General features: G+C 44.2%; 1 protein-coding gene across 4 annotated transcripts; it reads left to right on the forward strand.

The window, feature by feature from the left end:
- Window positions 1-759: 759 nt before the first annotated feature.
- On the forward strand, window positions 760-37,039 carry LOC135248129 (ubiquitin carboxyl-terminal hydrolase 31-like). 4 transcript variants are annotated; one of them, XM_064322401.1, is made up of 17 exons: window positions 760-2,413; window positions 15,183-15,320; window positions 16,171-16,262; window positions 16,346-16,438; window positions 21,353-21,488; window positions 22,158-22,305; window positions 22,457-22,634; window positions 24,783-24,909; window positions 25,201-25,295; window positions 26,794-26,871; window positions 27,616-27,745; window positions 28,605-28,724; window positions 29,300-29,525; window positions 29,646-29,804; window positions 30,618-30,770; window positions 31,132-31,149; window positions 31,242-37,039. In XM_064322401.1, exons 1-17 carry the CDS (start codon window positions 1,898-1,900, stop codon window positions 32,744-32,746), a joined length of 3,912 nt encoding a protein of 1,303 aa, XP_064178471.1. In that variant the 5' UTR covers window positions 760-1,897; the 3' UTR covers window positions 32,747-37,039. The 4 variants fall into 4 exon arrangements, with proteins under 4 accessions (XP_064178471.1, XP_064178473.1, XP_064178474.1 ...); XM_064322403.1 differs by having other exon boundaries at window positions 761-2,413; window positions 24,783-24,894; XM_064322404.1 differs by lacking the exon at window positions 31,132-31,149 and having other exon boundaries at window positions 761-2,413.
- Window positions 37,040-72,089: the final 35,050 nt, after the last annotated feature.

Raw genomic sequence — 72,089 nt, forward strand, 5'->3', positions numbered from 1 at the left:
CTGTGATCTTTAACCCTGTCTTTATTTTGCAGTCCCTGTTGCTGATGACTTAATGGCAGTATATTCTCTTTTGCACTATTAATAAAACATGATTTTGGACACGTTCCTATGTCAAAGGCCATTTTGACAACAGCACTAACTACAGTTTCTACTGTATCTACCAGGCAACAACTTAATTGGGTGAATAAAAGCAGTAGCCACTGGTTTACTTAACTGTAGTATCGACAATCCTTGGAGACTGAAGAGGCATTCTCATACTGGAAACTTTAAGTGAATCTAGTACCCAAACCAGGTCTAGCACTTTTGACTGATTCTTGGTTGTATTGACTTGTCATGTTCTGCAAATCACCGATGAGAAGATGATAATACTGTTAAGATATGGTGTGAGGAAAACAATAGTCAAGTATTATGATTCACAAGTACTATCTTCCATTTTAGTATAACCAACTAATAGACTAATCCAATTATTAAAACATTTTTGTTCCTCAGTTTCTTAAACAGTTACTAGGCTACACTGGATTTCGGTCGCGTCAGGTTTGTAGTTCATCTCTTACATTTGAAATCTGAATTGTACACATACTTAGTGAACACTGTTCGCCGCTGTGTATTCGTTACGGTGTATTCGTGAAAATTGGAATATCCTATAGAACATTAGACGTTTATTAGAGAAGCCCACTGAGAAGACCCAGAACGTGTACTTCGTTGTATAGCACAACCATCAGCTGTACCTGCACTCCCTGGCTACGTTTGGGTGTGACGTCAGTCGTCACCACCGCCCTGCCTGCAGTGTCAGTGATTTCAGCTGATGGAGAGGGTAGCGGCCTTCGTTGCAATGGATGAGGATTTGGGAGCTGTTTCTGTTTTACGGAAAGGAAACCCCGTAAAAGAAAGCAAACGAAGTTTCGTAAAATAAATATTTTCAACCCGTCAAATGCGATAAGAGTTTATTCTGGGGAAGGAGCTGCTCTCTGTCCGCTGTGGGCTTTTCAGGGGGCTTTCCTGTAGGCAGCAGCTACATTAAAGAGCCTGAACGCTGGGAGCAATTTGGAAGAATTACTCTATCCCACAATGGCAAAACATGAGTGAGTAGCTCGGAATTGCTGGTGCAAAATAGTGTTGTTTGCAACTTAATACATAACGACAAGGAATGTCGTTTGTGGGGTGGAGTAGCGGTATATTTAATAATACATGAGCCGCGTGAAAATTAGCAAAGAAAACTGCCGTATGCTCGCGACGTGTTGACTTTTATTATTGCCTTTGCAATAGTTGACAATGTTTGGAAAATACTCAACGGCACTGTCCTGTAACCTTTAGCTGACTTTAATGTTAACTAACTAAATAGCTTGCTTAATTTCAAGCAACAGCGTTTCATATTTTTCTAAAATATCGAAATGGAATTTGTTACCATTTGCTTGCTTGTCAGGACTAACGTTCAGGGAGATCATTGCTAGCTAGCTAGCTAACTTGTTAGCTAACTAAATGCTACATTTAGCTTGTTGGCAACGTATACTAGCAACACGAGTTTGCTCAAATAGTCTGTTATTCAATCTGGCTATTGAGTATTGGAGATAAAAAGTCAAGGTACAAGCCATGCGAGGACGAACACACTTAGGTGCCCTGATTGGGCAATGCATGGGAAATATTGTAACATATTTGATCTGAAATATTTTTTGTAAAAAATGATTGCTAATCAAAATAGAAACAGACGCAAACGGAAAATTAGTTTTAACAGGGAATGGATCTTGGATAGCTAGCCAGACCATGCCATTGGCGCAGTGAAGTTTTCGGGACCTGGTCAAGCAAAGTGTAGGGGACTTTGACCGGATTAAGTTTGCGTGCCAATGTTTCTGTTTTGTTCTTCAATAAGCCTCCGGAATGGCCTTTAATTTTTGGAACTATGTCTAAAGCAGCGACAAAAGAGAAGAAATCTTTCAGCAAGAAGCTGTTCCGCAGGGGCTCAGTTCGCTCCGTGGGGAGTTTTATGAACAGAGTCCTTAGGACTCTCTCAACATTATCTCATTTTGGCACCGAGGAGCATACTACAGAAGATGAAAAGGACGACGGAGGTTTCACCTCTTTTAAGTTGGGAGGATCTGTTCCTTCGGACGATAGCGACTGTGGAAGTTTTCTATTTGGAGAAAAGGTTCCCGGTGTGTCCGGTCTCAAGAACCATGGAAACACTTGTTTTATGAACGCAATTCTGCAGTGTTTGAGCAACACAGAGCTGTTTGCAGAGTATCTGGCATTGGAGCAGTACCGCGAAGACGATGGCAACGAAAAGCCCAAGTCAAACGGCGTGCTTTTGCAAAGGAAGGGTCAGCAGAGCAGAGGAGAGGTCACGGAGCAACTATCTGGTCTGGTTCGAGCCTTGTGGACTTTTGAATACACGCCACAGCACAGCCGAGAATTTAAGGTATGTGCATTAGACAATCGGATGTAGTCGTGTAAGAAAACAGTATTCAGTAACATTTGTTTGCAGAGATTTATGGAAAACTGGCCATACGGTTATGGGCAGTTTTCCCTAAACTCCTTGCTTAAATCACCCTGTGGTTAGATTTAAGCAATCTTAACTTCTGACGTAGTTTTTGTCATTGTACAGGTTAGTAGACTACTTTGATAGGGTGCAGTTGAAATTTTATGAAACTTTTTGAAACAGTACGTGTTACTTGCTGTAACCCACATAGAACGAATTCTACATGCTTGTCAGGTGACAGAACGTCAAATAATTGTGACTTGACGATTCTTACTGAACCAAATAGTGTGAAAATGGCGATTTAAAAAATAATCTTTTAAATCCATTTTTTACTTTTCTGCTGTTTTTTTTGTTGTTGTTGTTGCCATGAACAACTCACCACCACCACCACACAATCACAAAAATGTGTTTGTTGGATCTCAGACACCATATTAAATGGAAGCAGAGTCTATCCTAATTATTATTTCCCTTTTCACCACCTTTACAGCCAACAATATGAATCTGTAGTGGACGTCTGAAATATCCATTGTGTGCTGTATTTATTATTTCTTTCCCTTGTGTGCTCTATTGTATTGTCAATTATCTGTCTCATGATGTAAATATGTGGCTCGGATATAAGATGAGGGCAAAGGTAGCCCCAAAGGGATTTAGGCTACTAAATTAGGGAAAAAAAATTGAAGCTTGAGGCCTAACATAAATCCTTTTTGTCAGGATTCCTCTGTGGTTATCAGTCTGTTTTAGGTGTGCATCACTTGCCTTCTGGAATGCTGGTTTGTTGTATGAAGATTGGACGGATTCTTTTGAACCCTGAAGAGGCCTGCCCGCTAGTTGTTAATCTATATGAATATTGATGCTGATTTAGGTCTGGCGTCTGGAGGCATGAAATTCCTGCTTATGGACACACACTATTATGCAGTGTTAGAAAAAGATATGGTTTTGGAAACACCAGTTGCCTGAAAAAGTGTATGGGTGTATTTTTTGTTCTTGATTACATCCATTTTTTTTAGAATAAGAAAATAAGTAGGCTAATCTTTAATCTGAACAGTGGTTATCTGCCTAGGTTTCATCATGCGGGTCTAAACTATAATTACTTGAGCCACTGGCTAACTGCTCAGTAGTTTATGTGTTGTTGTATTTGTTCTCTTATTTAGCAATTATTGAGTTTGTGTAGCATTGCCTAGAGCTTGATATTCACTGGCAAGCACTTTAACGCTGAGAGATTATAGTTAGCAGTTTCGCGCTGTGGTGACGAGCAGTGCTTCCAAAGGTACTCAGTACCAGACTCGCATGTACTCCTAAATTTCAGTGCGTCTGAAGTCTTCAATGTGCAGCTTCTGTACCCGTGTACAGCAGTACACAACTTGGTAGGTGGACACTGGCCTCCTCATAATCTATATGAGGTTGTGCCTGTGTTGCATTGTCTCTCATCATGCACCTTGACATTGCTCTCTTGTAAACACAGCAGAACCACAAACTGATTGGCAGTGGGGCCACCCCTCTTATGTCATTCTCTTTTCACACTGAGGGCCACTCTTTCCCAACTTGCACTGAAAAAAGAATGTGCGCTGCAATTTTGCGCCAACATATAGTGCTATACGCACCTAAACGATCCTTCTGGTCTTCAGAGCTCTTTCTCCTCGTTTCATGTTGGTATCCAGAGTCAGAATCCCTTGTGGGGTAATTCTTGGCTGAAAGAACGCTAAATCAATATTTTGCTTCTGCAGCTCCTGTAGCTCCAACAGCTGATTGCTTATAGTAAGTCACACTGGTGCAAAATTGTGGTGAATTTATGCACAATATGTTCTCACTAATTTTGAAAGTACAGTGGCTAACCTCAAGTTTCTAACCTCTGCTTCTCATCTGAGATTGGAAATATGCTAATTGTTATACCCAATTATAGCTTCACAGGAAGTGGAAGTGTTCAATTATTAACGGTGCATCTGGGGATGGTTTTCTACTCATTTTGTGATTAGGTATGTAGGATTTTTACTTGTATTTCTTGGATTGAAATAAGTTTTATGTTGGACTGTGCTTCTGCTAACTGAAGGAGAGGACTGATTTGAAGTTCATTTCCTGTACAGTTTTAGCCTACATGTAGGCCTAAATAGTTCTATTTATTGAACTCAAAAATTTGCTATTGAATTTATTACTGAGGGGCAGTGAACTTAATTATAATAACAATAACAACAATAATAAAATGTATTTATTTTTTATTTTTTTGATCTATTTATAACTTGCTACCATAGACTGTAGAAACAAATTTGGACAAAGTGACTGTCACATGACCCATTTGACTTTCCATGGGCTTATAAAACCGGGAAGTGCAGTTTTCATCCAAGTTGGAGCCAGTGACCGCACAGTAGGGAAAAGGGGGGAGACCCTTATATGGGATACCCTTATATGGTCATGAAGTCCGAGTCTTGCTCGTTCACTAAGCATCAGCTATCATAGTTTGTTAAAAGCATCCTACGTAAAAGCAGCTAAATTGTCATAATAACGTTAACTGGCTAGCTGTGGTAACCAGCCCTATTCCTGGAGATTCCAACCCTGACAAAGCACAGCTCATTCAACAACTAGATATTGTTGAGCTGCTAATTAGTAGAGTCAGGTGTGCCAAATTAGAGTTGAAATGAAAACCTACAGGACGGTAGATCTCCAAGAATTTGGTTGGTTACCACTGCTTTAGGATCTGATGTGATATAACTGCATAGCTAAACATTACATATGTCAAATCACATCTTAAAAAAACAAATAAACAAACTTACAAAGTATGGTTTCTGACACAGCCTCTTAGCTACAAAGTAATTAAAGTTACAAGTACTTACTGGGGATAAAATGGCCAATTTACTACAAATATAGATGTGACTTGATTCAGGATCCCAGAGCTTTCCCCTCACATCTCCTAGTTGGCTCAGTCTTTTTGCACAGGAGGACATAAAACTTAAAATCAGGTTCATAAAACAAAATTCAGGCATTGTTATTTGTGCAGCCCACCATACAACAACATTTCGGCATTTTTATCATCTTGATAATCCACTGCTAACTAGGTTATATAGAGTGCAATGGATTGTTATCCCCCTTTGTGGGGGTGTGGCCTATTGCAGGCGTGTTGATGTATATGTATTACGTAACCAGTGGCATGGATGTAAGCACAGCAGGTCCTGTTTGGTGATTACAATTCTTTGCCTTTCACTCATTGAGAATGCCATTGTAAATATGTTTTCAGGATTCGATAAGCGGATTAGAAATGCACATTTCTTAACAAATTCCGGTTTCTTGGAGATTTGGAGCCGGTTCTGAATTGGAACTGGCTCTCGATACCCAACCCTCTGCAGACTCTCATGTTTCAGGAACATGCAGTATATCTGTTCAAACCCTGTCCTGCAGTTGCCAACATGTCCATAGTTGCCCTTAGTTAGCTTTGAGTAGTTTATGGCTGAGACCACATTAAGCCTCAGCATCCTTCTCCTCCTTGATCAGGTTTAATTCTGTTGGCTTTGCTCTAAATTATTCCTGACGGTCCCCTAAAATATTTTCAACCTGTATCTGGTCTGAGAGGCCTGTCTGCTCAAGTATAAGGTGTTCTCGTCTAAGGAGATGTGATTAAAGCGATGTGACACTTGCTCTTAAATGCCTCAGTGTTAGAGTGCCCTGCCAGTAAATTGCTTCATGATATGTGGTTTCAGGATTTGGGCAGAATAGTTGCTCGGAAGAAGCGGGAGCAGAAAATCCATACCCAGCACATTGGTGTGCAGCAAATCAAAACTTGCAGCAACCTTTTGGTATAGGCGTATATGTAACACAAATGTGCACGGCACGGTTTTGAACTCTTCCACTTGGCCTTTTGTTTTCCACATAGCCATACAAGGTAATGGTTGCGTAAATAAATAAATGTGTTTTTAAGTGCCGCTGCTGAGCCGAGGCCGACCGCAGAAAATCCAATAACTCTGTATAAATAGCGCAGTTTCAGCGTTCTGGAGGATTTACCGGTCAGTCCTGTCTTCCACTGCTTATTTAACTCCTCGTATTGGCCAGCTGCCTGTGCTTGCCTTTGGACCCTCCAGTTTAGATGGTGAAATGGATAGACTGTGTGCGTGTGTGTCGTCTGGGTCTGCGTGTTCTGGTTCATGTACTAACTACAAAAATGAATAGACTTTACGCCTATTCGTAAATGTATATTTTACTTTCTTTGCCAGTTGCTGTCATTAAGGAAATAAACCTTTGCGAACAGGTTTGGGACTTGCTGCTATTTTTATGTTTTGGTAACAATATGGAAAATATAACAATTGGAAAATATAAAGATAAAATAAAATAAAGTTTCACTTTTTAATTGTAAATTTTGCCCATTTTTATTTGTTTTTCAGTATTTCCTGGGCCAGTGCACCAACTAGCCTGAACTCACTTTTTATCATCAACTTTCTTCTTTCCTTTTCAGATTCTTTCTTTTCCTTTTTCTCGTGTTTTTCTTTCTTTTGTGCTATTACTGGACGAATCAGCCATTTCCCTTTAGTACTTTGGTTGGAGTAGGTTGGTAATACATTATTGGTGTGACAGGTTATGAAAATGGGGCCCCTGTGAAACTCCTATAGCAATGGGTGATATGGATACAGTCTTTGTCCTTGCCCACCCGCACCTGACACCCAGGACAGTCACAGTCTCTCTATGTCATAATGGCACTGTTCACTGGTACAAAGTGATGCATTGCCATATTTTAAAATTTTCTGAATTGTCTTTCATAGGAAGCCAGTGCCACTGAGTCTACAGATATGAAATACAGCATACTGAGGCAATTTTGTCAATGAGCATATTGTTTAGCATTTTTAGCCATCTGCTAGATTTCCAACATTTGGCCTATTGGTGTTAAATTGTCATCAACAAACTTGCCTAGTTTTGTGAGATTTTAGCCGCGTTTCCACCGCAGGAACTATACCCCGGAACTAGGAACCTTTTGAGGAACTCAGTGCGTTTCCACCGCAGGAACTAGGGTCTAAATTTAGTTCTGGGGGCTTTGTTTTACCCCCCAAAACGTTCCTGCTCGGGGGGTAGTACTTTCCGAAAGTACAGGAACCTTTTGGGTGGAGATTGCAGCGCTGAACATTTCTGATTGGTCGAGTACTCGTAGCATTTGTGTTGTATTTATTTTCCGCCATTACCCGCCATGTTTGAAAATATGCAGCGGCAAACCAATTTATTTTCATAATAACTTCAAATCAAACTTGTATGTTATGCGGCGCAGTAGCCTACTTTTGGTTATAGCCTGTCAACGTCTTGGGATTATAACGTGTGCTCTTCTGTTCTTTTCTTGCTTTAGTATTCGTTTTATAAAATGCTAAGCATTCGTGCTGGGACAGCATATTACGTAGGCTACCAAAACATTCAAACGGATTAATTCGGTTGCTGAATATTTTCTTCCGGATTTTCTTTGTTAGCCCGTTGTAATTGACTCAAAACGTTTGATACAGTTATGTGAGGTATGTGATAGTTCTGCATAATTAACATTGGTGATGCAGTACAAGCAAACTGGAAATCACCTTCCGCACTTTTTATCCGGGTAAAATAACAGGTTAATTCTAGTAATCTTCCCTTTAGCTTTTTCAGACTGCCGTAATTTTACTCAATTTTACTGCCATTTTTCAATTCCACGAAAAGACCAGGAAGACTATGGACTCATTTATGGTGCATGGTTCGCATCTGGAGGGCACACTTCGCTGCTCGGCTAGCAGTAACTTCGAAGGAAAGCAAACGGTGGCTGTACCACTACTAATTTACATTTTCACGCAAATCCGAGTTTTCGTTCTATTCTTGACATTTTGCGATTAGCCTATATGGAATTGACGACGAGAAAGTAATAAAACAGCAAATTGTTTACAACGTGTGCATGTTTTCTGCTGTTAATGAATGTGTTTGAGAGGATATATGAAAATCAATAAATACAAAAGTAACCATATATAGTCATTGTTGGTAACCCGTTGTATATAAGTGGAATAAACCCCTCCGGGCTGTCCCGGTTATTAGAAAAAAATGTAGGCTACTTCGGTGGTGGTATGGGGTAACAGAAGAAATCATATGACAGATGGACCGACGACAACGTCAGTGGGCTAATTTGCCTAATCTTCGCGGTACTTTAGACCCCGGTGGAAACGCAGACAACCATTGGCTGAAGGAACCTTTTAGTTCCTGGTAAAGTAGTTCCTGGGACTGAAAGTTCCGGGTAATTTTGGTGGAAACGCGGCTTTTGAGTATCCCAGGGGAGTTTGTAGCCATTTTTAATTACCAGCAGGAGGTCCTTTTGCATCTTCTTGCACTTCTTTTTGCTCTGAAAGGGTGTAAAAATATCTATTGTCACAGATTGTCTATTGTTAATAATAAAAATAATAGAATAACAAAAAATGTGTTGATAAGATTTGTTAATAAGCTTACAGAGTCTTGTTAAAGTGCAACACCTGACAGGATTAATTACACTCCCTGGGACGCAGTCAATGGGCCACATGCATTGGCAGGCATTTTTGAATAATTTTGCCTGAGTTGGCATTATTATCTCCTGCTTCCTAACATGGCAAAGGAGAGATACAGCATAGATGAGCTATTAGGTGCTGGCACAGACATTAGGCACCATAACTCGATCCTTTAAAATTACATTTGGCCCTAAGATTTACCTCTTGTAATTGCTTTGGCTCCAAAGAGGATTAATTTCTTCTTTTCTTCTCTTTTTCGGGAGCAAGGCATTGGCCTGGTCTCCTTACTGTATCGAATGAGAGGCCGAACCGTTGTGTTGTGGTGCTGATAATTGATGACCAGATTGATTGACATAGCCTACTTGCGGTAGGCAGTTTCATTGCTGTTGCTGTTGGCTAGGGACAGGCCCACTGTGCTGTATGCTACCGTTTGTTCTCTTATTAAACCCAGCAGGAAAGAATCCTCCTTCAGAAATCCCTGTAAAAGCCTGGTTGAATTGCACATTACTTGGCAGTATATCCTCCCGGGAAGCTTCCTGCTCTGCTCTGCTAAATGAGAAGAAGCTAATCTTCTGCTTCCTGTTTGTTTACACATGGACGTTCTCATTTGTTGTTGCTGCGTGTCCTGTAGTGCTCTTTCCAAGGAAAAACGTATTGAACCCACCCATCTTAAACCCGGCTTATTCCTGTCATTGTTTCTATTTCTGCGCGGTGCTCTCCGCTGGTTGCCAGCCAGAGTTGGAGCTGTCTTCTTTATTATAGATTATCTGCCCTCCAGTGTGCTGTCCAGCCCCATATTGATGCACATGGCCTTACAAAGCAGTGCAGTGGACCTGCTGCCAGCTCTACATGCTTTTTAACACTTAAATTTTTAATAAAAAAAATAATATATATTTTACCTGCAGTTGAGCATCTTGGGGTCATATAAGGTCTCCATTGGTCCTAGACCACATTTGTCTCATAATTTTAACCCCTCTGAAGTCCTTGGTGTAACTGGAAGATTTTCAATGACTGAGCACCTTGGAACTGTAATATTCTTCATGCCACAGGGAGTTCCATAACTCTGCTCCAGTATTAAATTCAGTGTTATATTTTTGCAGCTTGATCTCATTTTGCTGTTCAAAGACAAGTTCTCTTTGTGAGGGTAAGGCAGGTGTGTGCTACGGTTCGAGTGGTGATAAAAGAGAGACGTATTGGTGGCCTGAACTATCATTTTGAATAAAGCTACCTGTATCCCTTTTTATCCTCCGGAATGTGGATTTTGAGTCTTATGGTCGAGACATAACTTCGGTCAAATTAGTAAAAATGTTGTAGATGCAGAACTGATACTACCCTTACAGACTGGTATTAATGCAGTGCCTTACAGGGAACTGCAGAAAGAGCAGAGAGTCTGGGATTGTTCAGCAGTAGGCTTGACACCACTCTAAGTGCACTCTAGTCAATAGACAAAATTACAGCCCTGAATTGGTTGAATGGCCTGTGCTGTTCATGAAACTTCAACTGTGCTCACTTTCATGCCTTTATTAGGATTCTGTTTAGAAACTCTTAAAACAGCAAGATTGCTGGACCATTTTAATACGTAGGCTTTGTACCAGATTACCCTAACATGTCTAAATAAATCTACCCACGGAGTTTTTCCTGAATAAATAGTGAATATTCTTTTTGTTTGGTTTAATGGTCAAAAATGTGGTTGTGAGCCACTGCATCTGTGGTTTTTGGCATGTAAGGAACTGCTTACTTGAACATATCCATTTATGTGATATTAAACTCGGTCATACATTTTGACCAAAGCTCCCCTCATAAAGTGCCTGTTGTTATAACCTAATACAGCCAGACGCAAAAAAGATGGCTTGATTACTTTTAGACTCCCATGGCCTGTGGCTATGAAAACATTGTCCAGTTGTTGTGTTTTGTACGTATTTGCCCGGACTGGAAAAAGTGGTGAAAGGAAGGCCTGTATGGAGAACATGGCTTCTGCTCAGTAAAAAAAAAACAAAACACAAATTGTGACAATATTGATCATTGAACCTTGTACTAGGTGATTTATAGAATCAGCACAAGCTCAGAAATGCTACAGTGGCTTCAATGTCCCCTTTTATTAGTATTTTATTATACAGTGTAGTTTAGCACAGATTCTCTTCCCTTGATCTTAATCCTAAATCAGTAGTGACATGGCTGCAGGAAGCCGTTCCCATAGACATCACTGAAGGCTTAATGCTTATCTGAGCTCCTGCAGCCCCTGTTGTTGTATGCTCCCGGATTAGCGCGTATTTCTAAGAGCCTCTGCATCTCCAGGCCAAAATTGAATGTGCGTTTAAATAATTTTATATTGGCCGTTTTGCATTGTACATCCCCACGTTTTTTATGCTTGTGGAAAATTCTGTAGTAAACTCCGGCGGTTGGACCGATCATAGCAGTTTCAGTTTAAACTGGCACCATGGATTGTAGGTAGTGTAATTTAAATTAGCCAGGCCTGTGCCACCTTATTTAATGTAGTGCATTAACCATTATTCTTCATCAAGCAATGGCATGGAGGCTGAAAAGGCTTTACAAAAAAAAAAAACCCTACTTCTGTGGGGTTCCATGTGACTTGTTTTCTTTCTTTTTTTTGAACTAATGTTTTTAGCACCTAGCAGACAAGGAACTATAGCTGTAAGCTGAGCTGTGGCATTAGCTGACTGACTGAGAGTCTACAATTTCTTCTTAACTAGGGGTTAAGTTGGGCTGCCATTGTGGCCCATTGTTCAGCCCAGTGATGCTGTAGTAGTATGTGGCCTGTTGGGTGTAAAGTACTCATGGACTCACAGGTGATTGCACCATAGACACACACTTCAGCTGCATGCGCAATGTGGTGAGGCAAAAAATACTTGAGTAACTAAGGACAGGCATTTTAAGGACACTTTCCCACCTTATGGACTGATTTTAAGAGACACCAGTGTCTGTGAACTGCAGTGGATTCTGAGTACAAGATCACATCTTATTCCCGTCTCCCCAAGGCAACTCTCAGTGTTGTCAAGCAGAATTCTCAAACTTGTCATTTGTGTTTTGCAATCACAAATGAGGTGTATTTGAGATAGAATAAAAGCACAATTTAAGTTAAAGTAAGGAAACTGAAGTATAAATAAAAAAGATGATAGCTGTTGTCGACATTATTTTGCAGAGAGAAGTGGAAGAATAGAGAAAATCGATTCAGCTTTCTCATCGGTGGAGACCATAAGTATTTTTTATCGAGATGAGGAAATTTTGTTGGGATGATTCCAGAAAAGGAATGAAAAAGTTTAATGAACATTTCGATAATAACTGATGGCTGATAAATTAAGCTTCACATTCTGGTTTCACAGCATGTTCTTTACATTTCCGAATGTGCCCTCATAATGTCAGTCATACCTACCTATAATGAATTGCTAATTTGCTATGTGTAGTGAATTTGCTTTGGTACTATTTATAGGAAGATTGTCTTGTAGATTTTGCTGATTTTATGCCATAATATTTCGGCCAGTGATGCGAGTAAGGTTATTTGTTTTTTTTTAATGCTTGGTACACTATATTGATGATGAACGGTGTTACTGCAATTATACATATTCTTTAGTTTTATCAGTTTCAATAGTTGCTTAAGACTCTATTTAATTTTTGCGCTTCAAACAATTCCTACCTTTCCACTTGGCCTCTGGACTGTTTACTATCCCTCTCTGGATGACTTTTATCCATCTGTCCAAACTCTGTGCCAGTCTATTTAAAATACTCAATGTTGTTTTGTCTTCTAAGCATTACCTCAGTGTTGACAGACCAACATGCTGGTAACTAATTGCATTAGTTCATAAGCATGACAAGCCTCCCCCAAGTCTGCACAGTCTTTTTTCATGGCGCTGTGAATAAACCCCCAGAATCAAGAACTTATAAACACAAAATAAACACTTTATTCCCGAGCGCTTTTTTATGATCTCTGCTTGAGAGTAAGGTTCATTAAGTGGTGTGTTGGAACTAGGTTTTTCCCCAAGGTGTTCCCTAACTACCTCAAAGAAAACTAACTGCCAGTATATCAATATCATATCAATACCCCCACTGCGTAAGGACTTGCAACCCTCTGATTTTAAGTCCCAACCACGTGACTTTCTCTTGACTTCAGGAAAGTAGTCATCGCTCTCTGGGAGATAGGAAAACAGAACACAAAATGTATGTCAACAAGAGATAAACATTACCCTCACCGTTTGGGCTACTACTAATAAAAGCTAAAAACAATTAAAATGGGGTTATCCAGCCAAGAATAAAGGAATATTTTATTGACTACTGTTACAACAGGCTTAGTTATTCCTGTATTTTATTTTTACCTGCCAAGATGTCTGGTCTGAATTAATATAAGCTTATAATGGGGGAAAAGTGTCCTTTTTTGGAAGTAGTTTGTTGTCTGATGTCATCTGAAATGCTAACATGAATTTGAGGGAACGGAATAAATATAGTGCATTGACCCAAATTACAGGCTGCCTTTTCAAATATGCGAATCAAGTCCGGTCGGCAAGTTTGGGCATCTTTCTACATTTTCTGGAAGAAATAAAATCTGGCCCAGCGGAAAATACAACCACGGTATTTCATCCTATTATATTTTCTTCTAAAATGTAGTATACATGCAGTAGCCTAACTGTTATAAGCAGAAACTCAGCATTTTCTTGTGGTGGCCATTAATTGGTGTATGATTCGGTATTCCAATGATACAGCCTGCTCTCTGCTTTGTCAGATGTATTTGAGCTCAGGAATGATTGAGGATGTGTATGAAACGCATGTATGAATATTACTTTTCCTCCACAAAGATTTAAACAAATTGAAAAGATTGCATTGCTCAACATACAGACAATCAAGATAAGTAGATGCATTTACGGATATTCTGCCTGACACTATATTATTTCACGAAAAGGAACGACACACTCTTCTGCAATGCTCTGCAGCAAAGCCATGTACTTAAATGTATAAGATGAATAATTGTGGTTATAATTAGCATGGCTGGGCCTTGAGTGAGTGTAAAATCATTGAATGGGCTTTCGGTAAAGCACATGGTCCCACCCCTCTGCCTAATGACTCCGCCTCTCCATCACAGCCTGCACAGTGGAGCTTGCTTGCCCTGAGGAAATGATGCCACAGCTCGAGCTCTACTGATTACTGCAGCAAATAGCAATAGCTACATGTGTGCATTTTCAACATACATGGTGCAGATCTCTGAAATGTGCTTACATCTTCCTCACATCATACCACTCAGTTTGCTGTGCCTGGGCTTTAGAAGAAAGCAGAACTCCTGCATGTCTGGCCGCCTTTTTCTGTGTGGTGGCAAACCGGTGTCAGTTTCACTATGTGCAACAGCGGTTGAAAAAGTGCCTTGAGCAACCATGCTAGGCCTGGTAGATTGCTGTGTGCCCTCATCTGGCCACCTCTGTATCTAGCCTACTGTTTACAGATCCTGTTTTTACTGAAATGTGGTTTTAAATGATATTGGTAGCCATTAACTCAAGATCTGTCTCTTTGAAACTAATAGGGGCTTGGCCAGAGCCATTCAGATGTGTTTTAAGTTTTACTTTCTAATGTTACCTTTGTATCACGTATATTGATATACATTTTACATTGTTGAACAGGTCATAATTAATTTAGTTTACTCTGTGTGGTACTTGGTTCCAGAAAATACATTTTTACTTTTAAAAAATGTTTTGGTGCTCAGTACTGTAATGCTCCCACTCTATCGTGCTATTAAATGCACTATTGTATTACAGAGTTTGTATGTTTATCTACAATTAATATTACAATGTATGTTGATGTTAACTGTCTTCCAGAGGTTCTCCTAGAAGGCTGATATACCCACCCTCCTGTTAAAACATTTTCCATCATGCATTATCCTTCTTTGCTGTCCATGACAATTACTCTGTGATGTTGCTTTTCTAATTAATACACCTATTACCTTTGTGACGTTGTTAATTGTTCATTGTTAAACCATCCAGTAGGCTACGCCTCTAACTCTGTTAATTGTTTGACAACGCCTATAACCTCATGTGATGAGCTAATTGCCTGATAGCCTACAGGTGTCGTACCACCTTCTTAAAATGTGCTTCTTTTTTGTGCTCTCGATACGCCCTGATGAAGGTCTCGTACCCAAAGCTTGTCATTGTCATTAAAAAACACATTCTTTGCAATACCCTCAGCGTGCCCTCAGTCTTTTATTGCACTGCAACGCTCCCGCTGACAGTCCCGTGTCGGGTGTCCTTGTTGTCCTGCAGAACGTCGTGTCGAAGAGCGCCCTCCAGTTCAGGGGCAACGCGCAGCACGACGCCCAGGAGTTCCTCCTCTGGCTTCTGGACAGGGTGCACGAGGACCTGAACAACATCATCCACCCCAACAGCAGGTCGTCCATAAAGGTAGCCTGGGAGGACCGGTCCCTGTGCGCCGAACCTTTGACGCCTTCCTGTTTGTTAACACCTTTGTGCGTTTAGATGAACCCTGTGACTGCAGTAGCTGTTGAATGGAATGCCAGGGAGGCCCACGCATCCAGCGGGCCGCGTAAAGGGCTTTGCTACAACCTGCGCTGATTTATTGGCCCGGGCTGAAAGCCAGGAGCCCGGCGCGGGGCGTGAATCTGCCTGGAGGGAGGGAACGTGGGCAGGGACGCTGTGGCTGGGCTGCGTGTCGTATATCGCGGGCCGTTGGCTGATTTACGCCCCGCCGTTAAGGAGAGGCAGCCATTGTTGGTTTTTATCACCCACGCTCGGTCGCCTGGCTGTGGCACGTTTCTCCTCGGTGCGCTCCGAAAGGACACGCCCCTGAGAAAGAGTGGATGAGGGATATGGGGGGGGGGGGCAGGGGGCGCTCCCGGATTAAGACCATGGTATTGTGCTGTCTGTGGATTACTGGAGGATGCCGTGATAAGCTAGGCTGTCCTGTCCTCCAGCTCTGGGCCCCCCCCCCCCAGAGGAGCTCTGCTGGCAGAACGGCGCTCGTGTCTCAGAAGCTCACGGGCCGGGAGCAGTTGGTGGGCGGGGCTCTACGACACTGCTCCGAGTCTTTGAGTTACGATCCAGCCTTTACCCTGTCCTGTAAATCAGAAGACGCGCTGGAGTGCGTGTTCCTTTTGTTCTGTGTTTGCTCCGGTGTTTCTTTTGAGGCAAATTAATTGGTTCTCGTCTGAACTGTGGCGAAGGCCGGTCCCTGCAGCTTTCGCTCTTCCCTCTGACCGCGCCCGCCTGACGCTCTCCCTCCTTCTCCCATCAGCCCCCGCTGGAGGAAGATGACCCCGCCTCAGAAGGGCCCTCTCTTCCTGTGGCTGGCTCCTTCGTGCAGGAGCTCTTCCAGGCCCAGTACAGGTGAGGCCTGCTGCTTCAGCCCCCACTCCCACCCCCCCCGTCACTCTGCCGCTTGTGCTTTACCCTCTCGTCTCTCCTGCCAGGTCCTCGCTCACCTGTCCCCATTGCCAGAAGCAGAGCAACACCTTTGACCCCTTCCTCTGCATCTCTCTGCCCATCCCCTTGCCTCACACAAGGTAAGCGCTCTATAGGTGAGCTGGCTGTACCAGGCCAGCATGTGTGGAAAACCTTGAGGTGTGCGTGTAGCCCTCTATCTGTTGGGGGATTTTTGCTTGACCTGTGTCTCAAATGGTCCGCTAGTTCCCAATATAGTAGACTACCTAGGTGTCAGCCATTTTCCAGAAATTGGCCAACACCCAAGTTAGTTCATTATATGGGGAGCTAGTGGACTATTTGAGATACAGCCATTGCTATTTTAAAGCATGCAAGTATCCTAAGTGCCCCAATTTCCTTATGTGGGGGGGGGGCAGTTTGGGTTTTTGCGGTTCTCCTCTACCACAAGCTTTAACTCCTCAGTCCACCACAGAGCTGACCACTGTGGAGGGGAACACCTATGGTCACTGTTTCAGGAATGAAGCCCTCTGGGGTTGACTGTAGTGACTATGCTATTCAAACTGCTTTCATTTTTTTCTACAGCTTAACGTGCCGTACAGGCGTACGCCGAGCGGCACAAATTCCTCAAAGGCCGTCCAAGACCGCTGTCACGAAGTTTATAAGAGTTTATAAGAGCTGTTGTAAAAATAAAATAAAAAAACCTTTTAAGCGCAGAAATTATGGCTGCCGTTGGCGTGCTTGCTCTCACGGCGGCTGCTGGAGCTGTCACACCGCGTGCTTTTATCGCCGCGGCGGCGTCTCTTTCCGTCCCTTCCGTTGTTTATCTTCGTCTCCGGAGAGCGCCGTCATAAACGGCGGCCTCTCTCTCTCTCCGCGTCTCAAATTAGCACTTTTATCTTTCCGCAGAGCTGATTTCTCGCCGCTCGGCTTAAGTTTCCTGATTGCGCGCGGATGCTATTTTAGGTGGTAAAAGTGGGGGGGCAGGGGACAGAGTGTTGACGTCGAGCGCCCGTTGTTTTCTGAACTCATCAACTTTCATGAATAATTGAACTGAAGGTGAAATTAAGGATGGTGTGGATACGTAGCGTATTATGCCTCCGGTACATTAAATTACAGGTGGCAAAACGGTATTTTCAACTGAGAAATAACTTAGTACTCTGTTTCTTTTTGGCCAGGATACGGACCATGCTATTTCAGTCTTGGCATTATTTGTCAGAATGGAGCGTGTTCCTCTCAAGAAAAGCAAATGTACTAACACCGCCCTGTTCCAGTGGCCAACGTGTGGACAACTCCCTGGTTTAAGAGCTAAAACAAACAGACACATATATGCATCTTGCAAGGCCGCATAAGCTTGTGAGGGAAAAAAAAATGTTTTCAGTAGTGGTGCAGCCATGGCAGTTGTGTTGTTGACTTTTTTCTGAGCTGAGAGGAGTGGTGGATTTGAGTTTTGCTGGTGGACTGACTGTAGTGCGTGTTCAGCTGGACCTCAGTGTTACAGGTTAGTGAGGCATACTGATGCAGGATATTTTGGTTTACCTTTGTCCTGTTAAGAAACACGCATTGTTTCTGTCAGTTTTTGGATATGGATCAAATGAAAAGAAAAGGCTGCAAGCACTCATTCAGTATTCTTTAAAGTCATGCTTTTGTCACGGGTACATACTTTACTGCTTAAGTCTTAAGCCAGGTGTGGCTAATTGGATTATCAGTTGCAAAATGTTAATATCAGTCCCGCCATCGACGTAGGAGGGGCATAAATAAATTTTGCATTTGGAACAACAAATCATTTTTTTTTTAGAGTTGCATGCTTTGCAATAACGATGTAGATGACTGGCGATGTCATTCAGTCATAAAACAGGTGCACATTAAGTTAGAATTGCTCAAGTGTGGCGCGCTCTCGAAGCAGCTGAATGAGCAGTGACATGAGAGAGAACTCCCTCTGCTGCTGACAGCAGGCTCACTGACTCGGTTACTTGAGAACCGCCATAAATAAACAAACAACCAAAACAAACCATTCTAACCTAGCTTACCAAGTTACTGGCTGGCTGGCTAGCTAGTTGGCAAACAAACTTAAAACATTAGTCAAATCTCTCCCCCCCCTTAGACAGCCAGGCACAGCCAGACACACACATATAGACAGATACACAGACACAAACACACACATACAGACAGACACACACGCCCATACACACACACAACACTCACACACATACACATACATGGACAGACAGGCAGAAACACAACCACAGACACACACACTCACACACACACACACACACACACACACACACAATGCCAGTGTTCACAGTTGTCATGGAAATTGGATGGCTCCCAAATGGCTCAGCCGTGAGAGATATCGGGTTGTAACACACCCGTTTGGGTTCTATAGCTGCAGGTTATAGCCTTGGCGGTGTCATAAGCCATCTGTGACAGTATTGTCCTCATCCCATCACGATGTGGGTCTACCCAGTGTCCTCGGGATACAGATGGACTAGTTTCTCCCAACCCAGTTTCCAGGTGACCAAAGACTTTCTGCTTTCTTCACCGAGACATACTCCTTGCCTCAGGTTGGCTTTAGTGCTCCTGTAGAACTGTATCCTCTGTGGTGTGTGACTGATACGTATGATTCACTGCCAGCTGAATGAGAGTAATGCATGCACATGAGCTGCAGTGCTCCTGGTATGACTGCAGTGATGACCTAACAGGCATATTTATTCCAATCTTGGAGACCAAATAGTTAAAAAATCACAAAATGAATTGTCAGAAGTATTTTAGTTTTGGGTAGCTAATTTGAGGGAGCATTTGGTTTTATTTTACTGCTCTAGTTGTTGGTCACCTGTAACAGAGCCAACACTTACTTCACTGCATTAAAAGTCCGGTCCTTAGTTTCTCCATTTGTTTGAATTTAAAGTACTGAAGCACTTATGACATTCGTAATTACGTTGAACCGAGGTTCCGCAAAGAGAAGTCAGGTGCTGGAGGAGAAAATGAATGGAGGAGGAATGAATGGAGCGAATGATTTGACGGGTATACAAATTAGGCAAACTCTCTTTGCGGTTCTCACGAATCCTTCTTCAGTGCGCTGTGACAGAGTGACAGCTTATCAGAGCGATGTGACTGTGTAAGCAGGAGGAGAGAGAACCCTGGTTAGGAGGCTCACTGCATCCGACTGACTTTCAGCGGCGCTGCGCGGCGGCGCGCGAGGACGTGCTAACAGTGCTTTTGTACTTCCTGCGTTTACTCTCGACGTCCCCGGAAACCGTTTGAATGGGACGGGCGTGGCGGAGGCAGGGAACAGCTGTACGGTGGCAGCAGCGGAGAGCGGGACGGTTACGGTATCACCGGCGAATGCTGATGGGCGGGGAGGGCGGACGGGACAAAACGCGTGTCGGGTGGGTAGCCTGAGCGCTCGGCGCGCTCGGCTGCGTTAGCTCTGCGCTCGTTCATGCGCCGCGTGCTCGGAGAGCTGGCAGCGAGGCGGGCCCGGGCCTCCTCTGGGTCCCGCGCCGCTCTTCCTCCAGCAGACGCTCTCCTCCCCGTCTGGCGCAGATTTAGACGTACTGAGAGAGATTTGGGGGGGGGGGGGGGGGGGTGTTGCAATGTCTCATTTGCATGAGCGGAATTTGTAGACCGTCTGCACGCATTTCCGGCATCTTTTAACAGCGCAAGGCCAAGCCTTTTCTTATCTGATCAGATTTAAAGACATTAAAAACATGAAAGTGCATCTGCACATTATTTTCTCAAGGATATTGAAAAGTCCTCTGATATTCATTCATTTTAAAATTAAACCGCATAATGAGTGATGATTTCATGAGTTTGGAATAGGAATCAGGTAAATAACAGAAGCGGTTACAGGTTAGTCAGTGTTGTGCTCATTACGGTTCCAGCCGTATGTGATGATATGTTTGATGTGTGCTGTGCGATTCGTATGTCGGCTGGAGAAATGAAAGCTGTGATGAGAGTAATTGATCTGGTGACTTTGTGGGACACACACAGCGTCTTACTGGCAATTAGACAGCGGAACATACATCACTTACTGGCTGTGTGGGCTTCAGACGGCCCTGCGAGCGGGGGTTTCAGAACTGCTGAACAAGCACAAAACTGTGTGTGTGTGTTTGTGTGTGTGTGCGCGAGGGATCTCTGTGTGTCTGCCTGTGTGTGTGTGTGCGCGAGGGATCTCTGTGTGTCTGCCTGTGTGTGTGTGTGCGCGTGTGTGTTTGTGTGCGAGGGATCTCTGTGTGTCTGCGTGTCTGCCTGTGTGTGTGTGTGTTTGTGTGTGCGTGAGGGGTCTGTGTGTGTCTGTCTGTGTTCCTGCCTCTGGGCGTGTGTGTGTGTGTGTCTGCCTGTGTGTGTGTGTGTGTGTCTGTGTGTGTCTGCCTGTGTGTGTGTGTTTGGCAGCAGCGCATCTTGGCTGGGCCTGCTGTGCGTCTTGGCTGGGCTGACTAATAGCCTAGCGCAGCGGCTGCCTCCCCTGAGAGACTCTCTGCTGTCCACGCTCGCTCCACAGTGAGCCGCACTCAAGAGCGCCGCGGCGCCGCACACGCGCTAATTCACACCCGCTCCCAGGCTGCCAGCTCTGAAGGGCTGCGGCACCGTCTAAAGTGCCCTGCCTGCCTCTTGATGCAAACTGACAATTCTCATTAGGGCCAGGCCTCTGAAATGGAAGGCCCGCTTCCTGCCTTCGAGATCCTAGCCCGCCGTTTTAAGATTTAAGCGAGCTCAGAGGAAAGTTTGTCCCCGTTGCTCTTCTGCTGTGGCCCAGAAGGCGCTTTCCTGGCAGCGTAGGATGGAGACTAGCGGTGGTTTGCGCGCGTGTCCCCCGCGCTGCCCGCCTGTCTCGGCTGTGTCTCGACGCGCTTATCGTCCTTTACGGGAAGGCCCGTCACCCCACGGCCTCCCTCACATTCAGCCAAAGTCCAGGGATACACTAAGCGAGGTCATGAACGTGGCGGAGAGCTGTAGGCTTGTTGTAGGCTTGTTGAGGCTGGTGTGGCCCTGTGATTATAACGTGCGCGTGTTCTCTGTCTCCGTTTCTCCAGGCCCCTGTACGTCACTGTGGTTTACCAGGGGAAGTGCTCTCACTGCATGAGGATCGGCGTGGCCGTGCCCCTGACCAGCACTGTGTCCAGGCTGAGAGAAGCCGTGTCCCTGGAGACCAAGATTCCCACCGACCAGGTTCTGCGCTCTGCTCCGACTCCTCTCGCGACATGAATCCCGCTAACTCCCGCTTCAAAATGGCGCTGAGGAGAAAATGAGACTGGGAGGGTGTGGCGCCACCATGCTCATGTCACAGTGCTGCGGAGATCACCCTCTGGGTGGTCCTTTTCTAATTAGCGTTGTTCAGGCTAGCCCCGCCTCCTTTGTGGTCAGCAGGCACTAGACGTGTGTTATCTGCTTTTGGGGTGTGCGGGGGCTCAGCTTTGCGGCCTCTGGGGATGGTGGTGAGGGGGTGGTGGGGGGTAGGTGGACCAGAGGCTCTCTCGTGTCACCCAAGTGAAGGGAGCCCTTTGTTCCACCGGGGCCCATTGTTACCCAAAACCAACAATCCGGCGCCTGTGTTTGATGTTGCCGGCCATTGGGAGAGTGAGCCTCTCGTGGTGTCATGGGACGACAATGGGCAGCACAGCAGTGAAAGGCCGTCTCACCCCCCCAGGCTCGTTTGTGTGCGAGAGTGTTTTTGAGATGGGATTGTTAAAATAATGCCAGTCAGGCTATTTTACAAGGTTGAATGCATGGCTGAATGCTTTCAAGCATGTTTGTTTGGCCCTGTTTGTGTGATTTGGATTTGTTTGGGCATGTGAATGGAACCTGACTGATTTTGGCTGTTTGCTCGTTTCTGTACAGATTGTTCTGACTGAAATGTATTACGATGGCTTTCATCGCTCCTTCTGTGATGATGACGACGATCTCGAAATTATTCAAGAAAGTGACTCGATCTTCGCCTTTGAGACGCCTGAGATATTCAGGCCAGAAAACATTCGCTCACAGAGAGGTAACATTTAGTTTCTGTGTAGGTTGTAAATGCCCACTTATTAAAAAAACTATTGTGATTGTTTAAAAAAGAAAAAAAATGCAACCTCTGGTTGAAATATTTGTACAAACAAGTTTGCTTTAATGCGATTAATGCTGGCTTCTGTTTGTAGGAAGCCTTCATGCAAATTTAAACCAGAACAACCTGAAATATGGGGCGGAGCACAACCGAACGTCTTCCTACCTGCAAGGAGCTGTGAAGCCCACGCTGCCGACCAATAAGAACGCAGGAGCGGACAAGATCATTCTGCTCGTGTGCAACAGGGCCTGCTCTGGCCACCAAAGCAGAAGGTACTAAACAGATTTAACCTACGAAGAGCAGAGTCTCTGTGTTGTGTTTTTACCTTTTGACCATTGCAGGCTGCACAACCTCTGTCATGGTGTACCGTTGTGTTTACACGAATGTCGTGCCTGAAGACGTTTTTCTGACAATTGCTTGTTTGTGATGTGTTAAGTCTGAGAAAACATGCTGAAGGCAAAATTACTCCGTAGATGGTTTATAATATGGATTGTTTCAAGACACTTGATGTGGCTGTAGAGACAGTCTAAACCCAGTTTAATTCCTTTTTCAAACGGGGTCATTATGACTCGGTCCAGGGCATAAATGATGTGGAATTCCTGGCCTTTTCTGTGGTTAACTGCGAATTCTATGGTATGTTTATGTTCTTTGTTGTTAATGCCTTTTTTTGCTTTTGGGAAAGTGATGATGAATGCATGCTTAAAAGCCTGCTCAAGTTACACTGAAGACGTATGTGAAGGCTCTGGAGTCAGCTGGTGACAGAGATTTTTGAGGGTTGTAATTACACATTGCCCACACCCTGTATGATTTTAATGGAAGCCATATGAGGCTGTGCGTGTACATGTGAGCGCTTCTGCTATCCATGCTGTGGAGATTTCTGCATTAGCACTGTTGCTGTGTATTTCGTAGTTTAAACCACTCTACTTTCTTCTCTTAATCCACTCTCCTCTGTTACATCTGTTTGAAGTTCCTGACAAAGGCAATGGTGCTCGAAGTGCACTGTCCTTGGTGAAAAATATTTATTTAGCAGTGGGTGTTCCTTGATTTAAAGAAAAGTTTTGGAAGCCAAAAATGTATTGCAGCAACCAAGAATAACATCACTTTTATTACAAACACTCAGAACAGAACTCTTTCGGCTTATGAACTGTCTTAGGGCCATGGGAGTTTTACTAATGTTGTGGAAAGACAGTTTTTCTATTTTAATTATTTAAACTTTGTTCTGAATTTCTTCATCGGTACAACATTTTAGTCCGTTTGATGTATTTATATCTGAAAATGCAAAGTCATTTGGGACGATTCTTAAGTATTTTACTGAAGACGGTTTTGGCTAAAGCATTGGCTCGTCTCTCAGCGAATAGTTCCCTAATTGGGCAGAATATACCAAGAGGAAATGAGAATATACGTGGTACTCTAGGAAAATGTTTCAAACTGAGAGAATGAACCAAAGTGTATGTGGAAGTGCAGATGTGTACACAGAAGGCCTTCTGTCCTTCGTACCACTGTTCCAGGCTCCTTTAGGCTGACCTGTCCTGTGTGGAAGTGAAGGGAAGTGTGGGCAGGTGGGGGATTGGGGGGAGGGAGTGGGATGCAGAGAATTTACACAGGGAACATGGGACATTGCCATGTTAATTTTTACAAAGCACTAGCTTCTCCTGTTAACACAGCCAACTACTGCCCAATATGTTAATAGATGATGCCATTCACACACGTTGGTGGCAGTAAAATCTTGGTCATGCTGTATACAGTCCTAAGGTTAGCCGAATAAGGTAGCTAACCTTAATTAGATGTTTAGGGGGAAAAAGGTTAATCCTAATGGCTAACTTCCGGTGACATTTTAAGGGCATCTACGGGAATATTATAAACTTTTGCAAAACTGTAGGTTGACCTGTGATATTGGCAGGTTTCACTTTGTAGCTAGTTTTTAAATTTTCATGTATGTGTTCCAGTTGCTTTATTATTTTTTCAGTAGAATGAAATGAAATGACAGCTGGATGGATGTCTGAGTGGAACTGGAAGTTTGGGCGATCCATTATTGTCATGGCTTTGTTCACAGTAATATCAAAATGGAATACTCCAGTAAATGTCAGTAGGTCTAGAGGCAGCTATTTGCCAGCACAACTTTTCTTGAATGCAGACTCTGACTTACTCACTCTTGACCCTAAACAGTAAAGTATACAGTTTGAGGTAGTGCTGCTTGTGTGAAAAGGATTAATGGGCAGTAGTGCCCTGTGGCATCTGCCCGACCAGGTTTAATGCATTGTGAGAACAAACACGGGTGACTGCTGACTGGATGTCGCCTCTCCAGCTTCTGCTCTTGGGCAGGTGCGACCAGGTTTAATGCATTGTGAGTGAATGGGCACGGTCATGATGTGCGACCTGCCGGTTCCCCCTGAGGTTAATTCTGTACTCGACTCTTCCAGGTTCGGCCACCCTTTCGTGCTGTACCTGGAGCGCACCGTGACCTGGGACGTCCTCCAGAAAGAGATCCTGGAGAAAATGCGCCACCTGCTGAGGCCCGGAGTCTACATACAGGTGGGTGGAGCCGAGGTGAGGAGTCTGTTCGGTCCGGTCCGGCTGAATTTGGTGCACGTGGTAACTTCCTGTGACCGACTTTCTTGTTTGCCCCTCGTTTATCTGCGGGTGAGCAGATGACTTCTCCAGCGCTTTCTCCTTGGTGCCTTTCTTCGCTGCATCATGTAATTTTTTTAAGCTGATGTGTTTTTGTTGACTTGATTGAGTTCTCTGTGTGAAGCCACTCACACAGTCAGACGTGTTCCTGTGGTGTCTGGGCTTCACCAGACAGAGCAGGGACTCACTGAGAGCCTTGTTCGTCTGCAGGTCGGGCCCTTCAGTCTACGCGTGGTGGGAGTTGTTGGAATCACGTACCTCCTGCCTCGAGAGGAACAGCCTCTTTGCCACGCCTCTGTGGAGAGGTAGGTTCCGCAATGCCTGCCGTTTAGCCAATCACGGTCTCAGAAAGGTGGGGGGAGTGGCTGCCATTAACCTGTAACATCATCAAGAGCATCTGTGTATTTTATGCTCTTGAGGGAACGTGGATAACCAAGCGACAGTAATGCATAGTCAAACATCATTGGAACGGAAATACATAAAGGTTATTTGTTAATTGCAAAATGGCTGTATCTGTTTCTAATCACGGTTATTATCCTGCTTCACCTGCTGGCTGCTATGTGTACTGGAGCAGCAATAATGGGATAGAAATTAGGTCTGGTGTTTGCCAAAGAGGTGGTGTGTAGTGTCACGGTGGGTGAGAAGAAACTTCACTTTGGGGAATCCCAGCCCATTAGCGTGGAGCTCAGGAGAGCTCATTATTATTGTTTTAGTTTGTCTTTTCTCCATAAAAGGAAGGAGAGAAGGGAGAGTGGTTATGCTAATTTATGAGGTTTTTCTGATTAAGTGAGGAGAAAAATGCACGGTTTGATTTTCACATGGCATTTACGGCAGTCATTTCCAAATATATGTATTTTTTTTTACAGTAGAATTTGGATTTTTCTGCATTGTAAAAAATAAAGATTTTGGTTATGTGAGTCATCACTGTGCCCTTTCATGTGGTTCTCGCTGCTGGGCGTGATACAGATCTGTGGAGGAGAGATTTTGTTTTTATCTAAAGGCCGGGGAATAACTCTGAGTGTAAAGCTGAGGTGTTTGAACAGACGCTAGCATGGTGTAATCCAGCAGCCCACGGCCTCTTTGAAGGAGCTAATGAGCTTCGGCTTTAAACTCTGGCTCAAGGCCTTTTCTTTTCTTTTTTTTTTTAGAGAAACTCACACTAATTGAGGTCTTAGAGGGTTTAAAAGGACTGTTCTGAATGCCAAGAAGGCAATTAATATGTTTTATGACACCAGTGTGGGTACAGCATGCTGGGAAGAGCAATGACATCATGCACGAGGGAAGGTCCATGTAAATCTCCCTCAGAAGGGAATGTAACTCCCGTCCGCATTGCCACAGACCGCAGCACTGCACCTGTTCCACCCCCAGCCCTGCCCGATGAGCTGTGATCCTGTGATTTACTGGAGAAGATGCTTGTATATGTTATGTATATTTACATAGGTGAATAAATATATTGAACAGATTTAAATTGTCGCAACCACAGTCGGAACCAAAAAATGAAGAGATCCATTTTGGAACTGGTATTGAAATAAAGAACTGGAACTGGAAGCAAAAAATGTTGAGTGATACCCAGCCTTGCATGCAGCATTTGAAACCCAAAGCTAGTGACTCCCCACTCACCCAGACCTGCACATGCTCCCCCAACAGCAGTCCTTTTGTAGACTTTATCACGCAGTTATTTTGGCCGTTACAGTTTGAGATGAAGCACTGGGGCATGTTTGCTGTCGCTGGTCGGCATGAAGACTTGGGGCAAGATGGCGAAGTGCTCAGTTTTCACTCCTTAACCTTATCTTCCCCGCGCAGAGCGTACAAGTCCTGTGGGCCGGGGGGCCCGCCACACATCAAAATAGTCGTGGAGTGGGATAAAGAGACCAAGGATTAGTAAGTGACTCTGCCTTCCAAGCCAGAACGCCTGTGATGCACGGCGTGTTTGTGAATCGTAATGAAATCACATTTATATAAGTTTGCGCTCGTGTGTGTACACAATTGCACAGTTAGTGCACAAACCTTTATAATTTGTGTACTTGTTAAATGTGGTCTTGAATATTTGTGCTGGACACTGCTCTTTTTTGGGCCATTATTGCAGAGCTGTTATTTCGTTATGTATTGTATTGTGTGATACTGTTTAAGTTGCCTGCAACTTTTTCTTTTAAGTCAATTTTTTTCCCCCAATCAGAATTCGATTGCTTTTCTGTGTGCTGTAATCCTCCATTTTGTCTGAGCCTTCAGTATCAGAATGCACTGATAGTATGCTGATTTTTAGAGTATTTCCAGAAAGCATTATCTTTGAATGATGAGGCCTCTCTTAAATCTGCCATGTTGCTCTGTTTGAGTAAAGCAATGGCTTGCTTTAAAACGATGAAGAGGAAGAAAGGGACTGTAAAAGCAAAGCCTTTTGACGTCCCTTCGCTTTAATCTCTTGAGGAATACCACTGCAGAATGTCCCACATTTCGTGAGCCAGGATTTACATTTTGAGCAAGGAAGCGATTGAGAGACGGAGCGTGATTGTGTGTACTCTGCTCGCTGGAAAGACAGCCCGCATCCTGTTACTGATGGAACGGAGCCTAAAACGCGCAAGCCGATGTGTGCGGCGTGCTGAGTGCGTCTGCCCCTCCCGCCCGCAGCCTGTTTGGACACACCGAGGACGAGTACATCCCGGACGCCGAGAGCGTGCGCCTGCAGAAGGAGCTGCACCACCAGCCCCAGTCCTGCACCCTCGCCCAGTGCTTCCAGCTCTATACCAAAGAGGAGCAGGTACACTCTCAGCTTGACTGTGCTTTTTTGGCAATAGCATTATGGATACATACGTAAACGTGCAGATGTAGAGGAAATTAATGCGCAATAACGTACTAGACACGGGGCAAGGAGGACACAAAACAAGCAATGTACTTACACGTATCTGACCAATTAAAAGTAGGACGGGGGTGATTGCAGATGAAGGTATATTTAATAGATGCATGCACGAAGGCTTTCACTGTGCTTCCTGCTCTATAGTTTTTTTTATAGTTTAGATAAATGCTCAACCCTCTGCGTCCATCTCTCTCTGGCACTCACTCACACGCGCAGATATTCTGTACCCACGAAGATGCGTGTATATCTCTGCTTGTCCAGCTCTGAGAAATGAAGGATTTGTGATTGGATCTTTATACAGTGCTGTGCATAATCCTCTGTGTTCGAGGAATTATCCCTCACAGCTGCTCGTGGCTGACATTTGTTATCCTTTTCCCCTTCATTATTAACTCTTCATTCTGAAACATCTGAACGTTTTAATCTTCAAAGGCAGCGGAAACATATCAAATTAAGAGGAAGCAGAACGCATCGCACGAACCCTGTTCCCAGTAACAAAATAGTTTCCCTAATGTTTGTAGAGGCCGTGACCTTAAATAGTCGATTTGTTCCAGCATTGGAACCATTGTGGTTGTTGTTGTTACAGAAGAGCTTAACCAAAGTGTGGAGTCTGTATGTTATCCGACCAGTTAAAAGAGAAAGTGAATGAGCGGTGACCTGTGACCTCTGTGTTCTGGGAGGGGGGTTCTGTGGCCGGCTCTGTGCCCGTAACGCGTTGGCGGTGTCTGTCCTTAATGGAGAAGTGGCTCTGCTGTCTGCGTTGCAGCTGGCCCCGGACGACGCGTGGCGCTGTCCGCACTGCAAGCAGCTGCAGCAGGGCAGCATCAAGCTCAGCCTCTGGACCCTGCCCGACATCCTCATACTGCACCTCAAGCGCTTCAGACAGGTACCGACCGCCGGCGCCCGCACACAGACCCGCGCGAGCCTGAAGTGCGCCTGAACCTGAAAGAGTACGAACGCACCTGGAATGAATGCAACTCGCCGTTGTCATTCGATGTACGCGCCTTGTTGGAGAAACTGTTGTGCGCCTGGTACATCCAAACAACTCTCTTTTCAAGGGAAGGTGAGTTGTTTGGATGCAGCAGGCACCCAACAGGGTTTCCAACCAGGCACTTTAAATTCAGCGGAGGCCATGTTGAGGGCCGGTGAAGCAGAGCTTTATTCCAGGCATGTGCCTCAAAGCTCCCTGCCCCTCACTGTAGTGCAGATCAGGGTCAGGGGAGTGGAACTCGGGCCTGCGAGCACAGCCTTCGGGGGTCTCATTATGCTCGAGCTCCAGACCAGGCTGCTGCTTTGAAAAAGAAGCAAACCCAGCCGGTTTTCTAGGGGGGAGGAGTTATGGTGTTTCGGGCAGGCAGTGCAGCTTCTCGTGAGGCCGGTCAGCGGTCAGCCTAGAGGACCGCGACCGTGACCACCGCCCGGACCGTGACTATGCCCGTGGCTGTGCCCCGCCCCTCGCAGGAGGGGGACCGGAGGATGAAGATGCAGAACATGGTGAAGTTCCCCCTGGTGGGGATGGACATGGCGCCCCACATGGTGAAGAGGAGCCAGAGCAGCTGGAGCCTGCCCTCGCACTGGTCGCCGTGGAGACGACCCTACGGCATGGGCCGCGACCCAGAGGACTACTTGTACGACCTGTACGCCGTGTGCAACCACCACGGGACCATGCAAGGGGGCCATTACACAGGTAACGGCAGCCTGCCCTGTAGAGCTGGGGGGGAATTCAGGGTTGAGAAATGTTCTTTGATTCAGTTCCAAATAAATGCATACGTTTTGACGTTATTTTGCGATTGCTTATTTCCTGCAGCCTACTGTAAGAACTCCATTGACGGGCAGTGGTACTGCTTTGATGACAGCGATGTGCAGCCCATATCTGATGATGACGTTTGCAAGCAGACTGCCTACATCCTGTTTTACCAAAGGAGAGCCACCATTCCCTCTTGGTCGGCCAACAGTTCTGTTGCTGGTGAGCTGTTAAATTTCATTTCTTTAGCCAGTAGCCCCTGACCTTATAGTGTATATCTACAGATAAAATATTGACCTTCTGTGTTCTTTGACTTGCTTATGTAGTACAAAGCCTAATAGAAAAGTGATATATGTGCTGATATGCTGTGCTTTCCTACCTCCAGATCAGTTGACTCATACTTGCTTATCTTTGGGGCTAATCTGCGTCTGACTAACAAAAAGAGTTCCGCTGACATTAGATTGTCGTGATTGTGGTACGCCGCGTTCCTTGGAACGACATTGAGTAAACTGGACAAATCTGTCAGCGGTATCTGCTGCTTTGAGAGCGGTTTTCGGATGACGGCAGACCTTAAGTGGATTAATTTCCCTGGGCAGCACGCGGAGTACCCAAATATTTTCCGTTATTTGAGAGCCTGGCTGAGCAAAGCCCAGGTGCTCAAGAGGCCAAAAGCAGGAAGCTGTTTAAAGGTTGGAGTCACCTTGTTCAGCAAATCAGGACTTGAAAATTTAAAGTTCAATGTGAGGTCATGATAAATTCAATTCAGTCTCAGTATTTCCGTTGTCTGTTGCCCTTGTGTTGTGAAGCCTCCTACTTTGAGGGTTCAGTCTCTGTAATGGAGTCTTTACAAAGTCTTTATGAGCGTGTCTGTGTTCATATTTGAGGCTGTTTGAGGCCTGTGGCTCCCTGCCTGTTTCTCAGTGTTTGTATCTTAATGTTTGTATCTGAGTATCTTTCAGTCTCAGGTTCTTTTCCTTCCTCGCTGTGTCTCTTTGAGCTTCCTGTTTTCTGACCGCGTCTCCCTGCTGCTCCCAGGTTCCACCAGCTCCTCCTTGTGCGAGCACTGGGTCAACCGGCTGTCGGGCAGCAAGCAGCCCAGCGTGGCCTCCGCCGCCTCCTCCCGCCGCACCTCCCTCGCCTCCCTGTCGGAGTCCGTGGAGTTCACCGGGGAGCGCAGCGAGGATGACGGTGAGAGGCCCGTTCAGACTCACACCTGCTGTCTGTTCATGCTGAATGTGCTGCGTGTAGAGTGTGTTCTAGGGGTCGCAACATGCTTGAGTATTATATAACACTATAACATAAACAAATAAATACTGATTAATAAATGAATGATATGGTGAAAATGGTGCAGAATGCCATTACTTTATGAATTACAAGTGGTTTAATGTTGAACATTAATAAAGATACGAGTAAAACATGAATGCCATTTGAATGCTATTAGCTGTTTTAACAAGTTTAAACTGCCTTGAAACTGGTGAAATCTCTGACTTTTCTGTGTTTATCTGTGTTCTGTGTCCTTTCTAACCTTCTTATTGCTGACTAACAAAAGGACCCGCTCCCATGCTGAGTTAAGCCAACGAGCATGCCTGCTATTTCTCAAATCCATTCAGCCTGGTGTCAGTGCGTCGGTTTAAACCCCTCCCCCTCTCTCCTCCGCAGGGGGGTTCTCCACCCGGCCCTTCGTGCGGAGCGTCCAGCGGCAGAGCCCGTCCTCGCGCTCGTCCGTCGCCAGCCCCCTGGCGGCGAGCGAGAACGGGGTCAAGCCGTCGTGGTCGCTGAGCGCCAAGCTCCAGCTGAGGTCCGGCTCGCCCTCGCGCTTCTCGCTGGACTCGCACTCCTCCGGCACGCTGGAGCGGATCGGGGAGGCCGCCGACGACAAGGTCTCCACCTCCTGCTTCGGCGGCTACGGCAAGAGCGAGCGGCCGGCGGGCGGCAAGGCCCCGCTGGCGGTGATGGAGGGCGCGGCCAGCGACGACGGCAGCAGCCGGAGGTCCGTGGAGGAGCCGTACTGCAAGGCCTCGCCGCAGGCCGACAAGAGGGGCCCCAAGCCGGAGCCCGTCGACAACAACAACCAGGCGCCGCCCGCCGAGCTCAAGGAGCCCAAGAGGCGGGGCAGCGGGGGCGGGGCCGCGCCCAAGCCCGAGAGCGCCGGGCCCAAGAGGAGCTCCTCCAGGGCCACGCCCGAGCCGGAGAAGAGCTCCAAGAAGCGGCAGGCGTCCGCGGCGGCTCGCGGCTCCCCCGCCTCTCCGGTGTCGGCCGGCCCTCAGGCCAAGGGCCCGGCCAAGGCGACCTCGGCCAAGGACAGGGCCGACATCTCCAGGGCCGGCAGGGCATCGTCCGCCGGGACCCCCAGGAAGGAGCCGGCCAAGGCCCAGGAGGCGTCGTCCTCGGGTGCGGCCACGCCCAAGCAGCGCGCCGCCGCGGCGGCCACCCTGCCCCCTCCGTCCCCCGCCCGCAGGAAGCCCTCTGCGGCGACGGAGAGGGCCCCGGCCCCCGGGAAGAGCAAGCCTGCGGAGCGGAGCGCCGGCCGGGACCCCGCGCGAGCCTGCGCCAGCCCCCCCGCCGACAGGCCGGGCCCCGCCCGGGCCACCACCGCCGCCGGCGCCGCCGCACCCCGCTCCTCCCTGCCCCGCCCCCAGAGCGGCACGGTGCGCAGCTCCAGCAGCAGCTCCTCCGTCACCAGCCTGCGCTCCCCCGGCGTCCCCGCCAAGGACCTCCGGCGCAGCAGCAAGTCCGAGGACAAGGGCCTGTCCTTCTTCAAGTCCGCGCTGCGCCAGAAGGAGAGCCGCCGCTCGGCCGACTTCGGCAAGGCCACCATCCTCGCCAAGAAGACGCCGGAGGGGGCGGCGCCGCCGCCACCGCGGCCCGGCGCCGAGGCCCAAAACAACGGCGCGGCGGGGCCGGGAGAGGGGGCAGGTAAGACGGCCCGGCAGGCCACCCCGGACCCCAAGGCGGGAAAGGCCGCCGCTAAGGAGGAGCCTCCTAAGGCCGCCGCCCCCGTAAAACGCTCCCTCCTGTCGCCCGGCAAGTCGAAGTCTTCCGCGGCCGGGACGGGCGCTCAGCCGCCCGCCAACGGGAAAAAGCCACCCGACAGGACGGCGTCCTCCAGAAAGCTTTCTTCCAGCATGCGATCGTCTGCACGACCAGCACACAAGCCTCAGTGATATACCAATACCGTTTCCTTTTCTGTAATGAAGCTTTTTTTGATGTGCCTAATATATATATATATATATCTATTTATATATATATTTTTTTCCTTTCCTAAAGAAAAAAACCTATTGTAAATTATTAAAGCGCCTTTCTATCCTGCCGTTGAACCAAATAATTGCCGTTGGCAAGATCTGGTACAAGAGTCTACTGCTGTACACTAAACTGATTAATTACCTAGGATTATGTTTTAATACAGCACTGTATATAGATTTTTATGCTGAAGAAAGATATGATATATATATATATATATATCATATTTCTCATTATAACCTAATGGACTTCACTTTGATTACAAGGTTATTTTAGCTTCCTGTTACTGTAGCATGCGTAAAAGAGGTTTTTCAGCAGGTTTCTTAAAAAATATTTACTCAACAAGGGATTTAAAGTGGATTGATGATTTATCATCGTTCCAGGATATATTTTCAAGAGTGATCAAACACGAAAGTTACTGTACTTTGTACCAAGTGCTGCTTAAGGGGCAATATTTCACAGCTTTTGTGAGGTTGGCTGTTTTTGTTTTTTTTTGCTTCTCAGATTGATGGTTAAATGGCAGTAATACCAGGGCAATTCTAAAATATACTGAATCTGCAAAAACTCTACCATAATCCCAAACTGTCTGAATTACATGGAGCCTTTAATCAACTTTAAAGAAAGCTGCTTTCTGGCCTGCTGTGGTAGTGCATGCGTGGGCCCGAAGGCTCATTCTGTCCTTCAGTGCGAAATAATTTTTGCTGTACAACCAGCATCTTGTTACGTATCTGGCTTCTAAAACAAGACCAGTTCTTAAAAACGAAATACATTGGTATCAACCCAATGCCCCTTATTGCCATTGAACATGTATTTAAGGAAGCTCAGTAAGGATTAAATAATGAACGTTTCCAGCACGCATGGAATGCTCTGTGCCATACAAAGGTGCTCTTTCTGTTGCTCTGCCCAGTACTGTGCAGAGCAGGTCTATCTGACCTCTGTGCACCGGTGTGGACTTGTGCCTTTCAATAGGTGTCTCATAGGATTCATGAACTAAATAGAATTTTAACGGAACTAAATGTGAAAATGACATGTAACATCAGGCATGGCAGTCGGTTTATTGGAAAACAGTTTAAGAGGCTCTAGGTTTTTTTTGGGTTTCCTTTCAGTTGATTTTGGTTCAGTTTGCCATTCTGTTAAGGTCTGTCCTGCTCCTAGCACAGCGTGTACAGTTACGTAAAGTTTTGTATAATTTTGATCATGTATGATTTGGTAGAGGTCCAATACTAATGTTCTGTCCTCGATTTTGTTTTGCATTGACCCCATCTCCTGTTTTTGTCTCAGAACCAGGTGGGTGACCTTTCCTTTATTTCCTGGCCGTGTTTATGCGTCTGTATAAATGCGTGTCCATGCAGTGCATGTGATGCTTGCTGCTGCTGATGTCATTAAAGGTGGCAGCTCGGCAGGGAATGTTGGTTTTTTTTGGGAGAGAGCCACCTTATCTGTCCTCCTGACCGGCTGCCAGAGGGGCGCGGTGGGAGGGGGTGCGGGGGTGACCCCTCTGGTGCTTTCGGCCGACGTGCGTTTGGACCCGCGAGCTGGAGACGGCCCCTGAGCGACGGCGGTTTTGATGAGTCGCGCGTTAGCGAGGAGCTCCCGCCGCCGAGCCTCTCCGCCGTGCGGCGGGACAGGAAGAGGCCCTGCTGCCAGGGCGTTTGAGGGCGGAGGGCCGTCACAACGGAGCCGCCTCCAGCTCCGCGCGTCGCCGTCGGAAACAAAGCGGAAGTGCTAAGGCTGGCGTTGCGCTCGCTTTGACACCACCCCCCCCCTCCCCACCACTTTTTTACACCTCGTTTCCTCTGGCTGCGCGTCCGCTCTCATTCGTTCCCCTGCTGTCCATGTCCGCCAGGAGCCACGTTCGCTCATCTTCTCTGTATGAGTGGCTGTATGAAACCTTTACTGCGGTCTGTTTATTGTAGTACTGGGCAAGAGGCAGCAGTATACAATATATTGGGCCTGTTGAAAATGTTCATTTTCTAACGATTAGCGGAGCAGTTTTCAACAGTGTACAAAGTTTTGTACTGTCACAAATTGTTGAAAGGAGCGTTTCACTTGGCAATAAGGTTTGTGCTGTGGTTGATATCACATTACCGTTCAAAATCCTGATCGTTGTATTCATTTTAAAAATTGAACTGTGACATATTGTTTCACAAAGAAAGTTGAACACGTTTGATTCGGTCGAGACGATACCTGAAAAACAGCGCGATTTAATAGCGGGTGAAATATTGCCCTTGACGTTGCAGCAGTACTGCTTCTCACTGTCCTGCATTATGCTGCCAGCCACCGCCGTCACGCACAAAGAGTTCTGCTCAAAATGAAATCCAGGGCTGACGCGTGCCTTTCAGCTCAGAGAACAGCATCGTGAGGGGAAAACGCCGACCGGGGCTCTGCGACGGTCATAAAAAACCAATAACTCCCCGAACGCCGCCTGTGGCAAAACCCGCCAGTAACCTGAGCGAACGGTTTCCACCGGCGTCCGGCAGCGCTAGCACAAGGCCCCGGAGTCAGGAAATAAACCAAACAGCGGCACGCCGCGCGTGGAGTCTCGGGTCAGAAAACGCCATTTTGAGATGAGAACCGCTGCGGTCCCCTGCTGAGCGGTGTACTTTCGATTAGCAGAGTCCATCCAGCCCTTTGGCCATCCTTTATATTAATGTCATAGTTGAAATGTAACAACACTAATACACGCCCCCCTCATTTTGGCTTTCGCGCTTAAACAGACCGAGCGGCTTTCTAAGCGACGCGCTGATCTGTACGCCGAAAAAAATGCTTTATGGAAGCAATTTTGCATGATACTGCTGATGCATGCACTTAACTATGCAAGCAACTGTTGCTAATGGCTGCACTGAATGAGTGAAAATGCTAATGTGTAAGACCAGTACCTATATATTTTACTGTATTTTTTCAAATGCCAGCAGCAGAGCACGAATACTCAGCTTTTGATGGTTTATCTAAATTGAAATGACTCTTGAGATTGCCATGTGCTCGCCCTAAGTTGTGCTCATTTGCTATCGGACTTTTAACCCAACACCCTTGAGCCGATGAACAGTAGGTCCTGTGTTTTATTTCCTGTTTGATTTTGTTTCATGTTCTGTGTAATAAGCTTTTTTAAGGGGCAGGCTAATGCCTTCAGAAACATACCTGACCCTTTTAGTAAATGGAAAAACTAACTGCCATCTTTTCAATATATTCTTACTTGGATAGTTTCTGTGTGAAGTGAGGTGTGATGTGGGTGTTCCTGCATTATCCCGTAGAGGTCCCAGGTACCTGCTAAGGCATTAGCTTGCCCCTGACAGATTGAATCAGCCAGGTTTATTCCATCTAAATACCCCTGCTTGCAACGATGCTGCCAAGTTCCGATTTCCACAATCACCTTTCTGATGTCTCGCGTACGTTTATGCTCTCATTGGTCGGACTTTGGTCACATGCTTGACTCCATTCCGTATCGTAACAGCCTTCCGAACATTTCAGTTCAGGCCCGGATTGAACGGTGAGTGTCTTTTCGAGACCACGTTCTTAGAACAAGATTACAGTCACTTGCGTGGAATACACGTCTGAACGTTCCACCAGTGTTCATCCACCACTTAACACAAGTGCTGAATGATTTTAAGAACATGTATGGATGCTTTTGTATTTTAAAAAAAAGTTTTAGTTAGGGTACTGGTGGCTTTATTTTGTGTGTACCTGGGAACTTTGGTAATCTTAAAAGTACTAATAGAGTTGGAGTCATGGTTAGGGTTGCATTTTTTGAAGGAAGGTTTTGTGTTTCAGTAATATATCATAACTTATGATCAATATTAAATAACTTTAAAGACAAATGTTTCCAAGTACTTCCTTCTTGATCAACACACTGGACTAATGACTAATAGTTTCAGATGGCATGCCAGGTTACTGTGCACTACATGTTCTGGTTTAGTGTTTTATCAGTATGAAAACATGTCTTCCAGAATGTTGTTTTTAAATGAAAGTTTTCATTGAACTATACTGAGAATGGTTAAGTACAAAATGTACATTTAATTTATTTGGGGCAAGTGCATGAAACTGAGTCGATGCTTTTTGTTTATTTATTTGTATATTTTAATATTTGAGTATGCACTTTTAATATACATATGTTTCTTTTTATATCATTTTTTTATGTTTGAAAGAGTGAAAAACATTTGTATAATGACATTTTTTTCAAATATGAGGAAAAAAGGTGAAATGTAATAAAAAAACAAATTTGACATCCTTTTCCTTTTTTGTTTTATTTTGTTTGAATGAGCACATTTGCTTGCCTTTCATTTGTCCGCAGTTGTTTTGATGATGATGATGTTGTTGATGATGATGGTATAGAAGATCAGTGCTGACCAACCCTGTTCCTGGAGATCTATCATCCTGTGGGCTTTCACTCCAACCCTAACAAATCTCACCTCATTCTACAGCAAGAGATCTTGTTCAGCTGCTAATTGGTAGACTCAGTTGTGCCAATTTAGGGTTGAAACGAGAACCTATGGGATGGTCGTTCTCCAGGGGCAGGGTTGGGCAGCCCTGGTGTAGATGGCATAGTTCTGTAGTGTTTAGTCTTGTCCACTAGATGGAGGTTGTAGCAAGGCGTTCCCTGATGTAGCTCTCCTTGGTTCTCTGAAATATGGATTTTTAAGGAGGCTACATTTAAAATAGATAATATTCAGCATTTTGTAATTGGTTGCCGGGGTATGAAAAAGGTACACAAAACTAATATTAATATAATGGGGTAAGGAGACCTCACAGCTTGAATGACCTCAATTGAGTTCTTGCACATTGCCTGAAGCTGTTTACTTTTAGGAGCATTGGAAACGGATGGCCTGTGCCGCAGAATCTCGGTGTCGGTACGCTCGTGGTTTGTTATCGTAGCCCCGAGCTCGTTTGAACGCCGGGACGGACGGTTCCTTCATCTTTATTTCACCCCGCGGTCGCCGGCGCGGTCTCTCTGAAGCGGAGAGCCCTCAGCAGGACGCTGATTCGTACGGCGTCTATCAGTTTCCCGCCGTTGCTAAGTGATGCCCACTCGCCGCGTCCCGCTGCGAGTGTTTACGGCGGCTGAGTTTCGAGTTTCCGCTCGTGTGACTACGCGCGAAAGTGTGTTGTCAACACTCGGTTCTCCCCACTGTTACGGAATTGGCTCGAATCTCAGCTCCGTCCGGGATCCTAATGGGCTTCACTGATCATTTTGATTGCGGTCCAATGTTGGGAGTAGCTCTGCGTGATGTCGATTTGTGTCCAATGCTTCGCGAGTGTTGCCGTGTGCCTGCTGGGTTTTAATGGATGAAAATGCTTCATGAATAATGCCCCTTGTTTTAATGAAGTTTCCGATATGGTTTTTGCCCTACTACCTCACGTTGATAAAACTTTATTTAAACAATCGACAGGTTTCCCCACCTGTTCTAATGCAGTCATTTCACCCTAAGAATATGGATGCGGAGGTTTGGGTCAAAATATGAATATATTTAAAGATGTAAATGGTGCCCCCGTGCGATTAGCATCATTAAATTTCCACAAAGGCACAGCAGTGATTTATTTTTCTTTATTGGTTTATTAAAAGCCCTTTCCCAGTGCGGCTTATTGTACGATTTATACTTTGCGTGTCATTGAGAGTACAGTACGGCAGCGTGCCCTCGCCTGGGATTCTGGAGCTGCAGCCTGAGGGGTACAGGCACCGCGGCGTCCGCCACGCTGGGAGCCCATTACTGAGCGGAGCGTGTAGCAGCGACGCCTGATGTTCTTCAGCGTTTACCCGGCTTTGTGTTCAGTGACTCAGCGAGCCCGCTCACTCCACCTGCCTTAGACCTACGGCGTTGAGCTTGAGGGCAGTTCTGTACATCTGTCCGTACGTGCTGAGAGGCAGTATTGCTTGCGATTAAGGATCGAGAGCAGTTCCCTCTGTTGTAGTTACACGCCTTGAATTTTGACCCGGTTAATGAAGTGCAGCAAGGGCGAGGTAACGTTCCACTGTATCGTAGTATGGTCTTATGTGAATTTTGATTTGTAAATGGGGGCTTTGAAGTATGTTGAACAGATTTTGATCAGGGTTAGGGTTAGGGTTAGGGTTAGAGATTTGAGATCAGGTCGGAGTAGAAACACCAGATACGTGGACGTATTGGGCCTTGCATTTTGTGAATTCTGGTCAGGTTAGAGTTTTGCCAGTTTTGTAATCATTATTTGAAAGGTTCTGTCCACCTTCTGGGGTGGTCTCAGGATTAGCAGACCATTTCGGCAAATAACTTGCAGTTTTATCTCATCGTCATGGCAATTATTAAGTGCCTTTTTTTCCAGCATAGCCAAGTTTAAGTTCCTCATTTTAACTGGCAGAAGTGCAGGCACTGATGTGGAAATAATAATGCACCGATGCATGCTCGGTAGTACCACACAGTGGTACAAACTGCACAGCGGAATTGCCGATTGCATCATAGTAGGTAGATGGTGGGCTTTGATACTGAGCTGAAGACATCCCTCTTCATTTACATTTTGCAGATATAAAGATGAAAAAGCAACCTGCTCCTTTCTAAAGGATGACGGCTAAATCACGCTGTTACTCCAACCCTATCAAAGTAGTGTTGAGAACACTTTCCTACATTAGCTCCTGGCTGTTTTTTTCAGGCTTCACATTTTGCAGTCATCTTGTGATGTCACTTCTTTTTAAACAAAATCTGCTTGGCACATCTATCCCTCCTGACCCCTGAGCGAGTCTACAATGTGATTCTGGGTATCATGTGATGGAGGACTTTCTATTCCCTCTAGTTCATGACTGTATTTTTAAAGGAGAGAGAGAGAGAAATTGGCCTTTTGGCAGTGACCCTTTCACTATCTTTTGATTGAATCTGTGCCCAGTAGTTAAATTACAAATGGATGATGAGATCCAGTCCATCAGGAGTTGCCCTTTATATTGTGCGCGTGTTGTCATGGCGAAGCCTCTCGCCGGCCGTGTGCCAGGCCTCTGGCTGCTCTGCGACGCTCCGCCTTTAAAAATCCGGTCATGTCTGCGGCGGAGCGCACCCCGAAACGGCCACCGCCGTATCTGCAATCCGCACGCTGAGGCCAGGCTCCTAATGGAAGTGCCAGTCCCATCTCAGCCGCAGCCTTGAGCGGATCAGGGCAGACATTGACGGGGAGCCTGAGAAGCTAAATGACACCGCTGTTATCAAACTTGGTAGCCGCGCTCCTGAAGTTTGCCACCAGGGGGAGGCATTACTCATTTACATGCGACGCGATGCATCGTTTGAAGGTGCGTTTTATGGCTGGATGAGTGTTGCTGAAATGGACTGACTTAACCCCTCCCCCCCCATTTACGTTTGTAAAAAAAATAAATAAATAAATAATAATAATATAAAATTGAAAAGTTATAGTTATCCAATGCAATTTCTATACCATATATTTAGAGAAGATGCTTGTAATAATTTTCACATTGTACCACTAGATGGCACTCCAGTTTGATACAGCAGAATTGGGTGATTTCATGTAGGCGAGCTGATGGTAAGTAATGGGTGATTGGGTCTGCTGAACCAGCACAGACCCAATGAGCTCTGCGGTTTCCAGTGGAAGTAGTTGACATGCCAGGGGTGCTCTGTGCGTGTGCGTGCGTGCGTGCTTGTGTGTGCATGTGTTTATTGTGGAAACCCCTGTTTGCTTAAGCAGCCTTAGTGGATGCTGGCTTCCTCGCATGACCAGTTCATAGAACTTGCAAGATTTAATTTATTAATTACTAATTTATTATTATTTTTTTGCTGGAGTCTGGTTTAATTTAGTCAACCCCTGCCCTTAATTGAATTGTAAGCAAATTAAACATGCTCCGTTAAGTTTTCCAGGGCAAAATTAATCAAATTCTAATAGTTTTTTTGTGGCCGCAAGTTTTTAAATCCCATCTGCGAAGGAAAATGCGTGCTAGGATAGGGGAGGCTTATTTACAGGGGCGAAACGGACCGAAATTGAGTTAATAAATTACAGGCAAACAAAGCCGCAGTGTAGTAAGCAAAGTTTACAGCAGAGCCTTGCACATTATGCACCCGAAGTGACTCCAGTGAGGAGACCAGGAAGAAAACAAGTATTTAAAATCAAATCAAAATGGCAGCCAAGTTCATAAATAAAGCGCGCGTTGCCAGCGCTTAGGCGGAATGTTTCCTTTGGGAGTATGGCTGCCCCCCCCCCTCCCCCTTCAGTTTACAGCGCTGTGTTCCTGACTGATCGTTTAATACAGGTGCAGATGACATCACCGCGCATGCATCTGCTCATCAAAGCTGAGAGGGGGAGAAACGACCGTGCGCGCTGCACTGAAACCGCCGCGCGCTGATCAATCTGTGGGCCCGACGCCGTTGCGCAGGGCGCGTTCTGAGCGCCCGCGTGCGGGGCTGTCGTCACACACTCCCCTGTCCCTGAAGGAGACGGGAGAGATTTTCCTCTATGCACTCGATAATTTTTAGGTCCCACAGTAAAAAGGGAAGACAGGGTAAGTCATTTACCTGCGGGTTTTATTTGCTCTGTCCCCTCTTTTGACACAGCCCGGGAGAGGCCGGGGGAACTTTATAACAAAATCGATAGTAATTGATTCCTCAAGGCTGGAGTAAGGGGAGCCTTTTTAACAATCTAATTTAGCACTTGTGGGAAGACCTTGAGCCTGACATCGGCAAAGAGGCGGTGACGGAGTCGCGGACTCCGGACTTGATATGCACGCGGCGTGCGCGGCTAAATGCCGCCGACGCTACCCCCGCCGCGGCTCGAAGATCGTGAGCTTGTGGCGGCCCCGTGTCTTTGAGCCCTACCAGACTTGCGCTTTAAAAAAAAAAAAAAAAAGTCAACAAGCTCAGAACAACTGACAGCGTCATCCCACCGCCTCTTAAAAGTTGGGATCGATGGGCAGTTTCGGTCCTTTATTAGTTCTGCCGTCCATGATTCTGCTGTTGAGGATGCTGCTGGTGATGATGCCTGTGGGAGCTGACTAGGAGCACCTGCCTCGTTCCTTCGGCATCACTTGAACCAGGACCAAGCGCAATGCAGGATGTCAGAGATTGTCAGCCGAGCATCCAGATCCGAGTCCGGTGAGACGATCTCACGCTCCACACCGCTGTCACCACTAGGGGGCTGTAAATCAGCGGCGGTTCATTACCCCCATCACCTTAACTGTGTTCCGCAAGAGCTAGCTGGGCACTCACGCTGTGTTCCCATGACCTCATCAACTCCAGCCGGACCTTACCAGTGCTGACCTCCGGCGTTCCCCGTAGGTGGCAGTCTAAAAGGCCCAGTCCACAACTTGCCTGCTTCTGGGCTGAGGGCCCCTGGCTTGCATTTAAAGCTGCAGTCATACTTTCATCTATGTCTGTCGTGAGAGGGGAGTCTTCAGTTTTCCTCATTTAAATAAATTGAGAGCTCCTCTCTGGGTTATCCTTGTGTCCCGAAGTCTTTAGCTCGCAAGTTTGTAGTGCACAAAGGAACCATTCATCCCAACCATCCTTAAATCTTCTTTTCCTTTCTCTCTCTTTCTCATTCTCCTTGTGTACTGGTCAGATGGGTCTAACCAAGGCGACGGGGGTAGAATTTGAAATGTCCTCATTGCTTTAAAAGAATGGGAGCATACCTCTATTGTTCAGTCCATTGTTGTCCAATAGTGGTGAATAAGTTCCAATGTCCCAATATCCTCTCATGAATAATGACAAAGCCCCATAAATCTCCATACCTGTACAACTGTAGGTTTGCATAGAAGTGAGTGTATAGAGGAGGTCCATGTGTATTGGTTGAAAGACAATAGGTTGCAGTTGGTTTGGGTATGGAGAGAGTTTTTTGGCAGCAGATAGAATCACTAGGATTTTTTTTTTTTAGTTTTGACTTTTTGCTTCGACCTAACATATTCTAAGAATGGAAGATATGAGGTAATTGCCGGTTATTTCTGTAGTGTGGCTGTGAACTGTCTTGCATATTTGGTTCAGAATTTGAATAATAAAAAAAAAATCTGAAATTTTTGCAGGATGTTTTAAGAAGTATGCTGCAGGTTCATTCCCCTCCTGGGCGATGCTAAAAGCCCATTTACATTGCTATAAAATGGCATCCCTTAGGGTACCTATTGTATATACATGTGATGCCCCCTTGCATATGCTTTTGCCTACGCTGTGACTGGAGAAGGTGTGCGTGTGTGCGTGCGTGCGTGCATGCGTGTATTTACGTGTGTGCATGCGTGTGTGCATGCGTGTGTGCTTGGGTGCGTGTGAGTGTGAGAGAGAGAACTCGCAGCTGAAACACTCGCTTCTTGGTGTAGCATCTGCATGACCATGTGTGTACACCCTGCTCCATGAGAATGGGTTAACTGGCAGGTAAAAAGTGGGGAACTAAATGGGATGCATGGTCTGTGGGGATTGTTGTTTTCTCAGGAAAGTGGACTGTGTTATCTCGGGCATGGTAGCGGAGCTGTGTTAGATGAAGTGTGTTAGTGAGGCTGTGTTAGATGATGTGTGTTTGTGAGGCTGTGTTAGATGATGTGTGTTAGTGAGGCTGTGTTAGATGTGTGTTAGCAGTGTTAGATGATGTGTGTTTGTGAGGCTGTGTTAGATGATGTTTGTTAGCTAGGCTGTGTTAGATGTGTGTTAGCAGAGCTGTGTTAGATGATGTGCGTTAGTGAGGCTGTGTTAGATGATGTGTGTTAGTGAGGCTGTGTTAGATGATGTGTGTTAGTGAGGCTGTGTTAGACGATGTGTGTTAGCGAGGCTGTGTTAGATGATGTGTGTTTGTGAGGCTGTGTTAGATGATGTGTGTTAGTGAGGCTGTGTTAGATGATGTGTGTTAGCAGTGTTAGATGATGTGTGTTCGTGAGGCTGTGTTAGATGATGTGTGTTAGCTGGGCTGTGTTAGATGATGTGTGCTAGCTGGGCTGTGTTAGATGATGTGTGTTAGTGAGGCTGTGTTAGATGATGTGTGTTAGTGAGGCTGTGTTAGATGATGTGTGTTAGCGAGGCTGTGTTAGATTATGTGTGTTAGTGAGGCTGTGTTAGATGATGTGTGTTAGCTGGGCTGTGTTAGATGATGTGTGTTAGCGAGGCTGTGTTAGATGATGTGTGTTAGCGAGGCTGTGTTAGATGATGTGTGTTAGCTGGGCTGTGTTAGATGATGTGTGTTAGCGAGGCTGTGTTAGATGATGTGTGTTAGCTGGGCTGTGTTAGATGATGTGTGTTAGCGGGAGGTGTTTTAGATTGTGTGTTTGCTGGGCTGTGTTAGATGATGTGTGTTAGTGGGGGTGTGGTTTCCTCTGAGTGCATAATTCCTTGCTTGTGTCACTAAGTGGGTTCCCTGTGGCTCCTGCATTTGCCCACTTGAGGAAGCTTTACCACACATTTCTTTTGGTGCCTCATCTTCCCTCTCTGCTCCTGGGCTTTCTCTGAGTCCTCCTCCCTCTCTTATCCCTCTCGCTTCATTCTTCCACCATTTTATTCCTCCGCCATGTCAGGTGGAGTCTTCACAGGTTCGAGTCTCCCCTCACGCTGCCTCCAGTCCCCGCCCTGTCCCTGTGACTGACAACCGTCACCCAAAGCAGCCCTTCTCCCTCCTGTGAATGAGACGTCTCCGTTTCTTTCTCAGGACTTCCTCTGTCGGGGCGGGTTCTGCAGGTCAGTTTGGCTGCCCGTTTTGGAGCCGATGACCGCCCCCCTGGTGTCCCACTCCTGGCGCTGCGCCGGTGGACGCGCATACTGATCCGAGCCCTTCGAGACGGTTCCTCTGACACACGGCTAGGGGCCTGCGGTCATGCTATAGCAGAGCTTCTTTGATGTGCCACACGCGGGCCAACCTCTCTGAAGACCATGTGACGTCCCTCGCCACGCCCGAGGCGCAGGATTGAACTCCCCTTCGCTTCTGCAAACCTGAAATCAGAAAAGTGCGGACGAGATGCGGAAGGGAAATGATTCTTTTTTCCATACGATACTTCATATGTGACCGGGGGCCTTTATTCTTCCTGAGCGTTGCCCCGCGTTATCAGGAAAAGACAAACAAACAGGGAGCAAGTCCACGGCTTGGAGACACGGGAACAATGTTTGCCGTCGATTCCGATCGGAAGACAACCTGGTCGCCCGGCCCTGATTTTAATATAGATGTGCAGGCAGATGAACGCGCCCATTACCCAAAACCTCAAGAGCAGAAAAATGCACAGCAGGACCGCGGAGCGGTTTTTCCTCCTATCTCACGCCCGCTGGATTGTTTCGAGATACCGGCCCTTAATAAATAGCTTCTGCGTTTCCCGTGTTCAGGGGCTCGTTTACTTTCGTGTGGGGGAAACGGCGGGAAGGCTGTTGGCTCCTGCCGGCTGAGTCGGCGCGGTTACGCCGCGGGTGTAAGGCTCGGGGATGTCCGCGCGGCCCTCTGACGCCGGGGTGCTGGTCTGGGGCGAGCAGCGCAGCCCGTGCCTGAAGCTAACGAGCAGCCGGCGCTGTGATCGGCAGTCAGAGCAGGCCACCGTAGCCGTAGCCGCCGCCGGCGGGCCGATGCTCATTTATATTGCGGGCCGGCGGAGCTGCCGCAGCACAGGGGGAAGATCAAAAGTCATATCCATCAGCAGACACGAGAAACTATGATTATTGATTTCTGTGAGTCTGCAGTTGATACTGCTCAGCAGATCTCTTCATGAGTTTTGTGTGGTAGGTGGGCGGTGTGGGGTGGGCTGTGTGGTAGATGGGCGGTGTGTGTGTGGGGGGGGGAGGGGTGTGCTGTTTGATCAGCTGAGTATATCAGCCTTTGAGTTTTGTGTGTGGTAGATGGGCGGTGTGTGTGTGTGGAGGAGGGTTCTGCTGCCTGATCAGGTGTGTGTATTGGCCTTTCTTAATGGAGCACAGGGGATGCAGATAGCTGCCGGATGAACGCTGTGTGCGTTTGTTGCCCAGACGTCACAACGCCTGCCGGCTTGGCACGCGGTCCGTGTTTCTTTCACTCATGGCGCGGCGCAAGCGTGAACCTGCCAATCAGGTGGCACGCTCACCTCCGTGCGTGGATGTGTGCTTGTGACGGCTGCGTTAGCTCGCTGACAGCCTTTGGCTCTGTGTAGGAAGGTGTCCTCTCTAGATTTGATTTTGCCTGCATTTCTCTGAGACCCAAAGATTATCATTACTGGTTTTCAGGTTACTTAGTTTCAGGCTAGTAGTTTGAGTTTGTTTGAGGTCTGTGACTGCCTGAATATGCAAACTACTGTCCTCAATGGCAGTATTCCTGTGACTGTGACCTACTGTAAGTTTGAATGTGATTTGTGTGTCGACTGTTAATTCTTAACAGTTTTTATTGTGTAAGGCCACAGACCTTTGATAGCACACATGATATATAGTGCTCAATGTTCAGGGACTAGAATATGCAATTTTATACCTCAGTACTAATAAATATCATTAGAATAATTTCTGACCAGAAATAATAAATATTCTATTATGAAGATATTATGTCATGCAGTAAAGCAAATGAACATTGTTACTGAACTGATGTGAATCACATACTGCTTTTGGAGGATAATCTCTGTATATGTATTTTTAGAATAGGATTGAGTACCCAAAATATTACGGTTGCCAGATCATTCTGTGCAAATTCCTAATAAATGCATACTTCAGTTTGTCAAGGCTGGCAATAATTATGTGAAAGGCTTTGACACAAGTATTCTAACGTGGATCAGGTTTAACAGCATTTCCATTGCTGCACTGAGTCAGAGTCTGGGCCACACTTTGTTCTGAATGCACTGTTGTGATGAATTCACTGACACTCTTTCTTGCATGGAATTAGGTAAAAAGGTGGATTTTTACTCCACTGCTAATTTATAAAACTGCCTTGCCAACTTGAGAGTGCAATTGACTGTAGCCATGTTCTGGTGGTTCTCTGTCACTCAGTGAACATAAATACTGAAGCCAATTGTACAAAATGCATCTTCAGAATGTGAGCTTGTCCAAAACGCTTGTAAAAATGTGGTGAAGTACTCCATGTACTTACACTTCTCTTTTACCTTCAGGGACTGTTGTTTGTTTTAAGGGCCATGGTGAAGGATGGTTGTTAAGGCACGGCTTGGATGAAAGCACATAGCAAGTTTGTACAATCGAAAGCTGAACAATTAGCAGAGCATTTTAGAGCGGACCTTGCCAACAGGGCCCATATATAGGTTTTTCATTTCATTAGCTTGCATGATTAATTCTACTAGCTATATACCCAGCTTAACTGAAATCATGAGCTTCCCTATTTTCATAAATCACAGTATTAGGTTGCTCCTAGTGCAGCGTTTGCATCTCCCAAGTGAATTCCTCCCTCCCTTTATTTCATAGCAAGTGAATGCATAATACTAATACTAATAATAATAATACTAATAATAATAATATAATAATAATAATGATAGATAATGTTTTCTTCATCATTACTGGAATCTCGTACTGATAAGCCAGCACGAGACCAGAAAGTCAGGAAGACTGCATTAATCTGTGAGGCACCACGATAAGCCTTATTGCTCGGGCTTCTGAAAGGTCCACCCACCCTACCTTCCCGTGCATACAGCACTATGTGCGCGCGATGCCATAATGGCCAGAGTCATCAGCACTGCGACGGAATAAACGATGTGCGCTGCTCAGTAATGGCGTAGCCCCCGGAACGCGCCAACAGAATTGTCGCTCAGCTTGCACGCTGATGATGCAATGCATTATCTGAGCAAATCAGCGTCGGACGCATTACCAATCCTGCCGGGGCTTCGTGGCTCCGTGCCCTCCGTCTGACAGGAACGACCAAAATCCAAATGTCACCCAAAACAGGAAGATAATGACTGCAATGAAGGACTGATGCAAAATACAACCGATTAGGGTAATGGGTGGATTGGCACTGTCAAGTGTGAAAGAGCTGGCTGATGGCATCCTGAAAGAGTGGGGGAGAAAAAAAAACAAGCACATTAGAAACAAATGGGACTGGTAAATTGCCTAAAACCTTCACTGAGTGCCTTTTCAGTGTGTGCTTGTCAGCACTGCACACTGTAGTTTGAACGTTGTGATGAAAAATGTCGGGACGGGGGGAGGGTGGAGTGGGGGGGAGGTGTCATGTTTCGATTGGAGGAAAGATGGTGAAAGCATACAGATTGTCTGTGAAATAAAGCAGCGAGGGTTTGAGCTTCTCAGAGTATCCCAGACTAAGCCAAACATCGGAAAGGAGAATGCATCTGTTCCTCTTTGGAGAGACGTGACCATCAACATGCTTTAAATGTTAATGGGAATAGCTTGCTGACAATCTTTTAATAAAAAGAGGCCTTTGATCTTATAGGCCATTGGGGGAGTGCTTTGCTAGCTTTCTGTATTCTCAGATCAGAGTCTTCCAACTTTGCTCTTTGACCTTATTCACATAATTCTCTGTTAATATGCGGAACGATTTGAGGCGGTTCTTAAGAATTCTTCCTAAAATCCCCTGAAAATCCAATGTGGGGTTTCATATGAGAATGATTCCCTCTTCATGAAGATGTATTGTTCTGTCAAACCTGATGCTAGTACTGTGAGGGGGGGGGATAGCAGGTGCCTTATTAAACTATAGGGCCATCATTTATTTATGGGTGATTGTATTAAGGCTATATTAATATTGCCCAGGGTGCAGAGGAATTATGAGTTAATATAATTTTTCGTCCTTTTCTTCCCCCATCTCCCGCATCATTGCGTATCATAAGGTAAAATCGTTTATGAAATCAAGGTTTCCATTTTGCTCTTTGTCCATTTCTCGTCCGTGGGCCTTACTGACTATGAGGACCGCTGGAATGTGACAAAAAAGCAATGCCACTGGTGAGGCCAGCATACCTCTGCAGGCATATGAACTGGAATAATGGGATTCTGTTTCCATCCTCTAGGTGTGATAGGATTTTGGGTGGCAACCGGTTTGATCATTTCCCCCAACCCCAGAGGTGAAAGTTTAAGCAAAATGTCGTTCCTTTTCGCTGTCTGTCACTTCATGAAAAATATATGCTTGATCAGAAATGTAAGCACGATCATTATGAGGTTGTTTTCTGACCCTTAAGGCTGTTTCCATTAGCCTTGGCCACAGAATAATTTACCCTGTGCACATCCATCACCTGTCATGCTAACTTTGAATAAGTGTGTGGGGGTATTCAAGTCTCTGAAAACAGCAAGAAAGAAATTTGAGATTACATAAAGATTTAAATTAGTAACAGTGCAGTCACTGTCTTTTAAGAGAGAGAGACGATGTGCTTTGGTATTTAAAAACAAAGGAATCCAGGTCAGGTTTCCTCGGCACCACTTAAATGTAATATAATAATATATAATGTATGAGTTTTCAAATCGTTTGGGTGGGTTGTCTTGAGCACTTTGGCTCCAAAGCTATTCTTACACTCAGTTCTGCCAGCTGTTTGGGTGCTGGGAGGGGTCCATTTCATGTGTCTGGTCTCTGATTGGAGGGGAAAAAAAATCAAATCAACTTTTCCATCTCAATGTTCAATTGCAGACACAGCAGCTTGAAACATTAAATCTGGAGACTTGATAAATGTGCCCCACCGATTAGCTTTGCTGTCCTGGGGTTACTGGACTCAGAAATGTGGACAAGCAATCTTGTGGCATCGATCAGTCTTCCACCCCCTATCCCCTGAGATTAATTTTGATCCTCATTGTTAATGCTCAGTTTACACACTTGCCACTGCGATCGCCTCTAAAATTTTATTGCGGGGAAAAGAATGAAAGTGGTTGTAGAAGCTGGATGGAGTGGGACTCTTTTAATGAGCTCTGGCGTAGTGTCATGGCAACGCCTCTTCTTCCTGTGGGATGGACAGGAACCGTGGTGCACTTCCTCTGAGGCCTGAGAGCTGTGAGCCGATAGCAGTTGCGGGTGTGTTGCTCACTTTGTTTCCCAGGCCGTGCGGAGTGTACATCCCTCTGAAGACCTTCTGTGTCCTTTGGGATTGAATGGAAGGACTTCACCTACCTGGAGGGTTAACTTTGATCTGGCTCCCTACGCGGGCTTCGTGACCCTCCAAATCCCCCTCCACATTAAAGTGCCTTTTTGAGAAACAAAGTACAAATCCATTCCACATTCCTCCCTCTCTTGTAGGTACTGTAATATAAATCCTCTTTTGGAGGTCACAGATACCTTGGTAATGGAGGATTAGCATGGATGTCAGTTTTTTGTTGGCCGATCTACAGGTTATTGGGGTAAACCTTGTTCAAGAAGGCGGGTGGATTCGACCGTGGCATTCACAGCCTGCTTAACTGAACCGGTGATCTCTGTTTGGCGTCGAATACAGACATCATATTTTGCAGATATTTGTAAAAAAACAAAACAAAACAAAAAGACACTGTTAAAATTAGTTATGTGGGTCCTGGATTTTCTGAGATGCAATGGCCATGTGGAATTGGAGCTGTTACATGGGCTTTAGGCTGTGGTAAAGACTTGTGGATGGAATGGCAGGGTGTGATTGCGTGGCACCTGCACACCCCTCAGGCTGCAGGGTAATGAAGTCCACAGATGGAGAGCCAGCATGGAAAAACCTCTGGTGCCGCCCTCAACCTGCCAGGCTACTGCGCAACAGAACGCTAACGACCCAGGTGACATCACACCACCCAGCAACGCTCCAAGCATTTAAATGGACTCTTTAAATGCATCCCTTGTATCACCTGCAGTTAAATCACCATTTGGTGAAAATGTATGAAAGGGAAACGCAAGAGCGGAGGCACACAGATGTACCTGGCGCTCCTTCGAGGCAGACGGATGCTGTGCTTCTTGATGGATAGCGATAAGGGATCGTCGGCATTGAATTAGCGCGTCTAATTTGTCAAACCTGGATTGGCTGGAGCCGAGGGGGATTAAAACACTCTTTTGTTCCTGTAGAGTGCAGCTGTAGAGTGGTTATTAATAGGACACTTTCATGTTGCAGGAGATGAAGGGATGTGTCTCAAGGCTTTTTTTTTCTCCTTGCGTACCTCACGATTTTGCCTGGCTTTTAAAATATTTTTTTAAAGGTGATTGTGTGCAGAGAAGAGGCGTATTCTCTTATTAAATAACACAAGTATGATCTAATTACTTTTCCTCACAGCCAAGGAAGTGCTTCTCATGGATTTGTTGCAGGAAGTCTGAGCGGTATCACATGAAATGCACACGAAGGGCTGTAAGCCCTCGCGATGGCGCTGAGAATAGCCGTGAATGCTTTGTGATGGCCTGGCTCTGCGTGGGGATCTGTCAGGGCTCACGTTTCAGTGAGTCTGAAAGAAGTTGGGCGGCGGAGTACCCCCCCCGCGTCAAGGTCACAGCGCCGTCCATCTCTATTCCCGTGCAGCAACAGCTTCTTTACGCAGGTGGACTTGAGTCTTCCTCCATCTTCCTCAGACCACGGCTGCCTTGGGGAAGGGAGGAGGATGGAGGACACCTGTGCCATTTTGTTCTAGCCCTCATCCACCCGAAACACTCAAAATGCAAATGCAGGCACGTTCCCTGTTAATGAGCTAGTCGCCGGCACCGCTTCCCCCCCGTGCGATTGTTTATGTCATAAACAATATTTACGGCAGCTCTGGAAATCATGTAATGGAAAGTAAATTGCCTCTATAAGTGATTTGTCAGCAAGTGGAATTTCTTATTGCATTTTATTAAGATACAGCTGCTTTGTGCGTTAGCGGCGACGCAGAAATGAACCTCGTGAGAGAAAGTGATCTGCGGAAGCTTTCGATAAATCAAAGCGTATTAGCACTGTCATCGTTAGCTCCTGCTCTGCTAATTAGCGTGTTTCGTTTCACTTCATCAGCGCTTTCCTCTCCGGTGCAGTAGGTATTGATCCCCCTCCCAGGGAGATTGGTGCAAGTGTGAGCAATTTATGGTAACATAAAACTGGTGTCGCTCTCAGCAAAGCCCTGCTTAGTAAAATATGCTGACATATCTCTCATAACCAAACGCATTAAAAAAAATTGGGGCGTGACTGATAAAGGGGGCCTCCAAGCACGGTTCTGAAAATCTTTCCCGGCTGCCTGTCTCTCAAGAGCACGGCTCTCTCCCCCTCCCTCCCCCTCACTCGCTCGCTCTCATTTTCCCGCTCTCTCTCTCTCTCTCTGTTTGTGTTTGTTTTGCAGGTGCCTCTCAGAGACCGGCGGAGGATGAGTGATGAGACTCCGGCAGGGCAGACAGGAAGCCCTTCCTCTTCTCTCACAGGCTGCTGTGGGACAGACGCTCGGGGGCCGCTCCTCATTAGGAGCAGAGCAATCTTCCCGGGTTCGGCGGGATAATGAGCCGCACATCAGGACGTTACGCGATACGGTAGTATTGGAGGGTGCTAGCTGCTCATGGCTTTAATGGCACTTGGCTCTCTCTCCCGTGCTGTGTGCAATTCTCACATGCCCCCCTCCCCCCCCCCCCACCTCCCCAACCCCCGCATTTGCCGTTCTGCTTGTTATCTTGTGTGTCTCTCAGGGATCAGCCTCTCCTGTCCCCACCCCCCCCTCCCCTGCCTGTGCTTTCCCTCTAGAGGAAACAACAGATCTGATTTAAAGGGAGAAGGGAGCGAGGCAGGTGCTTGCTGCCTGTCTGCCAGCCATGAATAAGTGAGCGCTACTTATACCAGTGTCCACAGGCAAGCAGAACAGAATTGCATTAAGCTGACTTTCTCTGTTCAGGACAGGGACTCGATTCGTTGTTTGTCCCCCTTCCTTCTCCCTGTCTTGCCGAGCTCTACCTCACTGTCCAGGGTGGGGAAGGTTCTTTCGTAAGCAACTGCAGGCAAAGCATACCCCCTCTAATTATTTCATCTTCCTGAGGCGATTGAGTCTACTTCATCCCTGAATGATATATTCATCAGTGGAACGTTGCTGAATTAATCTCATCCCGAAAACACGAGGCCCTGATGTCGTGACTCTCTCTCTCTCTCAGTTAATTGACGCTTTAAAAAAAGCTTTCCGTCTGTCCCGCCCGGTTCTGAGCTGTGGGGTGAGGCAAGCACCCTGAGCTGAATGAATGATTGATCTTACAGATGTGTCTCACGTCTAGATTGGTGTTTTGAGGGGCTCTCAAGGGGAGGGCAGGGTGAACACGAAGGACCTTTACCTCAGAGTTTCAGCACGGCTGTACCTCATTGGACCCAACCTCAAATGGCTCCTGGAAACAAATAAGATGGAGACTGAGTGACATCAGGAGCTGACACACAGAGACTGCTGCTCTACTGTCCAATCAAAATGTACTTTCTTTAGCTTAGTCCTCCACTGACCCTAAACTCCCCTTCTCTACTGTTAGTGACAGGCCGCAGAATTTTTTGGCTCTTGAATTCCAGGAATTAATATGCAAAGACATCTTCCCCCTCTGTGATCTCTTGCTCAGATGAGTCACCGAATTATTTTGAAATTATTGGGAGGCTGTCAAATAATGGACTCATGACATACAGTCTTCACAGTGCATATTAATGACAACAGTTTGTCTGAAGGCAAGGAAACAAACAAACGGTTTTTATATCATTTCATGTTTTAGATTTTTTGAAATGGCATTTTTTCTTTGTATTTGCTGTCCAGTACTGTCAGGTATTTTGATGTTTGTATTTGTATTCAATGTGATTTAATATGATTGTTTTCTGTTTATTTTATATGCTTTTTCATTATAATTCCAGACAAAATCAAAACTGTAATCTTTCACTTTGAAATGAGAGCAGTCTCCTACTAGAATATTTATCTGGTGCTCTGGTGCTAGGACATGAATGAAACCTTTAAGATAAAGAGAAAGACAAGCAGCTGCAAGCACTTCAGAAAGTTTGATCTATACATATATATATACAGACACACACACACACACAGACACACACAGTATAAGCTACTGAATTCTAATTTGAGATGTGTTTTCATTACTAAAACACACATATCAATCATACAGTGACTTTAGATCCCCTTTGCTATTCATGTAGCTTTTGAAAATTACATTTTTCATGTATGTTTTGATTGGTAGTAAAATAAAATTGACTCCAAGCTTGATGACAACATGACACTCCACAGTAGTCAAATTTGCAGTTTCATTATCAGAGGCTAGAGTGAGAATAATGAATCACTTTTGAGTGATACTGCAGTGTAAGTTTGCAAGTTTATTAGGCAGGTCTTTGTTTCTGATCTTCTGGAAAGTCATCATAACAGATTACAAAGTGACGTGCGGACATTTTTTAACTTTTCCTCCCGCCGCCCCCCAACTCTTAAGATTTAAGCCACAAACAAACCAACATTGGCCTCTGGAGCCCAGTTTGGCTGTGGAGAGAGCTTTTGGTGACCTTGGCTCTCTTTCCCCCTGCCCTGGTCTGTGCAACCACAGGGGAAATTTAATCACCTTGCGCTCTCTTTTCCCAGTCAAGTTTGTCCTGGCATTATTGGGAAGGACATTGGAGAGGCTTCAAGTGCCAGATCTTCAGCACACAGTTATTCAGTGTGTGTGTATACACTCACACACACACACACACACACACACACGCACACAGACTCAGGTCCTTCCTTTCACAATGGATTAGATGAAAATGATCAAATAAAATAATACTCTATATCTGCTGTATATTACAGGTGCACATGATTTCAATACAGTCTGTTATGTTTTAAAGATCTTGTATCCACTTAAAGGACCCCTTGGGCATTAATAGTTTTAGTGTCATTATTCATTACTCAAAGGCTGGTCCTGAGTTATATATGAAGTAGCTGTCAGTACAGCCTTCCGCAGGGCATACAGAGGTTGGGCCTTCAAAACATAAATAAACCCACACGAAATAATACTGCCGTTCGCTCTTCAATAATTCATAGTGTTTGTGAATGTAATACACCTCAGTCTTGGTCAGGCGATCATATTGAAAAGGACAGGCTAATGCTTTTATGTGTCTCCGGTTTTCTGTCTTTCTCACCCTCTCTCTCTCTCTCTCTCTCTCTCTCTCTCTCTCTCTCTCCTCTCTCTCTCTCTCTCTCCTCTCTCTCTCTCTCTCTCTCTCTCTCTCTCTCTCTCTCTCTCTCTCACCCTCTCTCTCTCTCTCTCTCTCTCTCTGAGAATTATGCTTGTGTAAAATAAGACTGAAGGGAATGGTGAATGGGAGAACAAGCACAGGTTTACTGTTATGCTACGGTGGGTACTGACTATAAGGGCCAGTCCAGAAGCACCATACAGTCAAAGCTGAGTCTTTTGATATATGCTTAAGAACAAGTTGACAGCAGTATTTTTTGTTTGCTTCTATAAAAATGTCCCTGATCACTTAGAGACACACCAGGGAGCAGGCACATTGCTCTCTCTCTCTCTCTCTCTCTCTCTTTATATGTATATATATATATATATATAGAGAGAGAGAGAGATACAGTGCCTGTCATAGACAAAATGTAATATTAGACAAAGGGAAACTGAGTAAAAACGAAAAGCATTTTAAAAATAATTTAATAAAAAAGTCATCAAACACCCATATCACCCTTGTGAAAACGTGATTGCCCCCTTAAACTTAATAACTTCACTCTCATGGTAAGGTTCAATATGAATGAAGTTTAGATTCAACAGGGCTTTCTGCAATCAAGATGTGTTTTGTGTTTACTTGGTCTCCTTTTGTCGAATATTATATTTTGTCTAAATGTCTGTAGCAATTTAGTGTGAAGAAATCAGGAAGGGTGCAAATGGTTTTTCACAGCACTGTAGCGAGAGAGAGAGACAGAGAGAAAAATATATAGGTTTGACTATGAGAACAAATTTCTCATTTCTGTGACAAAGAAAAAGGCTCTCTGAGACTTATCAGAATATTTTCAGAAATATTTTCACTAATTTCTTCATGCTCTGAGATGTCCATCATCAAGTACAGGCTTAAATTCACAACTACCCCTTCAACTGCTGATCGTGTTGCCCAAAAGTCTGTTCTATTTATCTATTTGAATTGACAGCTGATACTGCATAGGAAAATGTTCCTTAACTAGGGTGTGTGTTAGTGTGGTATGGTGGCCTACAGACTACCGCTATCTTTGTGCAGCACGGCAAGGGTAGTTAATTTCCAGTGACACATGGAGATGAATTTTTAATGCACTGCCTCAGCCCTACAAGGTATTTATTAAAACGAGGCAGGCAGTTTAGGGAGCGTAATAAACAACCCACGTCCTTTGCATGAAGGCCTTTGCATTATCTAATGTGTCAGCTGCCATTTGCGTTTCTGCTCTCTCTCTCTCTCTATCTGCAGCGCCATAAAGCGCCATATGGTTCTGTCTCGGAGTGAAATAACAGGGACTAACAGCTTGGACCCGGGCCCGGGCCTCCTCTCCGCGAGCCCCCTCGCATGAGCGGAGAGGCCCTGAAAGCGCTGAGGTCGCACCTCCACTCATCCCCGCCATTTGCGTGGATTTCTCACCCGCTGGAGATTAAGGCCTAATGATCCCGTTTGTCACCCAGCTGCTTTCTTTAATAAGCGACAAGCCTGTTGCGTGCGGAAGCCCTTAAGCGCGGGGAGGGGAGGGGAGGGAGGGGCAAGGTGCACCTTCCCCGATATACGATGTGAAATGTTTTGTTTTACAGAACCCCCTTTCGCCCTGCTCCCCTGGCGCTGATAACAGGTGCTCTTCTCGGTCCCGCGGCAAGGGAGGCGCGGTACGCCCTTCCGCGGTGGCCTTGTCGCGCTTTTTTGGCGTATGGTTTTCATCAGAGGGCCTCCGTCGTCGACGGCGAACCCTCCGCCCCTTTTTGATGCGGGTGGAAAAAAAGATAAATCGGTGTTTTGAGAGAGGCATGAGAGATGGTAATGCATTCATCAGCCCGATGATGAGTGCCGCCGTCGCGCGGAACTGACACCCAATCCGAAACGCCCTGCCCCCGCTGAAAGAGACAGAGCGTCTCCTGGCTCCGGCTTCCAGCCCTCATCACTCTTTCATTCCGCACAGCTTGTTGGCTTGTTGATAATTTATTACCACGCTATTACTGACGTTTGCCAGCGACGGTGACAAGCAGAATTTTAAAAAAAGAAAGCGCGGAGAATAAAAAGTTTGGGAATATTTAGAAATGTGTCCTCTTGACACGTTGAGGAATGGGGTTTTGCTGTGACTTCTATTTAGAGAAATGCAGAGCGTGAAGACAGTGACTTGACGGCTGAGGCTAGGCTTGTCCACACCTGCTGGTTAGTTGACTGGGTACTGCAAACTGCTGTCAGGCATGCTGCAAATGTATGCAATTAATTAACCGCCCCCCCTGTGACCTGGGAGGGATTCATTGTAATTAGTGCACGACTGGATTCTTGACTGTGTGGGTTTCATGGTGCTGTACGGGTTACAAATATAGCCTGTAACAATTTGCCTTCCCGTTTTCTACACATTATTTGGGATCATTTTTTAAAAATTACTTCTCGTTTTTCATTTCCAGCACAATTAAATACCGACTAGCTTTTGTTATCCCATTTGCAACCTACGTTGCAATAATGGAATTCTACACTTTTGTTCCTCCGGTACAGTTACATTGGACCTGGGATCTCATTACCTCAAATGCTCAATTCTTCCAGCCTATGAGTCAAACTCATCTGGTAACAGACACATTTACCGTGAAGTATGTTGAAAAAGCAAACAGTTACATCTTCATGCCACGATGAACAGTTCTTGTATCTAGCAACATTACACATTTATTTTGTGAATTAGATAAAAGTCCTCCCCAAAATATGGTAATATTACAAGGCATGATTTACTTGCTTTCAAACTGACAAAGAGCAACAGAAAAAATAGCTACATTTACCAGCAAAGGAAGGAAGTGACCTTTTTATGAAAGTTGCATGTAGCATGTACCATGTAATTCAGGTCCAACTGCCAGCATGCACAGTTCATATGGCTGAAGGCACAAAAAGTCTTGTGTCACGGTTGAGTGCAAGTACATTATATTATCTTTAATTTGGGAAAGCTGTACTTATTGCTGCAAGTGTATTGCTATGCATCCAAAGGTTTCATTGCCATGTCTTCATGGTTTTCAAGGGATCAAGGCCTTCTTCAATTTCCCTGACATCAGCCTTATCTCACAGCCACAGCACCTGCCAGTGCATTTGGTTCCCTGTAGCTTAGCTGTGATGCTTCCCCTTTGATTTTATACCTTCAGTAGATACTTAGGGTTGACTACCAGGTGGACTACCAAACTCCTCCATAATACCGTCTCCCAGACGTCTATCTGAAATGCACCCCTGTGTCTCCCAGAAATCAGTTTTACCAGGTTGGGCTGCCTGGTTGTGTTATATTCAACCCCAAATTATTCAGGTTATTGGAGGCACAGGGCGAGTGCAGTGTCTTTAAAAACATGCTGCCATTGCATTCTGTCCACCGTGGAGAGTTTTAATTTTAATTCATCTCTCATGAAATGTAGCATCATTTATCAGAGAGACACTGAAGACAAGCAGGGTTTATAGTATGCTTACTGTCAAATAAAACTATGTGTTTAATGGTGGCAACTTGAAGATTATTAATGAATTCCTCTTCAGCACAGACTGCTGACCCTCTGTTTGACTTCTACTCTAGTGAAGTGAACGTGGAACAGAGGTGCAATAAAATATGCTAACCGTGCTAATGAGCCATATTTAGTAGCATGACTGTAAGCAGGCGAGTGGCACAGAGTCAGCAGGAGAGAAACAGGAATGAAAGAAGCAGGGAGGGAAAAGTGGAGGGACCATCTGTTTGGTAAAAAATAAATAGTTTCTGTGTCATTTCTCCATCTTAAACCTTGGACCTCTGTTGGGGGATGTTTTCAAAAATTCTAAAATGTCTGGCCTTCAATTAACCCCCTTGCAATATGTTTCTCTGGAGTGTGTGTGTGTGTGTGTGGTATGAACAAGCAGGGGGCAGAGGGATGACTGGAAAAATGTTCTAATTCAACTACAGGCTTGTGAAGCCAGAATAAATTGGACCGTCTGATGTTGACCGATGCTACTGCGCTTTCAGCTTAATATAAAAATGTAATCAATAAATGAATCAATCAAATAAATCAATCAATCAAAAAGCAGATACAAAATGACACAATAAACTTCAGACATAGTCTTCAATTCAAAAAGGTATAATAAGGCATGCTGGTTTGTGAATAGAGATGTGATTATAATTATACAATAAGGCATTGTATAGATCAGGAGTTCCCAAACTTGGTCCTGCCCCCCCCCCCCCTTTGTTTGCTGTTTTATATAACAAACAATTGCATAAAAAAGGTAAAACTTCAAATTAAAGATTGAGGTAAATCAATTGGCTCCTAATTGTTGAAAGTGTGGACACCTGGCCACTAAAAAAAACATCTGGAAGCTAAAGAAGAATTCAAAGACAGAGCAAATGATAATAAAACAAATCGTGTTAAATTGTGTTAATTAATTTGGGGAAAGAATAATGAAATAAATTAAACATGTGTTCAACAGCCTTAATTAGGAGCCTATTGATTTATCTTTTATTTGATAATGTAATTATTTGCAACATCGCACAATAAGCACAATGTAGCACAATGTAACACAATATCAATGTAGTTATTTTATTCTTTGTGGCATACAAAGCTATTTCTGACATGATATGGCTTAAGAGGGTAAATAATCCCTCTAAACATGCACCTGATTAAAAAAAAATTAACAACTTGTTAAAATTATGGGATTGCGATTGTGGTTTTAAGAAAAACCAGCATACATGGGGGTCGGGGGGGCGGGGGGTGGGGGGGGGGTAGGACTGAGTATGGGAACCACTGGTATAGATGACTAAATAGAGGATGAAATTGTTGCCATGAATTTTCAGAATTCATTAAAAAACACCACCATGTTCTTGTTTCATAAGGTTGAAAGATTCTAACATCACAACTGCCTACATTAATAAAAGTGTCTGTTGGCGATCTGCATGTTTAAATCTAAAACATCACCACCAAGTGAATTATGAAGGTTTATATCAAGTTAATTTCAGAAACAGCCAATCAGTGCCTCCTTTTCAATAAGGTTATTAACATGTTTCTGAGTCTTGTGGCAACAAACTCAGAAGTAACTGCTATTCCAAGGAGAGGTTATTAACCTTGAGAAAAGCAAAATATGTGGGTTTATGGATTTGCAATTAAATATTAAGAGTGTAATCCAAATGTGTAATCCAGAAAAAAAATAATTCTGTAATATTGGTGCTGTATAGCCAAGCCTGTCCATTCAGTGATCCATAGAAACAGAAACATGTTGTAATGAGACCTTTGGACAGGGGAAATGTAATCGTAATCTTAAATGAAAATAATTGCTGCTGCTTTCAGAATCAGAACTAATTGGAGAGTGGACAAAAAGTTTGAGCTGCCAGACAGTAAGATATTCAAATAACCCAGCCTTGAGCATATATTGGTATGAATATTTTTTTCTACATCTTTCAGTGACTGTAAGCCTTTTGTTTTAGAATTAGTTCATTTATATTTGTATTACTGTAGATTTGGAAAAGTTGAACTGGACATTATGGTAATTTACCACATTCCTCTACTGACGTACACAGGGTTTTGCTTTATCAGACAAGTAACGCTTGTTTGGTGGAGCTATAGACCATTTCCAACGACTGCCTTGCCATCACAATTTAGGGAACATTAAATATGTCCTCAGCAGAGTGCTGATGGATCCACCTCCCACTTTCCATGAAATCCTGTCTAACAAGCATTTAGAGAAAGAGAGAGGGCATATTCACCACGTTTATGCATCGATCTAATGACACTCAAAGTTAATTGGATTTTCTGCCATTGGCAAGCACTGGGCGAGTGCCTGTTTTAGAAATCCATGACTATCCCCCTCAGCTTTATGTGTGGCGGGGGGACCCGACTGTGTCTTCCATATTGTTTATTCAATACTCCTGTATATTCTATGCTGTATGAATGTTCTTGTATTGTATCGAATGCTCTTTTACAATGCTTTTTAGAGGAATCAATAAAAAGCACTAGAAAACAAAAGTCCCATTTTACTTCTACTTAACTGCAAGATATTTTCTTGGATTTTCAGGGTTTTAAAAGTTTTCGTGAACAGTGTTACACGGAACGCTCTCTTTCCCCTCTTTATTATGTCCTTGAAATTGGAGTTGGCTTATTGTACTTTTAAAATAGGTTCTGAAAAGGCTTGGGGTATGGAAAATTTGCTACATGATCTGGTGGATTGTATGGGCCACAGTTTTCCTTCACTCTTAAGTTGATCTGTGGTGTCCATGCATTTGCTGTGGCTTACATATTGATCTCAGTGTCAAGTGTTTTCAACGTTTTATCTCCAATGGAATGAAAAACTTGACATTGAATTACTGGGCTACTGAATTATTGTGTGCATTTCTGAGGGGATAAAACAAAATTGAGTTTCAATTTGAGACACGATCTTATCCATCAGGCTTCCTGTATTTCTTCTGGTGGTTTATGTATTTTGTCTATTTCACTTTATCTAAGAAAACAGATGTTTACATTTGTCACTTTGTGTTGTAGATATAGATGTGTTTTTACTGTGTGTCACAAAAGTCATAACTCGCATGAATCCTAAACTAATTTGTTGGAATGCCCCCAACACACACGCGGGCACACACACACACACACACACACTACACAACAGATTACAAGCAAACCAATCTTTCAAACATTAAATATGTATCAATGAAAACTGATAAGGGTTCAAACCGGAGGTCTGGAACTAACACAATAACACTGAGGATGAAAAACAAACAATGCTACTTAGACCATGCAAACAATAGACTTTACCATTAACATAAAAACCAATGAGAAATTGATGAATGAGACATAAAATATTGTTCTATGGGGGGAGAGAGGAGAATTCATCGACTGGAACTGATGCTGCAGTTAAATTGCTGTTATTTATTTATTTAAATAAACAATGCTTCATTTATGAGAAAATTATTGGAAAGCCGTGCCTTTAAATGTACTCTGACACAAAGACTCGAATTGAATGTTAATCGAAGTAAGGCAAGCAGTCAGTAAACTATTCATAAAACTGTGATATATTTCTGTTGCTGCATTTTCTGCATAACTGAACACATTCTTATTTAATTTGGAAGGAATAAAATTCAAATATTTATACTGTTCATCTATTCTCATTATAGTTACTACATGGAACATACAAGATCTTTTACAGATTTATTTTTACAAAAAGTAAATGTGAACAGATTCCAAAGAGATTTAAAAAATTATGTGCAGGAAACTATAAACATGAAACATATAAACATATTTTGATGGTGGATCAAGGAAAAAATATATTACCTCAGTCAAACTCCGATGCCTCAGGCCTGAACTTTGTGCTGCCAGAGTTCAAAAAGATGAACACTTTTTAGTCTGGAAAACCAATATGTCACTGTAAGTGTTTGGAGTGACACTGATGGTATAATTGGTAAAAGTAGCAGATATGTTGCAGGAGGCATAAAGCTTCTAAATCCTATCTGGCCAAAGGGCTGCTTTCTTTTACAGTCTTCAAGACTCAGACAAGAAGACAATCAAGGACTTTCTCATTTTCCCCTCCCCTCATTTTCTCTCTCTCTCTCTCTCTCTCTCTCTCTCTCTCTCTCTCTCTCTCCATCCACTTCCCCCCCTCATAAAGAAAGTTTGGTTTAAGTGACCTCTTAATAATTCAAGGAGCTAAACAACCCAGGAGCGTGTGCTAAATTAGCACTGCGGCGTCTCCTCTGTAGAGGACCGACTCGCACTCGCTCAATAATATATCCAGGCAGGAGCCCAAGGCCTGCAAAAAGGCCATTTCCCTTTGATTTATGGACGCTATGCAAGATTTATAAGCGTTGTTCACTGTGTCCCATATTACACATCAAATAATGAACATCGCATTTCCCTTCTCAGTCAGGCTTCCCCATTAAGAAACGACTATGCTGTGTGAAATAATTGAATGTGCTTTGTGACAGGACAGGAGGGAAGTTGGGATTTTATTGCCTCTATTTGATTGATGCACTCAAAGCGTTTTTTATGGCTGGGTAAATTTAGATCTAAGACAACAATTATATTTGGGAGAATTCTGTCGGCATCGGAAGCGCCATGGCTGTCCGTCATTTTTGCCTAGTTGACTTGCGCAGGCAAGCGCTAGGAAAGGAGTGCTGTCTGTACCCTGTCACCTCCGGATAGTTCAGTGAAATGGTCACAACACGGTGCCTTAACAATGATTTGCCTGCCACAGCACAGGAATCACTCTTAATGGCCTGAAAGGTAGACATTGTTTTTAAGAGTCTCCCCAATTTGATTTACTTTGTCCCAAAAATATGTTCATATAAATGTGTGTGTCCAGTAGGCTATTTCTTGTATTATTTTCATTTACTGTATAGGCCATATGCACCACCAAGAAGCATATATCATCAGTATTGTGTGAGTATACAGGAGGTTTGAAGGGACAATGTATAGTTCTGGATGTATATGAATATACAGGATTGTGTGTGTATGTAACAGGACAGGTGTCATTGGAACCTGCCAGACAACCATCTTGTGAAACGAACTTTACTGTACAACCATACAGCATTAGTATTCCAGGAAAGACTGGTATTTGTTTTATGTCACTTTTGTTTAATCAAAATGAAAATCTGCAGGAATATGGCTGTCACTTTTGTTTTAGTGATATGAGCAGGCTTGAAAGCAGCTCCATGACTTGTGGATGGTCTTGTACACTCTTGGTACGAAACTGGTATGAAATATGCAGGTGAGGTTTAATTAAGCCATAGATACTAATTAAAAACAACCTGCCTTATACCATCTGAAAAACCTATTTCTTCATACTGTCTAATTCAATGTGAGATTGGGAATAGCATTAACTGGAAGCTGCCCAAACAACATTTGGCATTTTCTGTTTATACAACTTCCAGTTTAGCCTAAGCCCATTTCTGAATACAGATAGATATAGTATTGTTGTTTGAGCAGGTACAGATTCTGCATATTCCTCGCATGAGTGAGTATGCAATGTGGCCATTCACCCTTAAAGCTCCTGTCCTCTGTTCCTCTTCACCAGATACAATTCTGTTTTAGATTGAGTAGTAACCTGTTTAGAAAAAAATATGAATGAAGATTTTTTGCAAAATTGCACATACAATGACGATACTGTTTTGTATTGTCATTTTGGCACTATAGAGTCAAGTCTTTTTGAGAAGCTTTTTTAAAAGAATGAGGACCTTCACCTACTGAAACAGGGTGGCACACTTCAGTATTAACAACTGAATTGTACATTATATGACCAAAAGTATCTGTACTGGGGCTGTTTTTCATAGTTTGGGCTAGGCCTCTTGGTTCCAGTGAAGGCAAATCTTAATGCTACGGGATACAATCACATTCTAGACAATGCTGTGCTTCCCCAACAGTTTGGGGAAGGCCCTTTCCGGTTTCAGCATGACAATGCTCCTGGGCACACGGTGAGGTCCATATAGAAATGGTTTTGTTGAGAATAGTGTGGAAGAACTTGACTGGCCTGCACAGAGCCCTGATCTCAACCCCATCCAAACCTTTGAGATCATTTGAAAAGCCAACTGCAAGCCAGGCCTAACTGCCCAATCAGTGCCCGACCTCTCTAATGTTCTTCTGGCTGAATGGAAGCTAATTCCTGCAATGCTCCAACATCTAGTATAAAGTGGAGTGGAGGTCATTTTTGCAGCAAAGGGTGGCCCAACTCCATATTAATACCCATAATTTTTGATGGAATGCTGGATGTGGGGTGTCCAGGTAGTATATGTCCCAAATATAATGGTATTTTAATGCTTTATTGAGACACTGTCAGTCTCAATAAACCATCATTATTGTCTTTATTTAATGTTTTCTCAAATGGTTGTCAAATCAAGTTTGAGAATGAGACATAGGGTTGTTTATGGGGAGCAGTTCGTTCTGGTTTAAGTTCACTTTTTGCCAAATGTATCTAAGGTAGACAGAGCACTGGGGACTGAGGTGGCTAGGTCTGATACATAAGCGAGAGGATCATCTGTGTAAAAAGATACCCTTTCTTCTATCGCTCACTAAATAACACCTTGTGAATGCATATTGCAGCACAATGAAAAAAACAAGAGCAAGAGGTTCAATTTCCAAACAGCAATAGTGACAATCCCGGTGTTGTTCTGCAATGTAAATGGCAGTAATTGGATTATGAATTATTTGTGGCAGCAGGTGATAGATAAAGTAATGTAATCCATTAAATAAACATCTAGCCAATCCCATATTTCCTATTAAGTGTTTAAAACAAGTGGTTACTTTCCACCTGACTGAACATGTTCACTTTATCAAAGGAGATGTGACGCTCTGTTGTATGGCTGGAGGAAAGTATATAAATAATATTTTAAAAGGTTGGGGGAAATGCTGCTTCTTAGATATTTCCATTTGGAGCCTGTAATCATCTGGGCAGCAACTGGTGCAATGATGCAACTGGTGAGCCAACAATCTGCAAATCTTGCACAGCTCACAGATGGTACACCTTGTCCTAATGAATTGACTTTCCTTTTGTTGTGTAATAATATTGAATTGTGTCTTTAGCTTAATATGTTCTCCATAAGGTTCTGAGAAGGTAGAGAAGCTCCTTATCAGACAATAACAAAAGATTAAATTGCTAAATAATCTTCTCTCTACCCTTTTATAAAGGAAATATAAGTGGTGCTGACATAGCAATACTTTTGCAGGTGGAAGAAGGCACCGGGGAAAAAAATTATGTATCCATAAAAAAAGCGTAATTTACATCAGGAGAAAAATAAAGTTTAGGGCAACAGCATTACATTTACATTTTACATTTCAGAATTGTCTTGAGGTTTGATCTGATTTATTACAATGATAAATGGATTCACTTTCTTTTCAGTTCTAACAGTTAGTAGAGGCAAACTTTAATGGAATAAAATGGCATAGATGGAAATATGATGATGCAATAGTGTGACTAGTAATATGACTGAACTAATAAAGAAAACAATAAAGGAATTATTCAATATAATTAAAAGACAGAAAGCAATACATTTCTTGATTAATCAGGATATATGATAATTTGATGCCTAGCTGAAAGAGGTTTAACTGCTTGGTTCAGTGTGTTGGTGATGAGCTGAGATCGTTGGACTATGAGTTTGTAATACAGTCTGCACTTTAAAGTGCCTGTAGCTGTAGATAATATCAATATTTATAACATAGCTTACCCACCTGCTCCAATAGCCTGCTACCAGAACAACAAGTTAAATGCTTGTTGCAGAAAGAATTGAAAATTCTTACCTAAAGAACTCCATAGGTGAGAAAAGCCTTCCTCTCTCCTCAGTGAAAAATATGCATCCTGGTGAGATAAGAAAAAAAAAATATATATTTGAATCAGAGGATGAAGCCAGTTTTAGGATCTGGGCCAAGACACGAGTGTCTATCTCTCTCTTTAGGAATGACATATGTTTTGTTCACAAACAACACATATGTTCTTACGTCTTGCACCTTCTGGTCTGAACACCTTTCTCGGTCCTTGACCTCCAATTCACAACAAAGGCACTTGTGACCATGCCACACGCAGTAGTGTAAGTGGTGGGCACCATCTGTAATGCCTGCACTGTAGAGTAAGCCTCACTTCTACTGCAGGTAATGGCATCTTCCTTCAGGAAGTGCTAGCACTTTGTTCTCATTATGATACGTTTTGTACTGGGGAACCTTCTGGTGAATCTGTCCAGGTCAGTAGCTATTTGCCATTTACTTCATTCCTCTTCTGCACATGGGAGATGAAAATGAATTCCATAACATGGGGTGGTGCCACTTGGTTCAGCAGCAAGCCCTGTAGATTGTGTACTCTCCTGCAGAAGCCCAGTAATGGAAATTGCATAACATTCTGATCTGCTCAGCAGCATATCAGCAATGGCAAAGAGAAAAAGGAAGGAAATTGCTGATTGGTGGGATTACGAAAGTCTATCAGTATAACGGCACTGCACAGGTATGTTATTTGCCTTTTCACGCCCATTTATAGTGACACTTTGTGGTCATAATCCAGGGATGGCAAGAGAAATAGATTAGATGCGCTTGACTCTATGTATCTCATTCTATGCACACTCATTATGTTGGTAAAAAAATGGGAGGTAGGCATGGCAATACCGTGAATTAAAAACTTAACTCAGGTGAAACATGGAACTTGGAATAGAGTATATGACTTCAAAAATAACACAACAAATGAGTAAAGTTACAGGCAGAGTACAAATGAATATAATTTGGGATAGAGGCACCTGGAAATATATGACAATGCCATTGCCTGGCCACTGCATACCAATACCAATACCTTGCTTTTCACTAAGCAATGAACAAACTTGCCACTGAAATCTTGAAAGATAAGAATCTTGTGTCTCTGAAATGTGTGAGGTGCACACTCTTTTGCAGCTTAGAGAAATACTTCCCCGTTCCGGAAATGATGAAAAATCAGCATAATAGGGCACGGCTGCAGATCGGTTCCAAATTTTGGGATGAGGCTATAATGTGCCCTGTCACGCCCAGGATGTGTAAGTATTACAGTTCTCCGCAATTTAACAAGGAGATTAGAGAAAAATAGTCAAAATTTTGATACTGGCATCCTCAAAATGTGAAATTCCACCTTCTGCTCCTGTCTTTGAAGTCTGTGAGCTTTCCCCGGAGCATGTTGTTGTCAGCTAACAATGTAGCCTCCAGAACCTTAACACACCCGACCATCAGCAGCCAAGTTCTCAAGTCAGATGATGTGCTGGCTATAGGATGCCATAGCAGGCATCCAGCTCAGAGCTCAGGGATGTAAAAGCATTTTTAATGTCAACGGTAAGATCCATGTGATATCTCTCCAACTCCGAAAAAAAAAACAAACAAAAAAAAAACACGCTGCTGCATTTCTCTGGTTCGTGCCTTGTAAGTGAAAAGAGAAGGACCCTAGCTCCTTCTCAGCTGTTTGAGAAAGTTTTGCCTAAGACATTTTCAGTGTTAGGAGAAGTTCAGTTAGTGAGTTTTTATTTGAAGGTATTTGGTGTGAAGTAAGATTAAAATGGAATGTGTGGGAACTAGCAATTTTATCGCACTTCATTTGTTCAGCTGGCCGTGGTTCATACAGTACATTTCTAGAGATACCCTTTAATAGGAAAATTACAAACATACAATACAAAATGCACAATATATGTAATTTGATGAATAAAGTAATGCACCTGCAGTGTCATGACAGTCTTATACATTTGAAATTGTTCTTCAGAAAGCAATGTAAAGATAAAAACCAGATTTCCAAATCTCTGAGCTACAAATTACAGTACATATTCAATTTATACCTAAAATTATATTTTGTGCATTATGGTATTCACAATATTCACCGTACAATACTCAATATGCAATCGATTTTCACACATGTAAGGCCACGGTCATTCTACAGTATGCTACCGAGTCTTGTCATGTACCCTACTGGGATTTTAGCCAGTGGTTTCAGGTCAAGGGGTTAATTAACTGAACATTATGCAGATGTACACAGCTTTACATTTGTAATTGGAATGCAAGGGTAAATCAATTAAATAATAGGAATCAGACTTTGTTGCTGGGATGAAACTGGGCAGGCTCTTGCTCAGCTCTTTCCAATGCATAGGTGAACACATGGTTCCTCCCACTGAATCGCTTTGGTTTTATGGTTTTTATATACAAATTGCACACATAATGCAACGTGATACACTTACAATTCTTGCAATGTGTTTACAGCTAGTGAAATAAAGTGGAAAAAATAGAGGATGTGAAGGTTTTGGTTTTCAAGATGTGGCATGAAATCTCTATTTTGACACATGGTAAGATTTCACATTAAGGAGGATTGCTGAAGTAAAGAAGTAAAAAAAACCCAAAAAAACCCATTTTTTTAACCAGAATCAGTCACAGCAGCATTTTCCTACTTTCAACCCATGTAGTGTGATAATCACACAACAACACATTAATTATCACTTGAATTCATGGCTGCTTTTTCCTGCGAACATGTCACCGAATGCTGTGAAGGAGATTATGAGGGCGAGCGTTTTGGCTGCAGTCTGAACAACAGTAGACGGCAGCCATACGCCTCCTTGCCTTCAGCTGCAGCAGGAAGAAGGTGGAAAAAAACAGCGAGAGGAGCACAGCTTGCTGAAATGATTTAGTTTCCGGACATTTCCGAGTCTTGACTAACCTACCAACTTAGGCCAGGGGGGTCTAATGATGCTGCCGCCAGGAACATAAATAATTAATGCTATAGTCCCGAGCCCTGAGACTAAAATGACATCGGAGCTCCTGGTTACCTGTCTGTTCGAATCTCCTTCCTGGCACCACCAGTGAAGGTTACTCCATACCGCCTCTCCACACTGTCCCAGTTCTACTTACCATTGTGTATCAGTAACAGTTCATATTGAGGTGCTCAACTGAAATACCTTCCTCGGTGCCATTATTATGACACCTGAGAGAGCCGATACAACAGCTAGTGAGACACAGTGATGGCTAGAAACATTTGCAATGTGAAAATGGACTCTATGCATAATTCATTATTTTGCATAATGTTTATCTTTCATGTATTATATAAAGATGCCGGGAGATTCCATCACAGCGAACAGCTCTCAGACATTATATAACATCCACTGATGACCATGTGACCAGTTTGAGTACAGCACGCAGGTCACATGACTGTCAGTGAAAGAAGATAAAATTCAGCTGAAGCATACCACAACACAGACCCGTGAAGGTTGTCATAATCAGTCCAGTCAAGTATCAATCAATTCTCCCTCTCACAATTCAGCCATTGGCTGACTGAACTGACCACACAAGCCATCCACACGGAGCCAGAAAATGTTTGTAACACCCTGTCAGCATCTACTGTAGTCTTTTTGTTCACGACAAAGTTGCAGTGACGAAAAATGTAAAATGCATGCTTCTAATGCAGTACACTCATCCCATACATAGACTGTGCTTATTCTCTTTTTATTCTGCTGTGCTGGTTTAAAGCATAGCATGTGCTTTAATTCCAGGGTTAGTAATAAGAACTATATATACAAAATCTGACATTTTTTAAGGCTACAGCAATGACAATCATTTCATTAGTATTCAATAGAAAAAAAAGAACTGTATCTGCAGAAAACAACACAGAGCAGAAAATGGAGGACCCACATGTGCGCACACAATCCATTTGCTGCTCCATTCAGGACTCTGTGGAGGAGCGCTGAACATAATGATCTGAATAAATGCTAAATACCGCAGATTTATACTACCCAGGGCTGAAGCATGTTGAGTGAAAAAGTACTGCAACTGGCTAGTGCTTTTAAGAGAGACTAGCGGGCAGACAGTGTGGGTTCATTATGTCTTATAGTAACGTGAGCACTCTGTTAAAGGAGGGTCCTGCGGTGTAGCGCGGCTTTCCAGTGGATATTTAGCTCCAGGCAGTGTTGAGTGCCTCGCTCCTGCAGTGGCGTTTTTATATGAAGTACATGAGATATAATAACATGAAACAAGGAGGGGCAGTTCTTTCTTTTCACTTAACAGATTGGACCTGGAGAGCTGAAGTTCAGTTTGCAGAAATTGTCATGCATTAAGGACCGATATATGAGTAAAACTGCCAGTGTTGACCCAGGCTCATTTCTGAAATTGCACTTCATAATTGAATATAAAATCTGATATATGACATGCTGTGCAGTAAAACCCTGGGTGTAACTGGTGTAAGTATAACAGATGTCATCAGGAAATGGGCACAGTGAGTCACTTACTATGCTCATTTTAAACTTTAGTAATTGCATGTTGAGGGATAAACTATGGTTATTACATTACAGGAATTTAGCAAACGCTCTTTTCCAGAGCAACTTACACAACATTTTACACAGCATTTACATTGCATCCATTTATACAGCTGGATATATACTGAAGCAATGCAGGTTAAGTACCTTGCTCAAGGGTACAACGACAGTGCCCAACCTGGGAATTGAAACAGCGACTTTTAGGTTTACAAGACCAACTCCTTAGCCATTATACTACACTACCACCATTTCACAGATAATAGAAGAGGTTTTAAGATATTATTATATGATAACTATGAATAAGAGGAAAAGCTACACTATGTACACTGTAAATATTGTGTCATATCAATATGTGTGATACGACGTATGTCATGATATGACGTGCACACAAGTTCTGAAATACATCACCTGACTGCAGTTTTTATCATTGTTCATCCTATAAATCAACTTTATATTTTATTATATAATCTCGGGGCATACAGTGTGACTATGCAATGTTTTATTCACACTGGGATCAATATGATTAGATTAAGCATTTGTTTGACGCATATAACAAACTATGAATATAATATATATGTAATATATATGAAAATACTATAGCGGAACGAGTTACATAAATACGGTAACCAGTATAGATTAACAAAGTAAACGATAACCAGCAAAGAATAACTACTTCACTGTACACTCCCTTGAGCTAATGAGTTAAATCAGTCAACAGTACACCGGTGAACAACAAAAGACCTATAGCATAAAGAGGATGAGTTCCCACTCAGATCTCCCCAAGGAACCATACAGCATACATGGATGGTAAGATGGATGTTTTCCGAGAGACATTTTTTTGTGTTTGTGTTGCTATTCAGATATTTTTTAAATGTCTCTTGGGTCAAATATTTGAATGTGAGAGCCACAGGGGAACTCAGGTTGCTCCTGTAAGTGATATTGACATGCCAGTAGGGGGCAGTCTTCACTCTTGACCCAATAGAATACTAATATGCTTGAACATTGAAAGGGACGCTGCACTGTAGAAGTCAATGAGCTTTCAATTACGTTTGGAAAAAGGATCAGACTTTTCATGTAAATGAGAAGAGTAGCAGAGTAAACATTGGTTCACCAGCATTGTTCTCTACTCAAATGAATGTTCATGAAATTTTCATGTACTGTTTATCAGACGGTTTCCCAGATTGCCTCACATGCTTGCCACTGAAATTTGCCAGAAAACAAATTTTCCAGTTGAAATCTGAGCATATGCCACATTTCAAGACAACTGTACAAGTCACTATTTGCCAAAACTTGTATTTTAGTGAGAGGGTTCAAAGACTCAAGAATTTCTTTGTGCAAGACCAATGACTACATATGGTGGATCAAAAATTAACCACAGTACATCTTTGTTATTCATTGATGCAGGGATAGAAGATTAGTTGTGAGTCCAAGTCATGCCACCATGATATTGAATTAGATTTTTTATGATCATTTTGGTATAATATTCAGTGGTATGTTGTCTGTGGAACTGGAGGAATGTTCAGCCTGAATTAAATTTCCCCCTCAGCTGCTTTTGTTTTTGCTCTTCCTTGTGTGCTTAAAATGTGAAATTGCCTTCATGATTTCCTCATTAGTTTTTCTGCATAGAAAAATACTCTTTCCAGCAATGCCATACTCTGAATTCACTTCATATACGAGTTGTCATCTTGATTGATGACAGATCAAT

This window comes from Anguilla rostrata, chromosome 2 (genome assembly GCF_018555375.3).
Source record: "Anguilla rostrata isolate EN2019 chromosome 2, ASM1855537v3, whole genome shotgun sequence".
Lineage (NCBI taxonomy): Eukaryota > Metazoa > Chordata > Actinopteri > Anguilliformes > Anguillidae > Anguilla > Anguilla rostrata.

What these genes read in the sequence shown, in the direction of transcription:
- LOC135248129 (XM_064322401.1), top strand. Translation starts at nt 1,898, where the DNA reads ATGTCTAAAGCAGCGACAAAAGAGAAGAAATCTTTCAGCAAGAAGCTG. An exon ending in ATCCCCTTGCCTCACACAAG is followed by an intron (nt 16,439 to 21,352) that starts GTAAGCGCTCTA and finishes CCGTTTCTCCAG; the next exon opens with GCCCCTGTACGTCACTGTGG. An exon ending in GATAAAGAGACCAAGGATTA is followed by an intron (nt 26,872 to 27,615) that starts GTAAGTGACTCT and finishes TCCCGCCCGCAG; the next exon opens with CCTGTTTGGACACACCGAGG.